The following is a 70163-nucleotide window of genomic DNA, read 5'->3' on the forward strand; positions in this document are numbered from 1 at the left end:
ATAAACGATTATCATCAACAATGAAATATAGTATAATAATAACTAATTTATTATTGCCTCTAGGGCATATTTCCAACATCCCGGGCCCCTCCCTCCCACCAAAAGCCACATTTCCACTATTCCTCCTTGCTTTCCAAGTTCAAGCCTTCACTTCTGCTTACTGGCAGCTCAGCCTCCTCGCCAGCGACCCTTCTTCTTACAGCGCCTCCTCCTCGCCGGCTACCCTTCTTCTTGCAGTGCTGCCTTCTTGCTGGTGACCCTTCTTCTTGCAGCGCCGCCTCCTCGCCGGTGCCCCTTCTTCTTGTTGCGCGGCCTCCTCGCCGCCGACCCTTCTTCTTACTGCGCGGCCTCATCGATATGGTCAGGTAATCCACGCCCCACCCACACCATCCTCCTCCTTTCCCGTCCCACATGCCCCGAGCGATGGCACGACACCTTCCACCAAAATCATTGCCCCCCTCCTCCAATTAAGCGCTGCCCATGGCCATTTTGCATGCAGTATAACATGGAGCTTAGTAGCATGCGGCCGCACACGCGCACGAGGTCGTTATGGGTGCCATGCATGCCGACCGCCAGATCTTGGAGGAGCACCTCGTCTTCGAGGCCACCATCGACACCGCCACACGGTTGTCTACTTTAAAATACAGTTCGTGTTGTTTTCTTGAGGCCACCGCCAGTGCCTTCTAGTGATTTGTCCTCTGTAATGTTAATATGCAATCTGATGTTCAGTTAACAGTTTGGTCCTTTGAAATGTAATGTTCAGTTAACACTTTGGTCCAACAATTGCTACATTTCGTAGTACTATTCTCAAGCATTCTTTGTTTTGTTAATTGTCTTATCTTCTAGTACATGTTTCTATTCTGCAATATCGTGCTCAGTTAACTATTTTCGTTCATTTGGTCTGCTGTCCATTTAACTGTTTGGTTCAATTCTGCAATTTTATTTTCATTTGTTGTGGGTACAATTTTGTATTTTTATGCATGTGACACCAATCGAATTTAGCTATACCCAATACATAATCTACTGATAGTATGGCAACTCTGAGTTAACTTGATCAAGATCTTCCTTATGTGTGTTGCAGGGAAACAATGGGAGACATTGTGGTTTACCATCGAGGTTTGTTAAAGCATGGTCCTTTGGCTAATAGCACATTATTGTGCAGTTGCAGGAATCATTCTAATATTTAGGTTTCTTACAATTTGGTCTTGCACATGTAGGTCCTGCTGTCAGAGGCTTAGACCCATTGTTCGACTCATTTTGCATATGGGGAAATGAGATGTCCATGAATATCAGTCAAGTCAAGAAACTCAGAAAGATTGTTAGGATGAAGAAACTTGCGACGAATAATAGCAAGATCTTTGTTTGCACAATGAAGAAGACATCAGTTAACTATAGGATGGTAATAACTCTTTTACCTTGTTTTTACCCCTTGCGCCATTTCAAAATTTATAATAGCGATTTATTCATATCTTTGTTTTCAGTACTTTTCAAAGCAGTTCACCGATGATTAGCTCCCAAACCACCTGCATGATCAAGAGGCGAGGAAGGTATTTATTCAACACCCACGGTATAATATTGAAGTCTTGCTGAAGAGGACGAAGGTTGGGCGGGCAATTATCCATAGCCATCGGCCTAAAGTTGCAAGGACATTCAACATCACTGAAGGCTCAATATTTGCCTTCCGCTTCTGCAGTTTCCCATATGAGATTCATCTGTCTATTTACCATGTATGATGCTACTTTCCAAAGGTTTTTGATGCTGCATGTGACACTTGGTGCTGTTGTGTAATGGCGTAACTGAGTGTCGAAGCTATCTGATGTGATTCGATTATGAAATCCTGGTAGCTGTTATACGGATATGAAATATCTTGTGTGTTTTACAAGAAATATCAATTTGATTAGTACATGGATTATCAATAATAGGCTAATTACCCTACTTATTGGGGTTTTTTATTGCAGACGGTTACTCAGACAACACCGTGGGCGATGAACTCAAACAACCCGCACGGTTTCTAGAAAGTAGGCGTGTTCGATCAACTAACAATCACACACGGCTTCCGGCAGCAAACTGTTTGCGTTAGGTCACCTTGCAAAAACGTTTCCACACAAAGAACTGTGTATGATATACATACGAAGGGAAATGGTTTTCTGGAATTCACCGTGTAGGATGTACATACAAACGGAAATGATTGGATTTCGATGCCTCGCCCGATCGCACACGAGCTCATTTGGCCCCAGCCTATGTCCTATCCCCGACGGTTTCTGGGTCATGTGGGAAGGAGCCCCCCTATCGCCCACACTCACTTGGCGATGATTCCAAATGTCGTCGCGGAAATGGGTTAAAACCGTTTCTATAGCACGTCGTTGTATCAGTGAAAACATGATCAATCCCCAGAACTCATTGGGTGTTAATCATATAGCGGTGTGAACTAAATTATTAACTCTAGTGCAAGTGAGAGACTGTTGAAAATATGCCCTGGAGGCAATAATAAATTGGTTATTATCATATTTCCCAATTCATGATAAATGTTTATTATTCATGCTAGAATTGTATTAACGGAAACTTAAATACATGTGTGAATACATAAACTACACCGTGTCCCTAGTATGCCTCTACTAGACTAGCTCGTTGATCAAAGATGGTTAAGATTTCCTAACCACAGACATCAGTTGTGACTTGATAACGGATCGTTTAGTTATTTGCTACAGCTTTCATCATGTCAACTATCTGGTTTCGTTTCTTTTCTTTTATGTTTGGTTTTTTCCATATATATTTTCTTATTATTATTTATATTTGTTCCTTTTTCATAATTTCTATATAAAGCGATATAAATAATTTCTATAAACACATAAAATAAAAAATTGCCAAAACACTTCTCTAAAAACAGATGGATACTTAAAATAATATTTGAAGAGTTTAATAAATTGTATGAAATATTTAAAAAATATGCGCGAATACTTTAAAATTAAATTTAAAAAACAAAAATGGACTTATAAAGTTAAATGAAGTCTTTTTAAAATTTTCCAAATAATTTTATAAATTTGCAAACACTTTTTTCCAAAGTAAATATATTTTCTTTCATATTAAATTAACATTTTTCACTGAAAGCAAGAGAATACCTTTAAATTGCACAATTTTTTCACTACTCCTTCCGTTTTATTTACTTCGCATATTAGCTTTGACCGAAGTCTTATACGTTACAAAGTTTTACCAAGTTTACCGAAAACAGTCTAAACTTTCACATTAAAATATATATGTATATAGTATGAAAATACATTGAATGACGATTCTAATGGTATTAATTTGGTATTGTGGATGTTTTTTTCATAAACTTAGAATGTTTGACCCGAAACAAAGCTAATATGGGAAGTAAATAAAGAAAGGAGGGAGTATGTGAACACTTTTAAAATAAGTGTCAATTTTCCCTGTTTAAGAATTCAGCCGATCAACCAGTTAACCGAACAATTGATCCATACTCATGGGGTCACTATGTAGCCTATAAATTGATAAATCGCCCAATGAATAGATTAACTAGCTAATTAACTTGTCGGTTAACCTATTAATCAACTACTCGTCAGCCAAACGAGCAACTACCAGTTAATTTCCTCAACAATGCAATTTTTAAAAAGGTGTAAACACTTTCTTAATTACACAAAGGTTTGTGAAAAAATATGTGAACACTTTTTTAATTGTGTTATCATTTCAAAAATGTGTGAAGAAATTTAAAATTACATCATTTTTTAAACTAGCGTGAACACTTTTCGAAATTACGCTTACATTTTTTAAAATAAGTATATTTTTCCTTTTAACAGAACTTATTAAATAGTATTGGAACCTTCTATAGATGAACATGTCATTGAAAAATTCCCAACTAATCCCTTCTTAACCCTTCTCATAAAACAACTTCAAAACCAGAACAGACAAACATGCCAAGTGTACCCAATGACTAATAAATGTAGTCTAGTTTTCGACAATAATTCTAAGCAATCTTGTTGGTCATAATTTTTTTGTTTGCTTTGAAGAACACCCCATATATTAATTTATTAAACAAAAGGTTATTACGATCATTCATTAGAGTATACGCCACGCAGGGCGGGAGAAAGTTAACAAGAAACATGTTGGACATACTATTAAAACTAAACTTCGGAATTTCATGTGCCACCACATTGACACCCGGATTTATTTTCGAAAATCTCACATTTTGGACCAACCTGGCGATACTCAAAACCTCTTTCTTCAAATTAACGAGAAAGGATATGTTAAGTTTCTCATTTGCAAGGAAAGGATGTGCGAAAGCATAGTCAGTCTTCAAAATAATAGAGTGGTGAAGGGCAATACCGATATAAAGTCATGTGAGGCGGGCGCGGAGCTCGGCTTCATTGACACTGATACACCCACCAATAAAATCCCACGATGAGATGATAATTTCGCCAGAAGAATTTCTAGCAACAACTTTTGGGAAACGTAGTAGAAAACAAAAAAACCGCCCTACGAACACCCAAGAACAATATGAAGATGCATAACAGGTTGTGATCAACGATCGTTGCCGACTCCGAGAGTGCAACGGAAGTAGAGGAGTCAGTGTAGATCGTACTTGAAGTCCCTCGAATGTCGATGACGATCCCATGAACCGCCCACGAACGATCCCTCAAACAGAAGACCGAAAGCACGACCTCTCTACTTGGTTGCAAGCGTACGATCTTCACGATCCGGCAGCGCTTCACCGTCCAAAGCTAATCGTCGCCATAGAATTAGAGGGAGGAGATTAGAACCACACGGGGATTCTAATTATGAGGATATAGGTGGCTAGGGCTCACTTTAATTAGTCAACTAGGGCCAACTAGAACGTGCACTAGATCAACTCGAGGAGGCTCCAAAACTTATGTTATCATAGGGTGGAAATCCTTTAATATATATATAGGATTGGGGGGAAGAGGGGGCTGCCACCAAGGGGGAAAGAGCCCCCTTGGGGCGCCGGCCAAGGGAGGGGGGGTAGGACCCCCCCCCCCCTCCAAGTAGGATTCGACCCCCCTTTCGGAAAGGGGGGCACCTCCCTTGTTGGGCCCTTGTGGCCCAACTCCTTCTCCACCTCATAGCCTTATTTGGCCCGTTGATATTAAACTAAATATAATTTTGTCCTAAACATTTAATAGTATAATATATAAAATTTAACACCTCCGGAAACATTTTCCACCTATATATATTAATGGTAATACCCGGTATTACCTGATATTCACCGAAACCCTTCTGGTGACCCCGAAACGCATCCGGAACCTCTCAAAACTATTCTGGATATTAATGAAACAATTACACAAATATATTCTCATCACTCCCGTCCTACTAACACTCAGCAGATTGCGATTACTTAGCTTGTGACCCCATAAGTTCGGTAAACCATGGTCATGAACGAAACCCCTTCTTTCAATGACCGATAGTGGAACCGTGGACATCCATATCGGTCCCTATGATTACACAAATGATATTTGAGTGAACCTTTGGTTATCATGTGATGTTCCCTTTGCTTCGCAATACTTTACAAGACCCGGTGTGCATCGGTATTCTCCCGAGTCATCACCATGCTCACTATACCGTTGCTCCCGTTACCGGTTTTGTTCTTCTTTCTTGTTGACGTGTTCCGGCATCCCCGTGACGTAGTCACCTGTGTCTGGCTAGACGATGATGGATGTCGTAACACCGAGAGGCCCCTAATAATATCTCTCCATCGTCGAAGAAGCAAATCTCACTCTTGAGCTGTCCGGTCACTTGTCAAACTTTCTGGTGTGCCTGAAATTTGTCGTTATGATCACCTTGTTACACATGGCGTTTGAGCAACCCCAAAGTCCACAGTCTGGTAGCAAGTGACCAAGAAACTCTCATGGTCTGAGGAACTAAAATACATGCTAACACTCCGTGTTATAACAGATGATTTTAGACGATATGATCACAAAGTAAAACAGACAAGTATTGGGGTGATTCAATATGATCATTCTTCTAACGTCGTACCCTCAATGTTGTTTTAGGAGTACTGTTACGCTTAACAATATTCTAAGATCTGGAAAACATGATCACCAACAAGACATGAGCTGGCCTTAGAGGTGAGACCGGGAACCTATTGCTTACCGTTTATCATTTCACACGTGCATATGAGTTTTCCACTGAATCGCATATTCTAGGATCATAGCAGTTATAGCATGGAATAAAAACTCTTAATTATGAATAATGGGAATATAATAATACAATATTATTGCCTCTAGGGCATATTTCCAACAACAACCCTCACACTTGCAGCATTAATACTCTCGACAAACTAACGTCGACATTGGTCCTGATATAATCAGCAGGAGGCGATTTTCACACCACATGCTCTTTCAAAAATGCATAATCCACAATAACACCTCTCACCTTTTTCTTACCTGTGTTGCTAGAATCTAGCTGAACAATTTCGTGATTGCCCATGTAAGAGGACTAATAATTATCCACAAAATTTGTCGAGATAGTAATGGATTCCTTACCTTCCAAAAGTTAAATCATTTCTCAGATGCCATGCTCGTCATAAAAGGAATAAGACTTGCTCCCACTGCTGCAAGCTCAACTGATCCAGCAACCTCAAAAGCCAGTTTGGTCCTGAGCACTTGAAGATCTCTTCAACTGGAATATTTAATGAATATCTCAAGGCAAACCATAGAGCATGAGCTTTAGAACACCTCACCAGCGCATGAAAAGTGCTTTTGTCTTCCACAGCACAAATAAAGCACATACCTGAATTAGTCCAATGGTGCTTAACTCTATTCATCTAGACTGCCAAGCTATTGGTAGCAGCATGCCACGCAAAAATCCTAATCTTCTGGGGGATATTAGCCTTCCAAATTAACTCCCATGTCCTCCCTTCCCCCACTGGTTCGCCACTATATTGGCCAACGGTATCCCGACTATCCTTCAATTCAAGCACAAAATTGTACACACTTTTAACAAAAAATATACTATTGTTATCATAGTGCCATGCAATAAAATCTCCCTCCCCACAGGCATGAATATGAATCTTTAGAATTTCTTCAGCATCATGTGGATAGAAAATATGTTTTATCAAGTTTTCATCCCAACACTTACACCTGCTCATGAATAAATCGGAAGCCCACTCCAACCTAGTACTATGCCTTTTTGCAGAAATTCTTAGGCCATAGTTTTTGGCTATCCAATTATCCCTACAAATATTAATACTAGATCCATCACACACCCTCCAAATGACTCATTTCTTAAGCAGTTCAAAACCATGCATAATACCTTGCCAAGTTACAGATGCAAAGTGCGAAAACACTATATCCAGAATATGTTCCTAAGGGTAATATTTGGCCTTCATCAACTTCGCACACATCAAGCCGGATAAATCAACAAATGACATGCTTATTTTTCCAACAGAGCATGATTAAAAATTCTGAGGTCACGAAAGCCCATACCACCCTTACCTTTAGGCTTTCATAATTTGTACCATGCCAACCAATGTGTTTTCCTTCTGCCTACCTCATCTCCCAGCCAAAGATTCCTTATAACATGTGATAATTCCTCACAAAGAGAAAGCAGAAATTTGAAAATTCCCATGGCATACACAGGTAGTGCCTGAATTTATGTTTTTATTACGTCTTCCTTCACCCCATAAGATGCGTATCTTTCAATCCAGTCGGAAAGCCTTTTTTCAAAAAATTATCTTTAGTATACTGAAATTTACCAGCCTTCATTCTTCCCTCTGGGACCAGTAATCCAAGGTATCTATCTTTGAATCATTCCACTTCAATTTCTAATATAACCATAGAAGCCACTTGATTCTCCAAACTAAACTTTTTCCCAAACATCATGGAACACTTATCAGGACTTAATAAACTGCCCAATTTCCTTCTCATACACCCTTAGAATATTCTTAATGGTTAATGCTTGGTTGATCGAGGCCTTGAAAAATAATAGGTTGTCATCTGCAAGTAATAAGTGAGAGATACCGGGAAGTAACTTTTGAAAATTAAAATAAGGCTACAATGGCTAAGGTGAATGTCCCTACATTTCTTCATGTCTTTAGCATCATTAGTAGGAAAATCTAACATGTCAAGATCAAGGTTAGCATATTCAAAAACCCTAACAAGGGCAATGAAATCATGCTTAATTATATCCCAAAATTTCTGATAGACGATAAAAAGAAGCCATCGGGCCCACAAGCACCACTAGCATAAGAGTTGAAAATTCTTATTTAATCTTTTGTTCACACAAAGGGGTTGTTCGATTTTTATCTTGTTTTCTTGCGGCTCAGTAGCTCACACGACACTGCATTGACTTTTTTCATATCCGTTTATTTTCTTCTCGGTTTCTGGTTCGGTTCTATTTTTTCCTTTTCTTCTTCATTTGCCTACTTCTTTTCCCTCTTTTCCTTTCATTTTTCCATCTCCTTTTGTTTCCCTTTTATCTTTCTTTTTTAATTTGTAATATATTATTACTTTACACATTTCTAAGTTTTTTTTCTCGATTTTTTAAATATGTACAATTTGTTTTAAACATACGTGATATAATATTGAAATGAGTGAACACTATACATTTACGCAAACATTTATGATCATTTTCTAAATTGTACAAATATTATATTAAGAATACATGAAAATTCTAGTGAACATCATTCCTAACCCGTGAACATTTTTTCTGATTGCATCGACATTTTTTCTATGAATGTGAACACTTTTCTAGACACCTAAACATTTTCAAATAGATGATGAACAACTTTGTCGTACAGAATAAAGTTTTTTTGAAATACATGGTGATCATTTTTAAATATATGATGAAGATTTTTCAATACATGACAAACATTTTAAACGATGAACATAGAAATACATAACATTTTTAATACATGACAACATTTTATAAATACCTCATCATTTTTAAAATTCTCAATGAACATTTTTTCTATACCCTATGTACATTTTATAATGCATGATGAATTTAAATAAGCATGATCTATTAAAAAAGTGTCAATACTATTTAAAAATTATACAAAGATTTTTTGAACACATGAACATGTTTATATTTGAAACACACATTTTTGAAATATGTGAATATGTTTTATTTATATGGATATTTTAGGAATGCGTGATTTTCTTAATTACATGATCATGTTTCTAAAAACATGTGTGAACACTTTTTAAAACTACATGAAGACTTGAAAAAATGTGCAAGCGCTAGTTTTAGTTGCGTGGATATATTTTAAGAAAATGTCTAGACCCTTTTTGAAGTTACTCTGCTAGCCTCCTTTCCTCCTTTGAAGAAAAGTCTTCTTCCTCCTCCCACTGATCCGCCCCGCCTCCGATGACCTTTGGGACGTGGAGGTGCGGAGGATCTCCCCCCTCCCCCTCCGCTGGCTGGAGCTACCCCGTCCTCGTTCTTGTTAGGTTCAACATCTTGGTTGGGGCTCAATGGCCAGGGTCGGTCCTGAGTTTTTGGGGGCCCGAGGCAAACGTACAACTTGGGGCCCTTAATATACACATCATAGTAATAGCAAATGATTGTACGTATATATATAGTGCTATTAATAACATTTAAATGCATCCAAGATCAGTATGTATATCAAATAATTTATACATCAAAGTTACTTTAAAAGTATCTTCTAACACTCCTCGATGTAAAGTCACTTATGATGGGGTCGATTTCAATCTCAGCCAATAATTTCTTCTCGATGCATAATGTAGCCAAACCATTTAACCTCTCTTGAGTCGAGAGACATTGTTGATCTCAAATAGTTCTTCAATAATTTTAACTTTGAAAAGCTTCTTTCGGCCGACGCGGCCGTCATATGCACATTAAATAAGATGCGATTGGCAATGTAGATATTAGGATAACAATCAATTTTTCTGACATACCTGACTATCTCCATAGCAGACATTACACCATTTGGCAAAGTAAATCTCATAGTCTTCAATTTGGAAATAAGATCATATACCTCAACATCAGATGAACCATCAAGAGAGAAAGTTTCTACAAATTTTGTGCAACACTCTTCAAGTTCAATATCAATTAATGACTTCAGGATGCCCGAGCTCAGTAAAAATCCAAATATAAACATCATGTGTTCTTTAAATCTATCCTTCACCATATCAACCAAAACATTAAAATATTTAATTCGAAAAGCCTTCTCGGCTTCTAGAATTGCTTGAACTTTTATTGAATATGTCTGTGCTGTTATTGTATCAATTTATCCACTTCCTTCTTCCTTTTTCCTTTTGCGGCTACCCGATGGATGTGTCCTAGTGCTGGACCTGTAGCGACCCGACCCGAATGGATCAAGTCTCTGTGCTTAAGTGTCATCCCTGGATCGGTATGCTGACACACACAGTACTCGAGGATTCATAACAAAGATAAATCATATGTATAAAGTAACGTAAATACTATAACCTATACTATAACCTCAATCCAAATAGCGGAAGTAACAACAAGGTTGTGGATTCCCATCAACACCAACGGAAAAGTTGAGTGTAGAAATCATAACCCTAATGCATCACTTACTCGTCGTAAGATTCCTGCAACATGAGATGTTGCAACCACAAAGGGACAATACATTGAATGTACTGGCAAATTCATACCATATGATAAAACTGAGAATGGCTATCTCTATATGCATATTTGGCTGGTGGAAAACTCTAAGTTTGTTTTTGCATAAAGCCAATTTTCCCTACCTCAAAGGAATAAATTTTATTTAACTACACAGTTGTTTCAAAATATTGAGAAGGTATATCCCCAACTCAATCCCAAAATAATAATCATTAACCCAATCAAATTAATTAAATAAAGTGTTGAGATAACCATGATAATTCAAGAACCAGATACTCAAGATGTCCATAACCGGGGACACGGCTAATCATGATTAGTTTGTGCACTCTGCAGAGGTTTGTGCACTTTTCCCCACAAGACTCGATCTCCTCCATTGGATTTCTCACACTACATGGTGTTTGAGAAACGGATGACCGAGACACAGTCTTTCAGAAGCATTAACTCTAACCCCGGGTAGACCGTACCAACCTACATCCCCTACATCTGCTAGCCTACCACTGGAAGAGGTCATGCAACTTACTCCACTATGCTAGAGCTGTTGGAAATATGCCCTAGAGGCAATAATAAATTAGTTATTATTATATCATATTTCATTGTTCATGATAATCGTTTATTATCCATGCTAGAATTGTATTGATAGGAAACTCAGATACATGTGTGGATACATAGACAACACCATGTCCCTAGTAAGCCTCTAGTTGACTAGCTCGTTGATCAATAGATGGTTACGGTTTCCTAACCATGGACATTGGATGTCGTTGATAACGGGATCACATCATTAGGAGAATGATGTGATGGACAAGACCCAATCCTAAGCCTAGCACAAAGATCGTGTAGTTCGTATGCTAAAGCTTTTCTAATGTCAAGTATCATTTCCTTAGACCATGAGATTGTGCAACTCCCGGATACCGTAGGAATGCTTTGGGTGTGCCAAACGTCACAATGTAACTGGGTGGCTATAAAGGTACACTACAGGTATCTCCGAAAGTGTCTGTTGGGTTGGCACGAATCGAGACTGGGATTTGTCACTCCATGTAAACGGAGAGGTATCTCTGGGCCCACTCGGTAGTACATCATCATAATGTGCACAATGTGACCAAGGAGTTGATCACGGGATGATGTGTTACGGAACGAGTAAGGAGACTTGCCGATAACGAGATTGAACAAGGTATCGGGATACCGACGATCGAATCTCGGGCAAGTACTATACCGCTAGACAAAGGGAATTGTATATGGGATTGATTGAATCCTTGACATCGTGGTTCATCCGATGAGATCATCGTGGAGCATGTAGGAGCCAACATGGGTATCCAGATCCCGCTGTTGGTTATTGACCGGAGAGTTGTCTCCGCCATGTCTGCATGACTCCCGAGACCGTAGGGTCTACACACTTAGGGTTCGATGACGCTAGGGTTATAGGGAAAGTATGTACGCGGTTACCGAATGTTGTTCGGAGTCCCGGATGAGATCCCGGATGTCACGAGGAGTTCCAGAATGGTCCGGAGGTAAAGATTAATATATAGGAAGTATGGTTTTGGCCACCGGAAGTGTTCTGAGCATCACCGGTAGTGTACCGGGACCACCGGAGGGGTCCGGGGGTCCACCAGGTGGGGCCACCAGCCCCGGAGGCCTACATGGGCCAATAGTGGGAAGGGACCAGCCCCTAGGTGGGCTGGGGTGCCTCCCACCAAGGCCCAAGGCACATCCAAGAGGGGAGGGGGCAAACCCTAAGGCCCACCCCAAGTGCGCCTCCCCCTCTCCCCCTTGTGGCCGCCACCCAAGATGGGATCTAGGGCTGCCGCCACCCCTAGGGAGGAAACCCTAGGTGGGGGCGCAGCCCTCCCTTTCCCCCTATATATAGTGGAGGCAAAGGGGCAGCCCAATATATGAAGTTCCTCCCCTGTTGGCGCAGCCCTACCCCTCTCCCTCCTCGTCTCTCGTAGTGCTTGGCGATGCCCTGCTGGAGTCCCGCGCTCCTCCACCACCACCACGCCGTCGTGCTGCTGCTGGATGGAGTCTTCCCCAACCTCTCCTTCTCCCCTTGCTGGATCAAGGCGTAGGAGACGTCACCGGGCTGTACGTGTGTTGAACGCGGAGGTGTCGTCCGTTCGGCACTAGGATCATCGGTGATTTGGATCACGACGAGTACGACTCCATCAACCCCGTTCACTTGAACGCTTCCGCTTAGCGATCTACAAGGGTATGTAGATGCACTCTCCTTCCCCTTGTTGCTAGATTACTCCATAGATTGATCTTGGTGATGCATAGAAAATTTTAAATTTCTGCTACGATCCCCAACAGTGGTATCAGAGCCAGGTTTATGCGTAGTTTATATGCATGAGTAGAACACAAAGCAGTTGTGGGCGTCAATTTTGTCAATTTACTTGCCGTTACTAGTCTTATCTTGATTCGGCGGCATCATGGGATGAAGCGGCCCGGACCGACCTTACACGTACTCTTACGTGAGACTGTTTCCACCGACTGACATGCACTAGTGGCATAAGTTGGCTAGAGGGTGTCTGTCTCTCCCACTTTAGTCGGATCGGATTCGATGAAAAGGGTCCTTATGAAGGGTAAATGGAAATTGGCATATCACGTTGTGGTTTTCGCGTAGGTAAGAAATGGTCTTGCTAGAAACCTATAGCAGCCACGTAAAAACTTGCAACAACAATAAGAGGACGTCTAACTTGTTTTTGCAGCATATGCCTTGTGATGTGATATGGCCAAAAGGATGTGATGAATGATATATGTGATGTATGAGATTGATCATGTTCTTGTAATAGGAATCATGACTTGCATGTCGATGAGTATGACAACCAGCAGGAGCCATAGGAGTTGTCTTAATTTATTTATGACCTGCGTGTCAACATAAACGTCATGTAATTACTTTACTTTATTGCTAAAGCGTTAGCCATAGTAGTAGAAGTAATAGATGACGAGACAACTTCAAGAAGACACGATGATGGAGATCATGATGATGGAGATCATGGTGTCATGCCCGTGACAACGATGATCATGGAGCCCCGAAGATGGAGATCAAAAGGAGCAAAATGATATTGGCCATATCATGTCACTATTTGATTGCATGTGATGTTTATCATGTTTTACATCTTATTTGCTTAGAACTACGGTAGCTTAAATAAGATGATCCCTCGCAATAATTTCAAGAAAGTGTTCCCCCTAACTGTGCACCGTTGCGAAGGTTCGTCGTTTGGAAGCACTACGTGATGATCGGGTGTGATAGATTCTAACGTTCGAATACAATAGGTGTAAGCCAGATTTACACACGCAATACACTTAGGTTGACTTGACGAGCCTAGCCTGTACAGACATGGCCTCGGAACACGGAAGACCGAAAGCTCGAACATGAGTCGTATAGAAGATACGATCAACATGAGATGTTCACCGTTGATGACTAGTCCGTCTCACGTGATGATCGGACACGACCTAGTCGATTCAGATCATGTTTCACTTAGATGACTAGAGGGATGTCTATCTGAGTGGGAGTTCATTAAATAATATGATTAGATGAACTCAATTATCATGAACATAGTCTAAATTGTCTTTGCAAATATGTTGTAGATAAATAGCTCACGTTGTAGCTCACTGTTTCAATACGTTCCTAGAGAAAGACTAAGTTGAAAGATATTGTAAGCAATGATGCGGACTAGGTCCGTAGTCCGAGGAGTGTCCTCACTGCTACACAGAAGGCTTACGTCTTTGATGCACCGCTCGATGTGCAAACCCCTACAACGTCGTCTGTGGATGTTGTGAACACCTGACAGACACGTCCTGATGACTACTTGATAGTTTAGTGCACCATACTTTACGACTTAGAATCGGGATTCCAATGACGTTTTAAACGCCATAGAACATATGAGATGTTCCAAGAGCTGAAATTGGGATTTCAGGCTCATGCCCGTGTTGAGAGGTGTGAGACCTTTGACAAATTCTTTAGCCAACAAGATGGAGGAGAATAGCTCAACTAGTGAGCATGTGCTCAGAATGCCTGGGTGCTACAATCACTTAAAGCAGTGGGAGTTAAACTTCCAGATAAGATAGTGATTGATAGAGTTCTCTAGCCACTATCACTAAGCTAGTAGATCTTCGTGATGAACTATGACATGCAAGGGATGGAGTTGATCCCGGAGCTGTTCCCGGTGCTTAAGACCGCAAAAGGTAGAAATCAAGAAGGAGCATCAAGTGTTGATGGTTTAACAAGACCACTGGTTTCAAGAAGGGCAAGGGCTAGAAGGGAAACTTCATGGATGGCAAACTAGTTGCCGCTCCAGTGAAGGAACCCAAGGTTGAACCCAAACCCGAGACTGAGTGCTTCTATTGTAAGGGGAACGGTCACTGGTAGTGGAATTACCCCAAATGCATGGTAGATAAGAAGGCTGGCAACTTCAACAAAGTATATACGTGTTATTAATGTGTACCTCACTAGTACTCCTGGTAGCACCTGGGTATTGGATACTGGTTCAGTTACTATTATTGGTGACTTGAAGCAAAAGCTACGGACTAAACGGAGACTAGCTAAGGGCTAGGTGACGATGTGTGTTGGAAGTGTTTCCAAAGTTGATGAGATCACCATCGCACGCTCCATCTGCCTTCGGGATTAGTATTGAACCTAGATAAATGTTATCAGGTGTCTACGTTGAGCATGAATATGATTAGATCATGTTCATTGCAATACGATCATTCATTTAAGTTAGAGAATAATGGTTATTCTATTTACATGAATGATACCTTTCATGGTCATGCACCCTATGTGAATGGTTCATTGAATCTCGGTCGTGGTAATACACATGTTCACGCAAAAAGATGTAGAGTTAATAATGATAGTACCACTTTCTCGTGGCACTGCCGCTTAGGTCATATTGGCGTAAGACGCATGAAGAAACTCCATGTCGATGGATGTTTGGAGTCACTTGATTTTGAATCACTTGACACATGCGAGCCATGCCTCATGGGCAGGATGACTAAGACCCCATTTTTAGGTATAATGAAATGGGCAAGTGACTTGTTGGAAATCATGCATGCTGATGCGTGTGATCCAATGAGAATTGAAGCGTGCGGTGGATATCGCTATTTTCTCATCTTCACTGACGATTTGGGTAGATATAGGTATATCTACCTAATGAAGCACAAGTCTGAAACGTTTAAAAAGTTCAAGCGATTTCAGAGTGAAGTTAAGAATCATCATAACAAAGAAGATCATGTTCCTACGATCTGATCAAAAGGGGATTTTCTGAGTTTGGCAATCACTTAAGACATTGTGGAATTGTTTCGCAGTTGAAGCCACCTAGAACACCACAAGGTAATGGTGTGTCCGGACGTCGTAATCGAACCTTATGAGATATGGTGTGATCTATGATGTCTCTTACCAATCTACCGCTATTATTTTGAGGTTATGCATTAGAGACAGCTGCATTCACTTTAGATAGGACACCATATAAGTTCGTTGAGACGACGTCGTATGAACATTGGTTTGGCAAGAAACCAAAGTTGTCGTTTCTTAATGTTTGGGGCTGCGATGCTTAAGGCTTCAGCCGGAGAAGCTCGAACCCAAAGCGGACAAACACATCTTCATAGGATACCCAAAGGTGACAGTTGGGTATACCTTCTATCTCAGATCCGAGGGCAAATTGTTTGTCGCTAAGAGGGTCCTTTCTCGAGAAAGAGTTACTCTCGAAAGAATTGAGTGGGAGGAAGATAGAACTTGATGAGGTTGTCAAACCTTTATTTCAACCAGAGAGTGATGCAACACAGAAAGATGTTTTCCGTGGAGCCTACATCTGTTGAATAGGAAGTTAATGATAGTGATCATGAAGCTTCAGATCAAGTTGCTATCGAACCCCGTAGGTCGACAAGGATATGTACTACTCCTGAGTGGTACGGTAATCCTGTCTTGGATATCATGTTGTTAGACAACAATGAACCTACGATCTATGGAGAAGCGATGGTGGGCCCGTATTCCGACAAATGGTTAGAAGCCATGAAATCCGAGATAGGATCCATATATCAGAACAAAGTATGGACCTTGGTGGACTTGCCCGATGATCGGCAAGCCATTGAGATAAATGGGTCTTTAAGAAGAAGACGGACGTGGGCGGTAATGTTACCGTCTATGAAGCTCGACTTGTGGGAAAGAGTCTTTTCACAAGTTCAAGGAGTTGACTACGATGAGAATTTCTCACCCGTAGCGATGCTTAAGTCTGTCGGAATCATGTTAGCATTAGCTGTATTTTTCGATTAAGAAATCTAACAGATGGACGTCAAAAACAAGTTTTCTTACCAGTTTTCGTAAGAAAGAGTTGTATGTGATACAATCAAAGTTTTGTCGATCCTAAGGATGCTAAAAGGTATGCTGGCTCCAGCAATCCTTCTATGGACTAGAGCAAGCATCTCGGAATCGGAATATATGTTTTGATGGAGTGATCAAAGCTTTTAGGTTTATACAATGTTTGCCAGAAACTTGTATTTACAAGAAAGTGAGTGGGAGCACTACAACATTTCTGATAAGTATATGTGGATGACATATTGTTGATTCGAAATGATGTAGAATTTCTGGAAAGCATAAACGGTTGTTTGAAGAGTGTTTTTCAAAGGAAGACCTGGATAAAGCTGCTTACAAATTGGGCATCAAGATCTATAGAGATAGATCAAGACGCCTGATGATACTTTCAAAGAACGCACACCTTAACATGTTTTTGAAGGAGTTCAAAATAGATTAGTCAAAGAAGGGGTTCTTACCTAAGTTGTAAGGTGTGAAGTTGAGTAAGACTCAAAGCTTGACCACGACAGAAGAAAGAGGAAGGACGAAGGTCGTCCCTATGCTTTTGTCATAGGCTCTATACGGTATGACATGCTGAAGTACCGCACCTGATGTGTGCCTTGCCACATGTCTGGCAAGAGGGTATAAAGGTGATCTAGGACTGGATCACCAAATAGTGGTCGAAATTATCCTTAGAGGAATAAGGAAATGTTTCTCGGTTATGGAGGTGATAAAGAGTTCGACGTAAAGAGTTATGTTGATGCAAGCTTAACACCTATCCGGATAGCTCTGAGTAGAGATACCGGATACGTATAATGGAGCAATAATTTGGAATAGCTCCAAGTGGAACGTGGTAGCAGCATCTACGATATAAAGTTTTGCGAAATACATAGGGATCTGAATATGGCAAGACCCGTTGACTACAACCTCTCTCACAAGCATAACATGATCAAACCCAGAACTCTTTGAGTGTTTATCACATAGTGATGTGAACTAGATCATTGAGTCTAGTAGACTCTTGGATGTTGGTCACATGGCAATGTGACCTGTGAGTGTTAATCACATGGCGATGTGAACTAGATTATTGACTCTAGTGCAAGTGGGAGACTGTTGGAAATATGCCCTAGAGGCAATAATAAATTAGTTATTATTATATCATATTTCATTGTTCATGATAATCGTTTATTATCCATGCTAGAATTGTATTGAAAGGAAACTCAGATACATGTGTGGATACATAGACAACACCATGTCCCTAGTAAGCCTCTAGTTGACTAGCTCGTTGATCAATAGATGGTTACGGTTTCCTAACCATGGACATTGGATGTCGTTGATAACGGGATCACATCATTAGGAGAATGATGTGATGGACAAGACCCAATCCTAAGCCTAGCACAAAGATCGTGTAGTTTGTATGCTAAAGCTTTTATAATGTCAAGTATCATTTCCTTAGACCATGAGATTGTGCAACTCCCGGATACCGTAGGAATGCTTTGGGTGTGCCAAATGTCACAATGTAACTGGGTGGCTATAAAGGTACACTACAGGTATCTCCGAAAGTGTCTGTTGGGTTGGCACGAATCGAGACTGGGATTTGTCACTCCGTGTAAACGGAGAGGTATCTCTGGGCCCACTCGGTAGGACATCATCATAATGTGCACAATGTGACCAAGGAGTTGATCACGGGATGATGTGTTACGGAACGAGTAAAGAGACTTGCCGGTAACGAGATTGAACAAGGTATCGGGATACCGACGATTGAATCTCGGGCAAGTACTATACCGCTAGACAAAGGGAATTGTATACGGGATTGATTGAATCCTTGACATCGTGGTTCGTCCGATGAGATCATCGTGGATCATGTGGGAGCCAACATGGGTATCCAGATCCCGCTGTTGGTTATTGACCGGAGAGTTGTCTCGGTCATGTCTGCATGACTCCCGAGCCCATAGGGTCTACACACTTAAGGTCCGATGACGCTAGGGTTATAGGGAAAGTATGTACGCGGTTACCGAATATTGTTCGGAGTCCCGGATGAGATCCCAGACGTCACAAGGAGTTCCAGAATGGTCCGGGATAAAGATTAATATATAGGAAGTATGGTTTTGGCCACCGGAAGTGTTCCGGGCATCACCGGTAGCGTACCGGGACCACCGGAGGGGTCCGAGGGTCCACCAGGTGGGGCCACCAGCCCGGAGGCCTACATGGGCCAATAGTGGTAAGGGACCAGCCCCTAGGTGGGCTGGGACGCCTCCCACCAAGGTCCAAGGCGCCTCCAAGAGGGGAGGGGGGCAAACCCTAAGGCCCACCCTAGGTGCGCCTCCCCCTCTCCCCCTTGTGGCCGCCACCCAAGATGGGATCTATGGCTGCCGCCACCCCTAGGGAGGAAACCCTAGGTGGGGGCGCAGCCCTCCCTTTCCCCCTATATATAGTGGAGGCAAAGGGGCAGCCCAATATATGAAGTTCCTCCCCTGTTGGCGCAGCCCTACCCCTCTCCCTCCTCGTCTCTCGTAGTGCTTGGCGAAGCCCTGCTGGAGTCCCGCGCTCCTCCACCACCACCACGCCGTCGTGCTGCTGCTGGATGGAGTCTTCCCCAACCTCTCCTTCTCCCCTTGCTGGATCAAGGCGTAGGAGACGTCACCGGGTTGTACGTGTGTTGAACGTGGAGGTGCCGTCCGTTCGGCACTAGGATCATCGGTGATTTGGATCACGACGAGTATGACTCCATCAACCCCGTTCACTTGAACGCTTCCGCTTAGCGATATACAAGGGTATGTAGATGCACTCTCCTTCCCCTCGTTGCTAGATTACTCCATAGATTGATCTTGGTGATGCGTATAAAATTTTAAATTTCTACTACGATCCCCAACAAGAGCCCATAATAGCTTGTGGCTGCACATGGAAGTTTCTAGCATGAATAATCTTATGATCCCTTTGAGCCTGGGTGACGAACCATAAGATGATCACACGGGTTCCCCAGGATCTCCTAAGACAACACTGGTATATCCCCAGGTGTCCGTGCAAGTCCACTGGTATATCCGCAGGGTGCCCCTACCAATCCACCCAGATGTGTATTAAAGTAGCCACCTTAAGTTAAACCTTAATTAACAATAATCTGTCACATCTTTCATGAATTCTCTCAAACCAATCCATGTCTACGAGCATAGCATGGCAATATGAGCATAACGTAAAAGTAACTCCCAAGGTTTGAATGCAGGACAATAGGTTCCTGTCTCATCAACTACTTCCCAATACCCACATGTTAATCAGATCCTAACCATGCAATGTTTGTGGGTTGAAACTAATGCATAAAAACTAGGTATGAAGAGTATGATCAAAGTGTGAACTTTCATGTACTGTTGATGAAGATGATTTGCACTCATAACTCTTGATAATTCTACTCGTCACACTCCGGTCAATCTATCATAAGCAAGCAATTGTAACCACACATAAACAATCACTCAAAAGATCAGGAAGAACGAAGAAAACAATTCGGAAAACATCAAAAACCAAGCAAATAACTCTTGCAACATAAAGCAATTTCTAATATACCAAATTTGTGTGAATTTGGCCTTATCAGAAAGTTTAGGTCAAGCGCTTCAATTTGCAAAAAGAATCAACTCAAACAGAGTTATAAAACTCAAGTTACGATCAAACGAAGTTCAAATACAAATATGTTTGAATTCAAATTTTAAAAAAATTCAAAAACATGTTTAAGTTGTTTTACTGGATAGAGAGGATCATAACAAAGAAGTGGGCGTTGGTTTCGTTGAATTTAGACAAGCGAGTAAAAAGTAGCGATCATTTGAAAACTAGGGGCTAATTTGTAAATAAAATATTCACGGATAGGTCCATGACGAAAAAAAGAAAGATCTAAACAACGAACGTTCACTACTGAACCCTAAACTATGAACACGTCTGCTCCAGAGGCGTAACTAGTGAACGCTCACTATTAAACGAATACCGTTTAAAAAACGCGATCTAGTCCTAACCGTAGGATCAAGATCGGACGGTCGGGGGTGCTCCGGGGCATACCGCGGCGGTGGAAGTCGTCGGCGACGAGGGAGACGGCGGCGGCGGCGTCGGTTGTGAGCACGGAGGCGAATCCAGGGTCGGCGACGGCGGCGGAGTAATCGGGGAGGAGCGGCGCATGGTGCCGAAACTGATGGTGGTGGCGGCGCTCGAGTTCGGCGTCGGAACGGCGCAGGAGCGGCTAGTGGAGCGGGTTCCGGCGAGTGTGGCGGCGGCTTTATAGGAGGGAAGAGGAGGCGCGGCTTGCGCGAGGGGCAAGGCGGCGGGAGGTGGCCGGGTCGGGCACGACGCGGCGACGAGGCGTGCGGCGGCCGGTCTCCCGCTCGGGAGGAGGAAGGCGGCGGCGCGTTGGCTGGGCTGGGCCGCGGCCGGCCCAATCGGCGGCGGGGAAAGTTTTTTAACACAGACAAGAAAAAAACAAAAGAAAATAAAAATATTATATAGGCATAAAATATATCAAAAAAAATTAGAAAAATATTTTCTACAACATGAACATTTTTCTAGCATCAAATAAAATACACACAAATTTAAATAAAGCAAAAGTGCTAGAGCTCTAATAAAATCCAATAAAAATCATTTTTAAAAAATACCAAAATTATTTCAAATTTATTTTGCTCCAATTTTTTTATGTAGGGAATCATTTTACCCTATTGTCCATATAATTTATTTTTGGAGGAAAATAATTTGAATAAAACCTAAATAACTCCAAATTGCAAATGATTTTCAAAGGGACCTTAAATTTGATTCTTTTAAACTCCCAACTCATATTTCATATGTTTTGAAGAAGTCATTTTATCTTCTCTCGTGAAAATAATTCAGTTGCATAAAGTTTCTGAATTGGAAAATATTTCCAAATAAAATTCAAATATTTTTGAAACCCTTTTCATTTATTTAAATGAAAGAAGTCATGTCATCTTCTCTCCAGGGTTTTGTGACGAAAAGAATTTGAATTCATGGAGATCATAAATGCAAAAAATGAAAGTTTGAGAAAGTCTTTTTATTCCCTCTCATTTAACTTTCAAAAGTTTCGAATTCACTCACTTTCAATCAATCAATCACACAACAATCAAATAAAACTATCTATTTAATATAAAATTTCAAAATTTAGAATTTTGGGGTGTTACAGGACCTCATAATAACACACACAATGGTGAAAACAAAACAGTTTGTTGTATAAATCATTGAACGGTGCCACCTATGCAACGAAAGAAATTATTGTATCAATATTATATGAATATACCTTAATTCATCCTGATTGTCGAATTTCAGTGTGCCTTGTCTGCCTATACAGCACGGCAGCAGCGCAGCGCCTAGAGTCTGCAGAGGATTGAGAGAAGAGAAATTGAGCTAAGGCTAAAGGGTTGTTGACGATGGGGGCCCCGGAATTGAAATTGGCGGCGGACATAATCGGATTAGTAGGCAATTACCAGGGGACGAGGGCGAGGCTAGAATACATGTATGGCGTCGGGCGTCGGCGGCATAGGGCTGCGTCTGCGTGATGGATAGGAAGTGAACCGTCAGAGTCGGATCGAGCGTTGATCGCTCCTTTTCTTTTCCTTTTTATTACGTGATCGCTCACTTTTTTATGCGAAGGAAATCGGAATCGCTCGCTCCCTGGCTCGCTAGCTTTTCAGAGAAAATGAATCAATTGCTGGGATCAGGCGATCGACTGCTCCCTGCGCGCGTCTGCTATGGGCCATAGGCCTAGCCTACCTACATACCTCGGTAGGGCCCGGGGCAGCCGCCCCCCTATCCCCCTCAGGTCCGGCCCTTGGCGGTGGCGATGTCCCTCAGTAGAAATAATGTCTCCTACATCCGATTCCCGTTTCGATGATGCGAATAGCGTCATCGGAGGACGTGTGGAGGTGTTTCTCTGTCAGATCTTGCCGGATTCGATCGGTGTTGGTATTCGGTGGATCGATTTGGATCCATTTTGTGTCCATCTTCATTGCATGGTTACAAATTTGATCTTTCTGATCTACGACTCTCTTCGTCGGCGATGGTTCCTGCTCTGGTGTGCCGGTCCTTTGAGGCCTTAGCATGACGACTTTCTGATTGTCTATTACAATAAGATTTGTCCGGCTTCAATGAGGGAGGGGTGATGATGGTAGCGCGTCTTCGGCTCGCTCCAGTCCTTCTAGTCGTCAGTAGGTGGTCTATAGACCTGGTTGTAGTTTTTATTACCTCTAGTTTTCTTTGTACTACCACGATTGATGAATAAATCGAAAAGTTCTCTAAATAAAAGGCTACATTGTTTTTTATGTTTAGTATCAAAAAAATATTGTATATAAAAAACAAAATAAAATGAAAAATGAAAAACTGATCCTTGAAAAAACAAAAGAAAAATAGAAAGAAATAAAACACTACCGATTCCCAATGCTACAGAGCGGTCGCTCCAATGGCACTGGGCCGCCCACAGCAAGGGCGGTGTAGGTGAGTGCGAGACCTGCTATGCTTTTATAGGATAAACACAAACTTTCTTTATTGTTTAATATTTAGAGCAGCTTTAATAGCTCCTCTATCTCTAAAATAACCGTCGTTCACAGGAGGTTGGGACACAAAGAACCTCTCCAACAATTTCATAAACTAGCTTTAGCTTTAGAGGATCCTTGAAAAAGATCATTTTCCTGTTGATTTTCATAAAGATGACCTTTTTTTATTATTTTTAAAGAAAGATGACCGCCATCGGAGCTTTGCCAGAGCATCGTCGCCCGTGCCGGAACACCGCCGCGCTACCACGTCGGACGCGTCGCCGTCAATGACACCGCCACGCCCGCGCCGCCGCTCGCACCCACCGCCACCATGCCCTGTCGCCATCGCCCACCGCCGCCCATCGCACCGCCCGCCGGTGTCACTGACTGGCGGGCCTTAGCAATTATTTATTTTTTATTAAAAATGAAATAAAAATGCATTTAGAGAAGATTAGAGGAACTGACAAAATTTGGTTTCGAAAAAACTTTCCTTAACTTTTACAAGAAAGCCAAAAACCACTTTTAGGAAAAGATTTTAGAGAAACTGTTGGAGCTGCTCTTAAAGAAATACAATTGAGGTCAGGGGTTGTAGGAGCCACAAATGGCGCCCTATCAGGAGGAGACTAAGCGCATACTTAGCGAACGCTATGTGCCTTGATACTTGATGCTCCTCCTTCAGAAAAAAAAAGCATAGCTGAAACTCGATTGCCCTCATCTGAATTTCATGAATAATGTGCCCATGCTTCCCTCGGTAGCATTCAGCAATGTTTGATCCCACATGTGGTTAGCTTTGAGCTTGCTTGTCGTATATGTTGTTTTCATGTAGTTGCACATCCAGAGAACTTATTTTGTTTGAATTGTCTTAAATTAGAAGTTAAGCTTAAATTTGTAGTAGTATCATATTTACTTCCTCTAGTCGACCTCTTGATCCTTTAAACGATCACACACTATACTCTCGCCTCATATTACCACGCCATGCAACAAAAACATCCTGTGAATCAGTTTGAGGTAATGGTACACAACTTGTCGGGAGAACTAATTTCTGCTCGACTAAGCATTGCTGAAGCTCTAGGTGTACGTGTTAGTGCTCGAGCGTGTTGACGACACGTTGCCTGCTTCTAGGTTTTTCTTGTAATACGTGGCATTTTGTGTTTTATCTGGTCCCACGTGTCCTCTCCCTGCTGAGAGGGTATCTATGGAATGCTTAGGCAGAGTAAGAGGGAACACTCACCTTACATCTAACTCTCACATAGTATTTGACAAGTTTTCTGTGTTGTGCTGCTTCACGCAATCCATCTCACGCGCTACATGCACAACTATACAAGAGAGCAAGACTTCAAAACCACGTCCCGCGAACCTGCTCCGGATTAAAGGCGATAAGGTTTCTAAGAGCATCTCCAGCGGCGTCTCAAGAAGATTTTTTAAACGATTTTTCGATCGCCAGCGTCAAAAAATCGATCCAGTCGCGCCCCAAGGACCCAGTTTTCACCGGCTCAGGTCGAAATTGGTGCCAGCGAACTCAACCCGAACCCAGCATGTTGGAGTCGTGCGAGGGCGCCGGGCAAATCATTTTTGGCGCGAAGAGCCGCGGGCCAGCCGCGTCAGCGACTCGACTCACTTCTCGCCGCTTCGTCGTCCTTATCGCCTCGTTTTTCGCGGCGAATCAATGCCAAAGCTGCGCGCTGCGCGCCGGTCAGCCTCCATTAATGGCTCACGGGCGGCGCAGTGAAGGTCGGGCGACACGCGTCCCCTCGGCCGCCACGCCATCAAGCCACGCGTAACGCGCCGGCCAAGCCTACCACGCGGCGCCTCCGCCTATATAAGCCGACCACCAGCGCGCCGGAGGCACGCACAGATACCCCACCGCCGACGCGCCCATTTCTCCCCCTTCCTCCTCTCAACGTCTCCAGTTCAGAAGAATGGTCGAGCACTTTCCAGGCGACGGCGCGGCGGCGAATGGCTTCGGGCGCCGCCATCTTCATGAGGACGAGCCTCGCCTCCTTTTCGAGGCCGAGTACCCGGTCCCGCCGGACATGCGGGTGCCCGGGGCTTGGAGGATCAGCGCCGGCGGCGTGCCGGTGCCACCACCACCCACCGGGGCGGCGCGGCGTGCGGATATCACACGTATCCGCGCGTCCCTGCCGCGGGCGGCGAGGGAGGGGCCACAGTACGTCCCCGACAGCTCGCTCTGGGAGCCCTACTTCCGTCGCGGTCACGCCGAGCAACTCGAGGCCACCAACGGCGTCGTGCCCTCCGGAAGGCTCAACTCCGAGGGCCGGAGCCGGTGGTGAGGCGTGCCCGGCCGCATGTTGGAGGCCGTCCTCAAGTACATCGAGGGCGGCAACACGCCGCGCCTCGAGTACCCCGCTCCCCCGTCCTTCTCACGCCGCCGTGGAAGCTCCTGGACGCCGAGGCGCATGGAGCGGCCCGGGGCGTCCTCCTCCTTGTCCGGCTGCTCGTCGGGCTCTCCCTGCCTCCGCCCCGTCAAGCCAGAGTCCTAGGACACGCCTGTCAGCGCGCGCACCCGCAGCTCCGGCGTCCGCATCGGCGACTCCGCCCCCCCCCCTCACCGGCCGCTTCGTCCTCGTCGAGCCCAAGCTGGAGCCCGGCCTCCCCGCGGAGTACGAGGAGATAGCCCGGTGCGGCTTCTCCGACGAGGACGCCCTGCGGTGGGCGCGCGACGACTACCTCCGGACGGAGATGACCCGGCAGACCCGGGCCCTGGAGGAGATCGCCGCCCGCAAACGTGAGCGCGAGGACGAGCACGGCGTCGTGGTCCTCGACAGCGACGACGACGACGCCCCCAGACCGTCCAACCCGCCGCGCCAACCGGGGGAGGGATGCAGCAGGGACGGCGGCGGCGGAGACGACGACGACGACGGCGACGGCGACTACACGCGGTTCTACCGCTTCCTCGGCATGTAGAACTGCAAAGGCGGGCGGTGGGCGGCGAGCGGCGAGGTAGACGGCGAGGTAGACGGCGAGGAGCGGCGATGGAGACGGCGGGGGCAGCCCGTGCTAGTTTTTTTTTGTAAAATATGTTTAAATTTGAACGAACTCACCGATGTTTGCGTTAAATTTGAGCCGTGTTTGCATCGTATTTGACTTTTTAAAAAAACATAAACACCGCGACTGGGGGCATCACGCCCTCAGTGCACGATTTAGCGCCGATGCATCCTCAAAGAGTGATTTTTAGCCCCTTCTGAAAGACCAACAGCTGGAGATGCTCCAAGGAGCATCTTAACGTGACTATTCAGTTCTACTCGACTACATCCACGACCGAGCTTCTCGTTCAAGTACTTCCTCTATAATGGACGGCCATGCCACCTTCACCATCATGACAGAGTTTCAGATGAACTTGTATGTCATGTCGATCTGCCTCTTGACACGTGCTTTTGATTCGTGCGTGATGCTAGACGTGTCTAGTTTGTCTTAAGTGATATGTTTAGTTAGGGCATATTCAACACCTATCCTTAAACCGCCTGCACCCATCTGGACCGTACAATTCGAACGTGTTTTACTATCCAACACGATGATATATCGATCCGCTAGACGGTCTGGAAGTGTTTTTTTTCCACAAACTGAAGACAAACTAGAGGGGCCTTTGCGGGTGTTCGGACCGCTGCCACGTCCGATCATGGTTACCCTGACCCACCCAAAACCTACTCCCTTGCACGTGTGCATTCCCGCCATGCGTCAGCTGCCCGCATTCATGTTGCTGTAGAACGGCCGCTCTACAATAATGCCAGCCGAGAGCGGACGCGACCTTTCACTAGTGCTGGCATTGAAGTGGCGCACCATGCGAGATCGCCGCCTGCGTCGCATCCCCGGTGTTCGTGCCTGTTCAATGCCGGAGAGACCTTTACTACACGGACGAGACAGATATCTACCATGCCTGTCTAATGCCCGTCTATCCGTATGCCACCATTAAGCAAGCCCGCCGGCCGAGGAACCAACTCTGGCGCCACACATTGACGCACCCGATGCTTGATCTCACCGAAATCCTCTGTTTAAAGGCGGCCACACCTGACTAAACTCCACACCACAACACTTTTGCTCCACATCCTCCTCCCTTGCACCGCATCCACCATGTCCACAAGCTCTAGCGTGATGGGGGAGAGCCTATCATCGGAGCAGAAGCACGAGATGACCGCCCTTGCAGCCGCCTGGTAGACCCGTTGCGCCTGGCAGATGGAGCACGGCATGCCAACCAACTTGCCCGAGTCTCCGGCGACGACCCTAAGGGCTCTGATGACGACATGATGTCAGACCTCGCGACCGTGCATGCCGGCTAGACCATGTAGCAGGCGCATGTGCACTACGACGCCGACATGGTGAAGGAGGAGCAGTCTATACCGGCTCCTTTGTCGGCGTTCCAGAAGGTGCCTGAGGAGCAGAGGTACAATTTGTTCCTGCTCGAGCAACACCGGTTGGCGGAGGGCCAAATGTACCACGAGCGCGCAAGCGACGAGGTCGTGGCCGCCATGGTCACGGTGACGCCGGCTGCGCATCCTACATGTCATCGTCCAACTTTTGGAGATGCATGTGGCAAGTGGACAGTGACGGCCTGTCCACATCCATGATCGACCTCACATCCACCGGCGCCGGCGACGGACATGTTGCAGACTTCCTTGAGGATGAGTAGGGTATGGGAGGCTGCAGGGTATTGTGTCCCAAGTGGGTCGGTCCGTCTTGCATGTTTTGTTCTTCCTCGTCAGAGACCACACCTCCACTTCACGGGCCTTGTACTCGCCGCCGCTAATGGAGATGGCAGATGAAGGATGTGATCGTCCATGCGGAATATAAAGAAAGTGAACGGCGAGCGCCGCCGTAGGATAGGTTTAGAGTCCGGCCGCTTTTTAATGAAAAATGTCCTAATTATAACAAATGTGTTCCGGTTTATATAAAAAACCGTCGTTCGTCTGGTTAGTTGAAATAATGTTTGAAATGTATGCGATTCCATTGGATGGCCAGCTCCCGCATCCGTGTCCGTGGACTGATCCTCTGTCAGCAAACGGATGCGGAAGTAAATTTGTGGGTCGGTGTTGGAGATGCCCCTAGCATACTCATCCTGTTACTAAACTAGATTAAAGTTTAACCACCAAAAATTGCTCAATAGCCTTTCTTTATTTTTAGTGCACTTTATGCAGCGGTGTTTCTGAATTCGCTATTCAGAGCCTTTCCAAGGTTCCGAAGTTAGGCCGAACACTCGATTTGTCCACACAGCGGTGCTCCGAATCAAAGATAGACGGAACCCGCTTCACAAAGGCCGGGTATGCCGTATGCGGAAGCAGCGGCAACGACGACAATAGGAAAACGGAAAAGCAGAGGCCGTCAAGTCTCGAGCCCGTCGTGCCTGTCGGAGGCGGATGGCAAGGCGTGTAGAAAAGCGAGGAAGCAAACCCCGCGAAACCAGCGAGTGGACCATGACGTGGACATGTCGATGCCACCACACACGCGCCAGTGCGTGACATGGAATCTTCTCAGCTCTTGTCGCTTTCCTTTTCATAGTAGTGGAAATGCAGCAGTGTGTAAACTAGTGCAAAGGAATTGGAGCCAAGAAAAAGTATGATACGCATGTAGTAAAATGACCGAATATGTTTCTACTTTCTACATCTTCAACCTACAGAGACAAAGACTGGGAAGGGGATTTTAAAACGACGCTAGGATGAAATGAAAGCAGCCGAGGGCTAACACAACCGGGGTCTCTTTGTTTAGCACATCTCCGTCACCGCAGGACTAAATAACTGGCTTAGCGAAGAAGCTCGGTTCCGGCCAATCAGGTTCAGGACTTCAGGCGGTTTTTTCCCCTTGGAATCGAGAAGATTCACACCTATAGCAGCCTAGAAGAGTACGAAAAGAAAAGGCAAAAAAAAAAAAGAGACAGAGAACAGCCTAGCACAAGACTGACTGAAGTCAACGAATTCCTCGCTGGCTTTCCACTCGCGAGCATGGCCCACGAGCCCGACCCAACCCACCGAACTCGGTCCGGCCCGGCCGCTCCACTACTCCTCCCACTGACTTTTACCACCGCACACGCCGAGCAATACAAAAGCGGGAGGCGTCGGCAGCAGCCGCACTGGATCGGGGCAGACACATCGCTGCTTCCATCCTCTTCCCCCTTTCCCCACCCGCGTGCGAGCGGCCACCCAAGACCAACCGCGTCCAGATCCGGCGGCGGATCTCCCCATGGCGGCCGGAGCCCTGGGCCTGGCCCTCGTCGCGGCGCTCGCGGTCGCGCTGGCGGGGGCCAACTCCGAGGGCGACGCGCTCTCGGCGCTGCGCCGCAGCCTGCGGGACCCCGGCGGCGTGCTGCAGAGCTGGGACCCCACCCTCGTCAACCCCTGCACCTGGTTCCACGTCACCTGCGACCGCGACAACCGCGTCACCCGCCTGTGCGTGAGCTCCCCTCTCTTGCTCGCCCTTTCGTTTCTGTTTGTGTATGGGGATGGGGATTCTGATAGCCAGGCCCGCCAGGCCCGCGTCTTTGGAGAGCAAGCGATTTTGCAGCGGATGTGTTGATTCCTAGCTATAATTTGTTCCCGGCAGGACAGACTAGTGTTAGGCGCATCTGCGTACTTGAGGATTTAGTCTGGTGGATTATTGTTGGCGACGAAGAGTGGGTATGGTCCTGCGTGAATCAAAACAAGAGTCTGATTGGAAATTAATCTGTTTGAGCAAGTGTTCTCAAGTCTGTTTTGTTGCTTGGGGCAATAAGGTTCAAGTTTCCCAAGACTGGAGAAGTTAAACCCTTTAGACTGAAAAAAGGGAAATAAAGTAAAAAAGGGCGGAGAAAATAAGTTACTGTGCTGGGATAGTTGGTGTTGCTTGTGTTCTCCATGAATTTTCACTGCCTAGTGCTTGCCAGTGTTCCTTGGGATTTCGGATGAAACATTGTATGCCTGAATTTCTGTCTAGGTGTGCATCTACATGTGCTCTAGTTATTGCACATCTAAGTGACTCAATCAAACTAGAAAGAAAAGGAAAAAATGTAAAAGAAAATGCTCGCACGAATCTTAGCGTGAAATCAATGACATAGGACTTAGATGTGCAATACTTAGAGCACATCTAGATGTGCTTTAGCAAAGCTGCTTATTTTTTTTACATTTTTTTCTGCATGCCATATCTTTCCAAATAATAACTCTTAGTTTCTAAAAATAGTCGCTGATTCACTATACTCCCTCCGATTCATATTAATTGTCGCTGATTTAGTACCATATTAATTATTGTTGATTTAGTACCATATTAGTTGTCGCTGATTTAGTACAAAGTTGTACAGTACCAAATCAGCGGCAATTGATATGGATCGGAGAGAGTAACATATTTCTTTGCTGTATATATGAAAAGTGCGTACATGCAAATTATTCTTCTTTTTTTGGAGAAAAGCTATTGATGATTTCTTGTATTTGCATATGAGATCAAAATTTTACAAGAATATCTTCATCTGATTGTTCTGTTCAAATACCCCCTCTTACAGAGATCTTGGTAATTTGAACTTATCTGGTCATCTGGTGCCCGAGCTTGGTAAATTGGAGCATTTGCAATACCTGTAAGTTCTTCTTTCACGTGATTTGGTTCTTATTGCTAGTTTCTCTCAGTAGTAAGCTCAAACCTACTGTACTACTTTTGTTCACAACTGTTTACACATAAGTTCCATCATCTGCAAAATATGTTATATCCATTGAAGTAGATGATGTGTTCCATGTAAGTTGCAATTTGCAAAACATCAACTTAGTGCTGATTGATTTGTTATTTGGTCTGAGATGTGGCTCTTGTAACTACCAAATCATGTGCGCTTCTCCATAGATGGGATATATCCTACAAGAGACAGTTTTAACCTGCATCATGTGATTTAGAATGGCATATGTTCCAGCCTCCAGGTGTAAATTTGTTTGAACTTCCAACTTATAATTTAGATTGGTTCTTTTTTCAGTTTAAATCCTATGTATTAAGCCGTTTCACATAATATAGTAGCTTTACAGTACTACAACCTATGCTAATTAAGCTAATGGAATCCTGAGTTTGTAGCGGAACTTGAAAGCAAAAATGAATATTAGGGACATGGATTAACCTGCTATGATGATAAAGAGATCTTAAAGATATTCAGATATAAAAGGAGCTAACCAAGGCTTCCATTATAGTATTATACAACCATCACATGTCTTCTTAGGTTAAACAAGTAGATATGATGCTATTTTCTGTCCTTCATCGATGTCCTCCAGAACCTTTTCAGTACGTTGTGTAACTGAATACCTAATGCACATTATCCTATTTTCAACTGCTGTGTGGGATTCATTTCCATTGTTGTTGTTGGTGCATTTTGTTTATGTTCTATTTCTTTAGAGTTTGTTTTGATGATGTTTAGGCCTGATGTATCAAAATTCCTGTTTAGTGTTCAATATTACTGATTATTCATCTCAATGCAAAGAAGTTGTATTGACTATTAGTGTTGCAACAGGGAACTTTACAAAAATAATATTGAAGGAACGATCCCGTCGGAACTTGGTGATTTGAAGAACCTAATTAGCTTGGACTTGTACAAGAACAATGTTTCAGGGACTATACCTCCAACACTTGGGAAGTTAAAGTCCCTTGTATTCTTGTAAGTTTCATGCCTTGAAATACTCTCTACATATGAAATAGTTATCACATATTAGCAACTGAATGCGGATTTATTGCTGATTATGCTGAAGATGAACATTCTGTATTGTTCTAATGGTGCCGGGTTGTGCTAGGATATCCGTTTGTAGGTGCTATGTACAGATGTAATACTATAGTTCTGTATTTTATGCTTAACATACGGTTGTGCTTTTATAGGCGGCTCAACGGCAATCGTTTGACTGGACCAATTCCAAGGGAGCTGGCTGGAATATCTAGCCTCAAAGTTGTGTAAGTACAGTTTCACTTCCAATGCCGAGTGCAGTTGGCTCCACGTGAATTTGCCTTGTGATAATTTTGGCTTCATTGTTTTACAGTGATGTTTCTGGTAATAATCTGTGTGGAACAATTCCCACGACTGGACCATTTGAGCACATTCCTCTCAGCAAGTAAGTCTGCTTGCCTTTTTTAATGTGCTGCGACATGGAGATTTTCAAGATATGCCCATAATAGAAGTTTCAAACTAATGAGAACTTCAAAGAATATAAGAGATTCTGCCTTTAATTTTAGGATGTGTGTCTCTTAACCAATACTTGTGAAAGCAAATTAAATCACTCCTGTGATTATTTGACCGGCCAATATGTGGATCCTAAAATCACATGCATTTTCTCGTCGGCTCCTCACACTTCTTTAGTTACACATCTATGTTTGGATGCTTCTTTATTTGCAAAATTAATTTGGCTGACTGTTTCCGTGATAAGGTGGGTATTTCTTTCTTTTTTTGTGGGTTGGGTAGTCACTGTTTCTGATATGGAAGGGTATAATCTTATCATTCTGGAAGGGCATCATCCAAACGCTTGAGTGCAGGAATGAGAGGCTTTTTATCACCAATTTGTGCTGCTGTGGATTCGAGCATAGTTTAGTTGACCCATTCCAAGCACTTCCTTTGTCGCCCTAGTGTTTTCTTTTTCATCCCTTTCTGTCAGTTCTCTTTTCAGTATTCGATATGTTTAGAGAACCAAAGGACATGGATAACTTTTTTAGCCTAGTGGGAACATAATGCCGTAGCCTCGTACTCTCAACCATTATGTTTTCCTTCTATAATGATGCATTTTTTATTTGTATCCAGCCTCCACTTTCCAGTTCATGTTCTCACCACCATTACATTGTTCCGTTTGTCGAGCCATTTGTTGACAAGTGTGGGCGTTCTGTTTTATGTGCAGCTTCGAGAGGAACCCACGCTTGGAAGGCCCAGAGCTACAAGGCCTGGCTGTATATGAAACCAACTGCTAAACGGCTACGGGAAGGTGGAAAATGCTAGGAAGTAACGGGCGTACAAGGTTTACCGGAGATCGGGGTGATATAGATTGTTAGGTCCGCAGTTTGCCACTTTGTAATGTTCCTCCCTACATAGCGCTGTCATGCCATGTGTCATGTGTGCCTTGCTCTCAGCAGGGAAGTTGAGTTGTTGTATGTTGTGTAGCAGAACGATGCTTTCTGCCTGTGAATGTAAAACATAAGATTGCCTATGTGTCACGACTCAAATGGTATTGTCATCTACTCATCTCTATTATGGCAATGGCACTTTTTGCTTGCTTGCTCGTGCAATACATCAATTAGATCTACGAGTAGCATTCTAGCTGGTGGATAACTGATGTAGGGCTGATATGACATTGGTGTGAGATGTCCAAGCAAAGAGTAGCTGGCAGACTTCCAACCTCTTTTCTGACCTGAAGTATATATCAAATCAAATTAAATTCTTATAGCGGTGCCAACATAACATGCCAACCAAAGGGAAAGTAAGTGAAGGTCTCTCGGGCTTTGCCCCCGCGTCGCTCCGGCCCCAGGGGCGGCACGGGCGGCGACCCCAGCCACCGAGGCGCTCGGCCCCTTGATCCCCTCCGCCCCCTCGCCGTCGCCGGTGCCTCCCGCGGGCAAAGCTCGTGCGGAGTGGGCGGCGGCGGGGTCTCCTCTCGCGCTGGCGGGCGCTGCAGGATGGGGATCTCGTGGCGTTGGGCAGCGGCTGGCGTCGGCGAGCAGCCTTGTGCCCTGGCGTGGAGGCGGTGGTCCTGCTGCGGCTTGGCGACCTGCAGTGGTTCGGCGGCTCGGCGGTGGCAGCGGGGCTCGGGCGGCTCGATGGGGCGGCGGGCCCCGATCTGACGGAGTGGATCCGGATGGTGGAGGTGCTCTGGCGGCTCTTGGCAGCATGGATCCGGCGGTTGGGGCTGCGGCCGGAGGCTCCTGGCTCTTCGGCGGCGCCGCCCCGGCTGCTATTGTGGCTGTGGCAGATGTGCTTGGGTTTCGGCCTGGCAACTCTGCTCGGTGAGATGGGGTGGGGTGGCGGCCCCCCTCCTTGCCTGGTGCTGCGGTGCTGGCCGGCTTGCTAGCCCGGCGTGGCTGGCGGCATGGTGGAGGCTGCCGGGGCGGCGGCCCCGGATTTGGTGGAAGCGGCTTCGGCTGGGGGGTGGTGCGCGCGTCTGGGCGTGGTGGGTCGTGGGATCCCACGACCAGTGCGAGGTTGGCCTTGGCAGGATGGGGTTTGTTGGTTGCGTTGATGCGGACAAGTGGTGGTTGAGCATCTCCGAGAGAAATCCTGTGTCCGGCCTTTGCCGGATCGGGCGACGGCGACGTCCGTGGGCGTCGTGCTCTTTCTTGGAAGTGTTGCTATTGTGTGGTGCTCCTCCTCCCTCCCCGCGGCCTTGACTTCGGAGAGAAACCTCAGGTCTTCAGGATCGGGCGATGAAGGCGCCTTCACGTCTTCTTCCTCCTTGGGGGCATCGTCTCGGAGCCGGCCACAACCTGAAGACCAGTGGATGGCGGCATCTTCGCCGCGTGGTTTGCGGCATCTTCGCCGCGTAGTTTGCTGAGGCGGCCATTTCGGGGGCGTGGATTTCTGTTTGGCAACGATGATGGCTTCGAGAGGAGCTTTGGTCGCGGCTCGGGCTTTGGTAGTCGGATCTTCCCGGCGTGTCCGAGGTGCTCTTCCGCTGGTTGCTTGGTTGCTTTGAAGTCGGAGCTGCGGTGGAGTGTGTCCAGGCGGTGACGATGACAGGCGCTCGGTGGTCGGTTTCGGAGGGCACGGACGGCGCAAGTCCTGCATATTTCCCTTGTGATGATCATCGTCAAAGTCGGAGCTGTCGGTTGTTCACGCGTGTGGCCTTCTGTTGGCATGTGCCATCATGGTTTTCTGTGCAGCTGTTTGTAGCTCTATGATCCCATGTCGGTGGCCAGGTTGGCCGGTGGTGCCCATGTCATGTGGGTTGAGTTGTATCGGTTTTAGTCCGGCTTTCCGTCAATTAACCGGACAATTCTCTTCTTCTTAATCAATGAAAATGGCAAATCTCTTGCCTTGTTTCAAAAAAACATGCCAACCAAAACAATTGAAGTAAACGGATGGCTGTCGCTGGCATTTTATACTCCCTATCCTTTTGGAGTTGACCTCTGCTGATAGTATCTTGAAAAATATTCAAGTTGGACAGTTAAAAATCATGTGTAAGTTTGTCTCAAAAGCATCTTCAATGTACGAGTGAAACTACTATCTTTACAGGGAAAGAAGTACCAGTGACAGTGATTTCCTTCAGAAAAAGTTGCTGGGGCAATTATTTCGATATGAGTTTTTTTTTTAGACACCATTTCGATATGAGATGAAACAGGCAGACACGATCGGGCTAGGCTTTGGGCGATTGGAGCGGCCTCGCTGAGAGTGATCGACCGGTGCCACCGGGCAAGGGTCGGACCCCAACTCGCTCCCCGCAGCCGGGCCGGCCGTGATGCTTCCGCTGCGGCGCTTGTCGTGGGCCTGCCGCCGGCGAGGTCTCGCCCAGTTCGCCGCCGGAACCCCCCGGGAGGCGGCGGACGCGGTCGTGGTGGGCGCCGGCGCGGTCGGCCTCGCGGTGGCGCGCGCGCTTGCCATGGCCGGGCGCGAGGTGGTGGTGGTCGAGGCGGCCTCCAGCTTCGGCACCGGCACCAGCTCCCGCAACAGCGAGGTCATCCACGCCGGCATCTACTACCCTCCCCGCAGCCTCAAGGTGCGCTGCCCCTTCCCGGCCAAGCCGTATAATCTACGAGTTCGTGCACAAGGATTCTACTAGCTTTCTGTGATATTTCAGTTCAGTTCAGTCAGTTCTCACCAGTGACCACATTGGAGTATTGGACAGTTGACATTAGTATTTTAGCATCTCAGTCTCTTAGGTGTCTGTGTCCTTAGAGTTTGAGATTGGTATACAAATACTATTGCTGAAAATAAAACACATATAATTCATCGGGCAAATAGTAATCTTCTTCCCTGCTTTGTGTTATTTTCAGTTTTGCACATTGCAGTAGCAATATTCCCGTTGATACTTTTGAGGTATATATATACTGTCTCCAATGCTGAGTGCACTTGTAGAATCACAGTTCATTACTTCATTTTCCCCTTCTGTCCATCTATGGCATTCTTAATAGTATAATGATCCCTTCTTCTGTCCTATTCTATTTGATGAATTACCAAAGTGCTTTCTTGCCATGCTGAAATTAATTATAGATTTTTCTCCTACGGAATGTTTTTGTAGGCTAATCTTTGTGTAAGAGGAAGGGAAATGCTCTACAAGTACTGCACAGAACGAGCAATCCCCCATAAACGGCTCGGCAAACTTATCGTTGCTACTGGTGTTGCAGAGACTGCAAAGCTGGACATGCTCCTCAAGAGCGCTAAAGACAATGGGGTGAATGATCTTCAGATGATGGAAGGTTCTCAGGCCGTGGAGATGGAACCTGAACTGCGTTGTTTGAAAGCTTTACTATCACCTAGTACTGGGATTGTTGACTCGCATTCATTCATGCTCTCCCTTTTGGTACTTGGCTAATCTGTTCTTGATTCTTACCATTTTTGTCTTTGCATTGTTTATTTTGCCTGCTATAATCCTCTAAATGATTCAATTATTTGAAAGGTCCCTTTTCACACTCTCCAAGAATGAAAAAACTGTATAGATAACTGAAATAGCGCTACGTAGAGGGCCTCTGCACTATCGAAGCAATTTTAACTAGTTAAGATATGTTGATGTTCCTTTCTTTCGTTTTCCTTCTCAAATGAGCTCGCAGCAATGTTTGGAAGGTTGAGGCCTGATAATCCAAAAATATTCCCCATGCGTCTTTCCTGTACACAGCTATATTATGTTCATTTTATGTTAGTCCACTTCATCGTGTTGCATCATGCAAAACTCTAAATCTTCTCATACTGTCATGTGATTTCCTTTTCTTGTGATGCAGGCTGATGCTGAAAACCTAGGCGCAACCATATCATATAACACAGCAGTCATCAGTGGGCATGTTGGAGATGAAGGGATCGAGCTTCATATTTCTGAAAGCAAAGAGCTGGAGAATCAGTCTATAGGCTCTCCTGTACCCCCACAGATTGTTTTGCTTCCAAAACTTCTGATAAATGCAGCAGGTTTGAGTGCAATTCCACTTGCCAAAAGACTTGATGGCCTTGACCAAGCATTTGTGCCCCCGGCTTACTATGCCCGTGGATGTTACTTCACTCTCTCACAAACCAAGAGTCCTTTCAGCCACTTAATATACCCTCTACCAGAGGATGGTGGCATAGGGGTCCATGTCACACTAGACTTAAATGGCCTTGTCAAATTTGGACCAGATGTTGAATGGTTAGATGGTAAAATGGATGACATGTCATGTTTCCTGAATAGGTAAGCCATTGCAAATACTTGCTTGTTCAGTTTAATTATATATGATCTTTTTTACTTGTTATACACATCGCTGAAATTGATGGAGTTACAAACGTTCTAGTGGTGTCCAATATTTAAAAATAAAGTTACCACAGTTGCTGCCTAATATTAACTGGTTAATATGAAAATAGTTTCCTCTTCTTGAAAAAGCTAAGATGGTGTGTGACTTTTAGCATCTGTGTACATCAGGTTTGATTACTCAGTGAACCCCACCAGATGTTCTGGATTTTACTCTGTGATAAGGAAGTATTTTCCAAATCTCAAGGATGGTTCTTTGGAGCCTGGTTATTCTGGGATCCGACCAAAGCTTTCTGGCCCGGGACAGCGCCCTTCAGATTTTGTTATTCAGGTTATTATCTGATTTAACATAGTTCTCATATATCAGCTTGAAAGTTTACTTTTCACTGTCAAGTATCAACAAACCCGTGAAGCTGAACACTCCTGACTACTGCAGGGGGAGGAAGTCCACGGTATTCCTGGGCTGGTTAACTTGTTTGGTATAGAATCCCCTGGTTTGACATCAAGCTTGGCAATTGCAGAACACGTCGTTTCAAGGTATAACAGCACTTGATTCTCAAACAATCACCAATCGATGAATTGCAGCTGGATGAACCGGACGGCTGGAGTCTATCATGTGAATCACATTGCTCACAATGATTTCCTTGTTTATTTCCTTTTATTTTGGGGAAGAACAAGATGCTGCTTGTAAAGGTGCGACTCTCCAGCTTAGTTGAATAAACAAAATATATCGATTGTGGGTTGGTGTATTATGTGGATCCTCGCATACATCTTGTGGCAAGAGGATCCTCTGCATTACCAACTTGTGTCTGAGCAAAAGTATATGCATTACATCACCTGTTGACCATTTGATGAAAATTGGATGGCCAGGATTTGAATGGAAAACACAATGGTGTTGTCCATTTTCTTGCAGCAAAAATACAAGGCAACTCTGACAATTTGCCTCTGTTTTCGAATCGTGGAATGCAACTTAAACAGCTGAAATTCTATCACAAATATCTTGATAACACAGGCATGATTTCAACTATATCCATCAAAATTGTTCCTACATGGTGACTCTGATCACTTAACATTTCGAGAAATTAACATATGGTAATAGACTAATAGCAGTACATGGTCTCCGGCATAGGATCCACAAATATCACCAGGCAAAGGTTATAAAGGTATCTGAAAGCAATGGATGGGGTTGTGGAAGGGCAAGGGCAATGTCACAGGGAAGTGAAACTCTTCAAGCACCAGCTTGTCTGTTCCCAATTGTCCAGCTTTCGCCATTCCTATCATCTGAAGTTTAGCGAACAACGGTGAGTAAATTGACAGGTCAGCAAGAAAACAAAACATTTTTTTAAACAAGGTAATAAAAACTAAAAGCGTCTCACCGCTTCCTTTGCGCACGCCACTTGTAAACAGGCTGTGATGTTGAATTTAAAATCTCTTCTTCACGGAGCTTCCTTTTGCGTCCAGGTTTCTGCCCCAGTATTAAACAACTTCAGTAACTTCAAACTTGACAACAAAAACAGTACCACTGTACTATCGACGTGACCATCAAAATTTCATAAGCCAGTTCTTTTGAAGATTTTGACTTTAGGCTGCTTGAGACATCGGTTGATGACAAAATCTGAACTGGTTCAACTGAGTTGTATTTTTTACATTATTTTCACAAATAACATAACATTTTATGGTTCAGTCACTGAAGGTATTATACCGACTTCACCAAAGCAAAATAAATATTCTAATTCATCAGAGAAAACACACCTTCAGTTCTTTTTGCAAGGCCATTATTTTCACAAAATAACATAACATTTTATGGTTCAGTCACTGAAGGGATTATACCGACTTCACCAAAGCAAAATAAATATTCTAATTCATCAGAGAAAACACACCTTCAGTTCTTTTTGCAAGGCCATGTCCGCATACAATTTCTCAAGATTCTTAACCCTTTCTTTCCTGCTTTCTAACTCCTTGTAGGAGGAAGCTGTTTTCCTATAAAGAATTTGACGGTATATAAGTTTATCAGGCAGCACCTGATGCACTAATGTGCCCAAGAATCAATATCATGCTTTGAGCTAGAGAAAAAAAATCCCATCCCACATCCAAGCCATTACGACTGAGTAATTTGCTGAATGCATTAACATTCACACCCACATCAACCATGAATAGCATGAACTAAATCACCAAAACACCCAAACTCTCAGGTCTCAATAATAAAGAGCAGGTATTTTGACGAGAGTAAAGACCAAAGGAACAGGTGTAATATTCATTCACTAATAAACCGATAAATGAAAGCTATCCTTTCCAAGTATAACATTAATCACAGTAGCCACATATATAACACAAAATCATATTCCCAAAAGAACAGCACACTACCTCTTTATACGAGAAGGGATGTTACCAAATTGAGGTGCGCTGCTGCTTTCACCTATCCTAGATCGTATTTCTTTGGCTTCTTCTCTGAAATGAAACAGCTAATCATCTCAATATTTAAAAAATCTTAGGTAGCTAGCCAGCGATTCATAAATGAATCTTAAAAAATTAAATTCAAAACTGAAAAATGGTAAGAAGCAAGAATGCAACATTTATACCTGTCTTCCGCAAAGTAAATGTGCTTGTTTGAACGCTTGTCATCCACTGCGTGAAGGGTTGAGCTCAATCGTTCAACTTTCTACAGTCAAAGGTGTGACATTAAAATTGGATCAGAAATATAGGATTTAGCCACAAAAAACAAAGTACTCATTTGTTTTGAATATTTCAAAGTCACCACAAACCTTTCTTTCACTTTGAATGGCCTGAAAGATGTATCCCATGTCTTTATGCTTCAAGAGCATACGTTCCTCTTCGGTGTACTTATTATTTGCTTCAGGCCTAATAAAAGGTACATGACAATCCAAATCAACACGTAGAATATACCAAGGTTCGAACTGCCAGAGTAAACTACTCTATAACGTACTTGGGCCTATGGATTCCATCCACGGTTTTACTGTTGATCATCTTGAAATAGAACTCATCTGGGTTCTTGAACAATGCCTTCTCCTTCAGATTCTGTATTTACCAGATAACAACAAGGACCATAGGTTAGCTATATGATAGCTATGATAAACATCCCAGGTATGTACCAAATAAACAAAAGAAAATGCCCCCCTGAGCTCTCCTAGGTCCTAATAAGGGTGTGCTTGGGTTGAGCTCAATTCGATTTTCGGCCAGTGTTGGCAAAACAAAGGAACTAGAGACAGTTGAAGGGGGCACATCGCATGACATAGGTGAAGAGAAGGAATGACACACAAGAGTCCCAACTCGGGGAGGAACAGAAGCAATACCCTGATGAAATCCTCCTTGCGCTGGTAGGCCCTGGCGCGGAGGATATGGTCCTTGTGCTTCTCCAGAAGCCCGTACTTCTTCCGCGACTCCCTGCAACACCAATGCGAATTCCAGAATCAGTCCGCAAATCGGCGCAGACGCGAGAGGAAGGTCCAACACGGAGACGCCCCCAGAAGAGCCGCAGGGCTCCGATGGCGGCGGCGGCCGCGCCGTGGGAGGCGAGCCCGTGAGGCTCGAGGGGAAGCGGGAAGCGTCGCGCAAGGGGAGGAGGGACTTACGGCTGGGCGCGCTCCTTGTGAGCCCGCCGCGGAATCGAGTTCCGCAGGGACGACATCTTCGTCCTCGCTGCGCCTCTCCCGGAAGAACGAGCGAATCGGCGGAGGATCGGATTTGGGAGGGGCTACGCGGCGAGGAGAGGGGAGGCCGGAAGAGAAGGAGGCGGCCGAGCTAGCTAGGGTTCAGGGTTTGGGTTTTCCTCGGGCAGTCGGGCGTGCGCGATGCAAGATGAAGGGTCGAAGCCTGGTCCGCGAGTCCGGTGCAAGGCGGCCCGTTCGTATTGGGCTGTAGTGATACGTTTTTTCTTTTTTGCGGGGAGGATGAACAATTGTTTTTTTTTTGAAACTGGCTGAACAATTGCTGGTGTGAACAATCGCATTTGCAAAGCATGGCATCAGCATTTAAAAAAAGAGTGTGTTTAGACTATTTTTTTCATCTTTTTCTAAAAAAAGAAGAAGCAATTTTTCATCTCGCCCGGAAGAACCGATCAGGTGTCAAACTGTAGAGACTGCCACATTGTGGAAATCCAATTCGGCTCTTGGGAGCATATCCTGCCCACCAAAAATGTTTTTTGCAAATGTAAAAAAAATAGATGTGTTTTTCGTCACACCAAAATGCTACCTGCAAATTTTTGGGAGGAAAGCTTAAGTATTTGATATGTGCCAAAAAAAAGTCGGATGACAAATGTTACCTCCAAATTTACACTTACTTATGTTTTTTTCACCGACGAAGCACTATCACCCCGTTTCACATGAAAATTGTCAAGCACGCTTCTTACACTAACAAGAACATTTAAAAATAGAATTATTAAATTTTATTTACTATTTATTTTGAATTTACTATTCATTAGAGAGCATATGCACCCTAAAACCAAAACGGCCCTCCTGGCACATTGCCTCTTATATGATGTCCATGGTTGAGTGGACACGAATAAAATCAGAGCTTGAGTAAGGATAGCTAGCAGCAAACAAGTTCCACAAGATAAACTTATGCACCCAGCGAGCGACTTCGACTGTACCGTGTTAAAAAAAACAAACTTATGCACCCATATGACAAATGGCATTGCACGTTAGCAGTACACGTTGCATTCACATTTTCGGCTACAACATTACAAAGCATGTTTCTCACGGATAACTCTATCTTCCCGCTGCTGCTGCAGCTGCAGCTGTTTGTGTTTCTGCTCAAACTGGAATTTACAGTCAACTCTCAAAACTGTAACTTCGAAAAAACTACGGCGTTCAATTTTAATCATCTCTAATACAGCTGCCTATCTCTAGTACGCAAGACAAGAGGTTACAAGAGCTGTGGGGGTCCAGAAGAGGCTGGACGGGCAGTGCTTGCTTTAATCTGCGGGCCGGCTTTGGGCTCAGGCTTCGGAAGAGCGCGATCTGACCCGCGCTAGGATTTTGACGACCCTGCATTTTTTCCTTCAAGCGCTGACAATCTCGCCGGTCATCAGTTCAACACAAACCGACACGGAGCATATCCTCCTCATACAGCTTTCGGCTGGACCTGTTCGAAGTCAAACACCTCGAACATCAAGCGCCGCACATCAGGCTTGCCGTAGACGCAGTACGAGAGCCCGTGTATCGCTTGCTGGACAGCAGTCGTGGAAGGATTTCTCAGCCGGCGGTTGTGTTCGAATCTGTCCTGTACAGTCTCCCCGTATATAATGTAGTGGTGAAGGTGCTTGTCCCGCAGGTACCGCCCGCAATACTTGTTCATCAACAACCTCCTATGCTTCTCTGACAACCACCTGCCAGGTGCGTCGAGATGCTTCATGAGCAGCCTCTCTGCCAATACTAGATCCTGATCATGAGGGAGTTCAGACCTTCAGTATGACTATTGACCAAATGGAGAGCGGTCAGATGCTGAAAACGTCACAAGATGGGCAACAAACCTGGATCTTCTGACCAACATATTCCAGACGCTCAAAACAAAATCTTGGATGCTCAAACTTGTATTTTGAGGGATGCATGAAGCACAGCTGCAGTAAAAAACCAATACAGATCATGTTGATTTATGTGCAGACAATAATGAAATATATCAACAGTTTGAGTTGTTGGACAACTAGGAAGCAGATTTGATAAGACAAGCAAGTAATGCACCACAAAACATGTTTGCATGCAGAGAAATAAGTAAACATTAGAAAGGAAGACCATAAGGAGAGAAAAGACTAGCGGTGTCAAAATACCTGGAGGCCAAGTCCAAGTTCTATATTCCTTGCTTCTGTAATTTCTGGAATTTTATCATTCGCTGGCAAGGGGTATCCTAGGATGTTCATGATTTTGGGTCTATTATCAAAATCCCAAATGTTTCCTCTGAAACGATGCATGCCTGGTGGCACACATGCTCGGAAAAGCCTAGGATGAGCAAAAAGGGCATCCGCTGGTGGCTGCAGTACATGCAACAGTTAACTAGATAGAAAGAAGTGACGGTGAAGATTTGGGACAAACGGCAGGAACGGTCAATACCCGGTAGGCAGCAACATCTTGCCATGCGAGTTGTCTCTTCTCAAACTCCACTGAAACATAATCAACGTCTTCTAGTTGACGCCGCAGTTTTGGCTGACAGCTCTCTTCTTCAGGGTCCATCCCGAACGCCTCAAAGAGAACACGATAGACTTCAGGCATTCCAAAGCACAGATATATAGCTCCAAATAATGCCCAGAACACAGCCCTGAAGTACAAACATAAAGTTTAATGAAGACTACCCCATATATGTACTCCAGATTGCCAGTTAACAGTACAAATAGCTCTGACAAACCAAACAATCAAGAGAAAACTCTTCAAATGTGTTAGTATTATCATGAATTTATGAAGTTAGGTTATGTGCTCCATATTCTTATGCAAAGAAAATTTCCACGGCAAGTTAGCTAGAACATAAAAGGGAGACACAGCAGTACACAATAAAGGAGATTGAAGAATGCAATTCAGTACAAGTGTACAACATCTAACAGGATTATGTAGGGGGAACTTGACTGTTAACAAGGCTGTAGAACATCTAACAACGGAGACAACTTCACTGAGAAAGCCACAGAACATACATATAACATTGAACTAAAGAGTGGCCAAAAAATAAGCTAACAATACTCGCTTTCACCATTAATGTTATGCCAAGACATGCAAGTTTACTGAATATGTTGAATATGTCAAGAAGATAACAACTAGTTAAATGTACCCCTACCAAATTTCTCCTAGCACCGCTCCACCAAATCACCCATACATTTCCCAAAAAAATAACTACCACAGCAGAGTAAGTATGGAATGCAGATCAAGCTCATGCGAACAACATTGATATCTAGTAACCCACAAGTTGATATTTAGGTGTTAAACTCATAGGCAGTTATCTTCCTTATCGAATTTATAAGGTGCTAACTAGATGTATACTATGCTAATAGCAAATGTGCCATGGACGATTTCACTCTTACACTGATGAACAGAATGTTGACTGATTGCTCGCATTGTCCTAATGCATGATCCCAGACCAGAATTATACCTCTACTACAATTCAAATCGCACATTCCCAGTCAGTAATTGAAGACTTACTTCGTGGGCGGTTCCCTGTCCTTCCGTATCATCTTATCCAAATCGTCGTAAGGAAACACCAAATTATGCAGGCTGGCCGCCTTGATCCATTTGGGCAGCATCTTCTTCCCGATGAGCGCGAAGACCCGCTCCCGCATCGGGCCAGGGGACTCCCTGGGGTACCTCTGCAGGAAGAACTCGCAGAAGGCGAGCTCCAGCACGAACTGGCCCAGGAACCACAGCCTGGAGTGGCCGTTCCGCACGTGGCGCGTGCGCGTGCGCTCGGAGGAGGGGTCCAGGTGCTGGAAGGCGAGGTAGAGGAGGACGTCGAAGTGGCGCGCGGGGCAGTCGTCGCCCTCGCCGAGCGTCTCGGAGGGGGCGAGCGGGTAGCCGAGCGCCTGCTTGGCCTCGAGGAGGTACTCGTCCATCCAGGTGCGGTCGGCGGCGGAGAGCGGCGAGGAGGGGAGGCAGGAGGAGAGCAGCGGCAGCGACTTGAGCGACAGCTGCGGGCTGTTGAGGAACCGCTGGGTGAGGCGCTCGTCGTCGAGCGGCGGCTTGAGGATGAACCGCCGCGGCGGGTGCTTCTTCTTGGGCGAGACGGCCTTCTTCCGCTGCGCGAGCTCCCGGAGGAGCCGGCTCGGGCTGTTCGCCGGCTCCGAGGGGGAGGCCTGCGGGGGCGGAGGGGTCTGGTCGGCCGCCACGGCGAACACGCGGGCCCGGCGCCGCGTGGCGGGGAGGTGGAGGGGCGAGAAGGTGAGCGCCTGGAACGCCATGGCGGCCGGTGCCATGGTGGTGGCCGCTGGGTTTTGCGGTTTGGGGGCTGGAGGAAGGGGGAGGAAGGAGGAAGAGGATAAGCGTAGGACGATAGGAAGGGGACCCATCGAGAGCCGTCCGTTCTGCGTTCGATGGCTCAGATCTTCCGGATCCGGGCCGAATGGGAGGAAATATCTTCAGCTATCTATCCGCCTTCGAAATGACATGGCAACCCACGTGAGGCAGTGACAGTTCGCCGGCCCCGTCTCGACAGAAAAGGTAAAGTCTCTGCCGCCGATCCCTCGCCGCCGGTAGGCGGGCAGTCGGGGCGCCACCAGCTTACCACCGGCCTGCGCGCCGCCCGTCGATGGCGAACCCGAGGAGGGCCATCGCGCTGCAAATCAACACCCAGACCCCGCCATTCCCCGCCGCCGCCGCGCCCTCGTCCTCCTCGCTGCCCTCGTCGCTCCTCCACTTCCTGAAGCGGCCGGCGTCCTTCCCCTTCCTGCTCTCCCTCTTCGTCCTCCTCACCTGGATCTCCCTCCACTTCCACCAACCCACCCCCTCCGCCTCCCTTCAGCGCCCCACCGTCGTCCACGACCCTCAGGCCAACCTCGTCCGCTACCCCGCCGCCCTCCATCCCACCCCCATCGCCGCCGACGAGCGCGGATGGCTACTCGACCCTGTCGCCGCAGCCCGCGAGGCCGGCCTCCCAAGTGAGCTCCCCTCTTGCCTCGCGAATTCTACGTTTCCAGTTATGCTCCCTTGTTGTTAGCTCGCTGCAAAAATTGTTTCAATAGAATAGTTGGAATGTGGCAGGGATGATGTAAAATATATTACACTGTGTCATCAATTGCAGAAGTAAGGTCTGCCTAGTTCATACTTGTAGTAGATACTCCAGCTCTTGCTCAGTTTGAAGTTTATAGTGAAAAGAAGAACAGAGTGATGTTCTGAACTGTGTCACTGGTGGAAGTGCAGCACAAACATGCTATCCTTTTAGGATGTACTCCCTCCGTTCCAAATTACTCGTCGCAGAAATGGATGTATCTAGAACTAAAATACATCTAGATACATCCATACCTGCGACGAGTAATTCGGAATGGAGGGAGTAACACCTTTCAGAGTGGCACTTGGTTTGCACCTTTCAAATTAATCTTGCTACCTTAGTGCCAGTCTTACTTGGAGATTGTTAAGCTGGGTGTGCTATATCAACCAGTATAGGCACCTTGGCTGAGCTGGGCATATGCCGCTTTCGTCTGTTGTTAGCTCGCTGCAATAAGTTGTTTTAATAAAAGAGTTGGAATGTGGCAGGGATGATGTAGAATAAATAACACTGTCATCAATTGCAGAAACCAGGCCTGCCTAGTTCATATTTGTAGTAGATACTCCAACTCTTGCTCAGTTTGAAGTTTATAGTGAGAAAAGAACAAAGTGATGTTCTGAACATGACACTGGTGGAAGTGCGGCACGAACATGCTGTCACGCGTGGCTAACACTTTTTGGAGCGGCACTTGGTTTCCACCTTTCAAAATAATCTTGTTACCTCAGTGGCAATCTTATTTGGAGAATGTTAAGTGGGTTTGCTTTGTCAATTAGGCACCTAGGTTAAACTGGGCATGTACCACGTCCGTTGGCAGCATTGTTTGTGTGAGTTTGATACAAGGTGCCTCTGTGTTCACCCCTTGGCATATGGCCCAACAAACTGTGATCACTGAGATGTTTTGGTGGTTGGATCGTTCCACTTGCTTTCCATCTACATATATTAGACAGATACTCCCTCTGTTCCAAAATAGATGACTCAACTTTATACTAACTTTAGTACAAAATTAGTACAAAGTTGGGTCATCTATTTTGGAACGGAGGGAGTAGATGGGTAGCTTTCTTTCACAAGCAACCAATGATCAAGACTTGTGTTCAGAATTGTCAGTTCCATCTATCTATTTATTTATTTTCCTCAAATGTCCCTATTTATCATACTGATATGTATCCCTACGGCCGAAAGTAGAAAAGGTAGCAAAAGAGAACATTTGCAATATGGGGGTAGCAACCGATTGATTTTTAGCTAACCAAGTTGGAGAATATTCTGCTACACAAATATCTCCCTTCTTTTGTACTTCATTTTACCTTTGTCGGTTCTATCAATAGATGCCCATCTTACTGGGAAAAAAGAGGACTTTCCATGCATCACTGCTGTTTTCCCACTACTTACTACTCCCTCCGTTCCTAAATATAAGTCTTTGGAGAGATTCCACTATGAACCACATACGGATGTATGTAGATGCACTTTAGAGTGTGGATTCACTCATTTTGCTCCGTATGTAGTCCATAGTGAAATCTCTACAAAGACTTGTATTTAGGAATGGAGGGAGTAGTTACTACTGTGTTGAACTTGAGACTCTTTGTCGAGTGTATGGCTGGTAGCCAGAATGAATTTGCTCTATGGTCTAGTTTGCCAGTATGTTGAACTTGAGGCTGTTCATCTCTGTGTTTTGTTGTAACTTTGCTTTGTTCAACTTGATTCTAAATTTGTGTCATCATGCTCAAAATAAAGTACTATTATTCATATGTTGTGTCCATCAGTGTCTCTACTCTCTATTGATTGTGTTCTAAAGATTTGTGTAGATATTGAAAGTCTCTACTGATCTTCTGCATACGAGGAGAAAATTAGGCATGGATTACTAGCCTACAACTTATGGGACCGTGACACTTTGTAGCTGCAGAACTCCAAGTTTTTTTTCTCTTGGGGTTCACTCTGGAACAATATTTACATGACAAGAAGTCATAAATACAGAAACATCGATTCCACGCTCTTTTGTATGGATTTGTGGAATGATATATTTACTTGGATGTGATTGCCTGGAATTTTGCTCTACAGCTTAGGCAGGACTGATGTGAATAGAGCACAGGCTGTTTTTCAGTATCTGACTGGACATTAATTATAGTGTTCAATTTGTGGCAGATGGGGCGTTGGTCTGTCTTTCACTACACGTGGGACTGATCCAGCCAGGTGGTTTGCGTGGCAACCATCGTCACCATACATGCAATGAAACATTCGTCATCTGGGGCGCAAAAACAAAATTCAGGGTAATGATATTCTCTTCTTCATTCACTCACTCAGCCCCTGATAATCACATCCTCTAGTGTTGATTGGTTGTTTTTCCGTGATAAACAGTTAGAAAATCCTGATGTAAAAGATAAAGGATACGGAGAAGCCATAATTGCTGCTGACGAGGTAGCCATTGTCGCAAGCGCAAGATCAACCGCACACGCATTGATCAATATGGATGTGCGACCGACCTTCTTCTTGGGATGTCAAGATACACCAATAAATCCCAACAGTTCAAATACTGACTACAAGGTCTGGAAAGATCTCTGACATCCACATTGCTCCTATGGTCTGACGGTGAGCAATATTTCAGAGACTAATACAATATGATCCGGAGAAACTGAAAGTAGCATCGAGCCTTCAGAATTCACCTCGGTGAAGATTTTAAGGTAGATGCTTGTGTATAGTTGAGGTGACACTTCCAGTTGGCTCTCCTAGTTCTTTCGTCTGTTTTTTTTTCTTTTTTGTTGACAAGGGGTATTCTTGTTACTATTTGTTTGTTTTCTTTCTCTTGCATATAGTCACTGGTCATGTACTCCTTTGTTAAAGGAAACAGACCTACCTTATTTGGCTTAATATTCTCAGAAAAATTTCTTTGTCTGTATGTGCAGCATATGTCTGCCGAGCTGTTAACTGACAGATCATAGATGCCTCTTTATATTGACAAATTGTTGAGCTATGCGCTGCCGGGTACTAATTTGCAGATGCCGTTTCATGCCTCCTTGTATTGCCGAATTGCAAAATCAGAAATGACCTCTTTGTGCAGACGAATTGCAAGTGAAACAGGGCCACGTATCCAGGACACGTTGATGTGCTCTCGAGCTTGTTCTGTGACCTGTGCCTGGCTTTGGCTTACACCTCTCTGCTTTTCTCCATTCGATTGTTAGCCATCAACATCATCAATCGAGTCGGATTCGTTTTCCCCCACACGGTTCTTACGTGCCACAGATTTGCAAACGGCATGTGGCGATATTCATCGACAATACTTGCAGCGAGATGAGACGAGATATTTTAGGTAGGATATGCAGTTTTATTTTCAGGTTATAGGATATACAACTTCATCCAAAAAGATACCAACATCGCCGAGCTCGACAAGTGTCGCCGGGAGAATGCATGCATCAAATCCCTCATCCAAAAATAAAATAACATATGGTCCTCAGGTAGCTCCAGTACTATTTTTCACTTAGAGTTTACAGAAATTTTGTAACAGGATGATCATTGGAATTTATACGTGTGGTGCTCCTCGATCCTTTTCTTTTTGAAGTTGGTTTTATGTGCCCGACGCGAACTGCTAGAAAATCAATTGTGTGAAGAATGCAACACAAATTCTATGCCTGCAGAGAAATACAAATACGATGGTGGTCCAGTACGCTTGTAGTCTAGTGGATGAACAGACAAGCAAGCCAATGAAATGGAGAGAAAAAGATCAAATACAGAGGAAGATATCTCGCACACCGGAATCCTCACATGTGATAGGCCCGCTTCACATTCACACCATCCACACGAGCCCATAAAGAAAATATTCTCAGAAAATAATAAAACGCTAAAATTTAAAATAACAAAAGAAAAAAAAAACACTGAGAAAAAGAGAGAAGGGGAAGGGGAACCGGATGCCCAGAAACTGGAACCAGGAAATCCCTAGATCCCCACGCGATCCTCTTCCTCTATAAAGCCTGCCCCCCGCGACACAGATGCACCCAGTCGCGCACTGAGACCCCCCCACGTCATCATCGCCCCATCAACGCGCAGCTCGCGTAACATTTGCAGGTCCTCGTCGCCCCTTCGAGGTTTCGGTTTGCCATGGCGGACCAGCTGAGCGAGGAGCAGATTGGCGAGTTCAAGGAGGCCTTCAGCCTCTTCGACAAGGACGGCGATGGTACCGATTTCCGCCCCTTTCGCCCTCCCCTCCCCTCCCCTCCCCTTCCCTTCCCTCATCCGCATTAGGTGATCCCGCGCGAACGCCGTCCCGATCGATCCGGCCCGGAATCGCGGATCCTGCCCCGCCAGGCGTGGGTTGATCTGCGTCATGCGATGCGCGCCTAGATCTGATGGCGTGCCGGGGCGGTGGCGATTTTGTTTTTGCGCGGCGATTTGGTCGTTTTGGCGTGATGGTAATCGAAACGCCTGCGTGGTGGCGAATTAATCTGTTCCGTGGTTTGGGCCTATCCTCGTTAGAGGCGTGCAATTTGTCTGCAGGGAGGGGGGTTACGCATTGTGGTGTGCGTTGTGTGCTTGTAGGCTTGTAGTGATTTGACCCGGCTTAGCGTTTGGGTGGCCTGTGAAATGATCTCAGGAACAAGGATGGGGGTAAATATGCGCACCAATTTGCTGTTTGGATGTCTGTCATCATATCATAATATGTGAGCACGTAGTTGGGAACCGAAGTGCAGAATTTGACAATAAATAAGCTTTGGGGTCAATGTTATTTGGGGGAAGGGCATCACCACATCCTCCTGGTTGTTCAATCAGAGCACCAGACCTGGTAATTTCATCATTTATTATCTTCACTGAACCATACTAATCCTGAAAGAACAGTATTCCAAGGCAGTGGCCTAGTGGTTGAAGACGGTATTGTCACTTGGCTTGCTTACCATGCTTCCATTTCATTCGCATCAGATTCCTTACATGTCTCTGCTTCTCGTACGTCTGAAACCAAGGAATATCTGCTCTAAGCCCTGGCCATTCATTTTAGCATTGACAACTTGGGTGTGATGTGGGCTGTTATGTTAGTTATTTTCTATGGAATCTTATCGTGTCATAGTAAACATATGGAAAAGACTTGAGAATAAAGTGGCCATGGAGGAGTATTGTAAAAAAAAAAGTGGTCATGGAGGAGAATCTAGGTCTGCTCAGAGTTAGCGGTCCACATTGGCTTAGAATATAATAGAACACTTGAAGAATGTTGGACCATTCAATAATTCAATTGAAGCGCTTAACGTGTCGTTTAATCAATGCCCCAATCCTGGATATATTGTTTCAAACTGTCAATTGTTTGACCAGAATTTTTTAGGTAGTTTGGATGTAAAATGTGAATAATTAGATATGTGGGTATGTTGAACTGGTGTTTCTGCTGCCTATAGTGGAGGATGTAGGATTTTTAATAGTGCAAGGGCATTATATATGTGTACTTGAATTCAATTATATGTTGGGCGATGCCCTGTTTTAACTGTTAGATAGCTTCTTTTTTGCTATTTGACTTGAAAATAAACTGAACGAGTTTTCATACTGATGACTTAACATGGGTTTTAATAGAATTTGATCATCACCATAAATAAGTCCTGTCATTCTGTTGATTGACATACTGTACTGTGAAAGATGCAAGGGCATAGAGACAACACAATCAACACCTGCATCCTAATTTATCTGCTGCCACCTGCCATATATTCCATTTGTGTTTGGAAGGTGTAGACCCAAAATCCGTTGAATGCTTTATTAATATTATTGAACCAAAGTACTGCCTTCGTTCCTAAATATAAGTCTTTTTAGAGATTCCACTACAAACTACATACGGATGTACATAGACATATTTTAGAGTGTAAATTCACTCATTTTGCTCCGTATGTAGTCCACAGTGGAATCTCTCAAAAGACTTATATTTAGGAACAGAGGGAGTATTGATAATTTTATGCTATTTATTATGTAAGGTAATGTTTATGTTCTCTTTATTTCTGCATGAGTTACTGTGCTTTATAACTGACTGTTCTGTCTAATCGGAGATTTTTTTTATAACCAGAGTATGTTTGATCACTTAACCCAGCTTGGGTGTTCTGTGACCATCGAAAGTGCACTTTCTGGTGTTAGTTGGTTTTATGTTCCCTGAATAAAAATGGTTATCCTGATGAGATGGATTCTTCAACTTGTCTAGTCCAAATCTTCACACCTTCTGCTATACATTTGTGGTCGCTACATTTTTAAGTTTTACTATACTTGACAGCACATTGCACATATTTTTCTCTTATATCTGTCTTACCATGAGGTGGTGTAATTTCTCAGGCAGCATCACCACCAAGGAGCTTGGAACCGTGATGCGCTCCCTCGGCCAGAACCCTACCGAGGCGGAGCTGCAGGACATGATCAACGAGGTGGATGCGGACGGCAACGGCACCATCGACTTCCCAGAGTTCCTGAACCTGATGGCCCGCAAGATGAAGGACACGGACTCCGAGGAGGAGCTCAAGGAGGCGTTCCGCGTGTTTGACAAGGACCAGAACGGTTTCATCTCCGCGGCGGAGCTCCGCCAGGTGATGACCAACCTCGGGGAGAAGCTGTCTGAGGAGGAGGTGGAGGAGATGGTCCGCGAGGCCGATGTGGACGGCGATGGCCAGATCAACTACGACGAGTTCGTCAAGGTCATGATGGCCAAGTGAGGAACAACCCCCCTCTGAAATAACCCTTTTCTATTTTCGCCGAATAACGAACCACCTGGCTTCACAACAATTTTTACCCTATTATTACGTGCACGCTGCTGGTACTGACACTTGTTGGCTAGGTGTAGTCACTGAGGGGAGAAGGGCCAGATACTTTTTTTTTGTTCTCTTGGCCACGGACTTCTCCTGTACTACTTTGCTGGATTTGGTGTTTTTTCTTGGTTGGGTTGCTTCTTGGTTCATGCTTGTCGTTCGGTTTGTTGAAAGTTATATACACTAATTTTGCGCCACACGTGCGTTCCATCTCGCTATCTGACTCTCGTTTTCGTTGGATATTATATCACGCACGTGAAGTCGGATTTGGGATTTTCGTCCTGCGTTATGTAGGTGCGGCCTAGGCTCGTTCGTACCCTAACAATCACCTGTGGAGCCTCTCTCCGTGCTACGTCGTGGAGACTCTTCCTGGAGTCGTGCGTGCCGCAGAATTGCAGCGTAGGCCGTTGTCACGCACGAATGTGATGCCTGGTCGGTTGTCTCCGCCAGGCAGCTCGATTTGACGTCAGGTAGACGTGCCAAACGCGGCGGTGGCGGCTTCTCGAGACGGTCCCTATGCTAGCTAGAAGATGAAAAGATGGATGAACGTGACGCCATTGTCGTGGTTGATGGATGCAGTCGTGTAGAGATATATCATACGCCGACATGGCCAGTGGACATGGTTTCCTGGTGGAATAACCGGTCGGGAGGTGGCCATTGCTCGAGAATATATGCCATCCAAACCCTTTTTGGCCGGCGGCTTGAAGATGCTGAACGCAGCTTTTATTCGCTGTTTATGTTGTGTTCGTATAAAGTGAAAGGTCCTGGAGGCGGAAAAGCTCAAGAGAGGGATTTATTCGTACAGATCTTATTCGTTTTCATCGGTTTGCGTTTTACTTCCAGGCTTTTTCAGCCCCCCTCAATGAATGTACACGAGCTCTTGTGCAGATTCTTTGAAAACAAAAAAAGGAAAGGGACGAAGGGGGGAGGCGCGTTTCGACTCCCGGGAGCATTCACTCCCGCATGAAATAGTACCTCAAAAAAAGTGGTAAAATGTTTTCAAAAAATTCTGATTTTCTGGATGTTCGTGTTAATGTCACAAGCATGCTTCAATTTTCATGCGGAACGGAGTAGTGTTTCGTCGATGAAAAAAATAAATTTAAGATGACATTTTTGCGTAACATTTGGTATTCAATTTCTTTTATTTTGCACAGGCTAAAATCTTTAACCTTTTTGCCTGAAACTTTACAGGTAGCATTTTGATGTGACTATGAATGCATAAAAAAACTGTTGAGATTTTTCTAACATTTCAAAAATCATTTTTCGCACGGGAGCGAAATTGGATTTCCGCGAAGGCTTATGCATGTGTAAACCCTGTTTGTGCAGGAGAAGGGAGAAGAGGATAGAGGAGAGGAGAGCGCCGTCGGCCAAGAAGAGCGTGGCAGGGGCATCCGGTGCAAAGAGTGGCAGCAAATGCACAATCCTCTAGCTGAAACCATCGGACGTGCATAGTGTGCGTGTGGTGCGCTCGGAGCGCTGGTCCCCGACCGACGCATCTGAGCTGTTGTATGTATGTATCAATGTGTGTTCATGTGTATCCCGGTGTGTGATGGCGATCGGCCTACGACTGTAACCGTTCTCAAGGTAAACGAATAAAAGTGCTCTCTGTCTTGCGGAAAAGGAAGAAAGTGTAGAAACAAGGCGCGGCGGAGCTTGAGACTTTAATAACCATCACGGACAGGTCGACAGATTCCTCATCAAAAAAAAAAAAAAACACGGACAGGTCGACAGATCCACCGTTAGATATGGCGAAGCGCACGGCCATCGGGTCTCGGCATTGTTTCTTTTGTTAGAAATGGAGAAGGACCCTGGCCTTTGCATCTGAACGATGCATGCAGCCACTTTATTAATTATTAACACAAGATTTTATAAAGTCATATAACAGTAAGATAAAAGTCATCATCTAGTCAACATCTGTTGCTACTCATATCCAGTTGATGAAGGGATGCTGATAGTCTGGGCCTAATGCCAAACAGATCTCACAGCCAAACCTAAGAGCAACTTCAAAGGGCCGACCCATTTCGTCCGCCTGCGTCCGTTTGGGTCGGCGCGGACAAAAGTGGCGGCCCAACGCGCCGACCCAAACCCAAATCACGTCCGCGTCGCGTCCACGCCGACGCATTTGCGTCCCAAATTTGCGCCCCAAATGTGTCCGCCGCGTCCCCACATGGCGACCGTCCAACTACCCGCTGCCCACACGGTCAGCTTAATTTATGACGATGGGCCCACGCGTCAGCGACGGCGCTCGCCCTTTTTTAAGCTGACCGTGCGGCGGGGTCGTCCTCATCCAAACTCGCGCGTCCACATCTGTCATCCTTTGCTCCCTCGTCGCCGGCAAACCCTAGCCACCACAACCACAGCGAGATGGGCCTCTTCTCCGGCGCCAGCGGTAGCAAGGCCAAGGGCAAGTCCCCCGCCACCCCTTTCCTCCCGCCTCCGCCGGCGTCGACGCCTCGCCGGCAGAGGCAGCGCGTGAACGTGGCACCGCGGCGGGCGCAGGCCCTTGCCCTCTCCGCGGCGGGCGACAGCGTGGTGCCGCCGATGGCCCCGCCGTCCCCCATCAAGCCGGAGCCAGAGCCCGAGCCGTCCCCCATCGAGCGCTACTCTTGGACGGGAGTAGTGCGCGAGTGTGTACGCGCGCCGCCGGTCTGGATGGGAGCGATGCCGGCGCAGGAGCGGGCGTACCTCGAGCACTAGCACAAGATCAGGGTGGCCGAGGAGCGTCGCGACGGTGAGTACCTCGAGATGCTCGAGCGCGACCTCGAGGAGGAGCAGCGTGAGGCCGAGGAGGAGGCGCGCCAGGCCGCGGCTGCACAGGCGGCTTCACAACCCCCCGCGCCGGCACTGCCCGACATGACGGCGCTCTGGAACACGGCGTTCGCCTGGGCCGGGCCGGCGCCGACACTCAACGACCTCACGGACCCCGAGGACAACGATGAGGACGCCTAGGGCAGCGCGCCGCCTCGTAGTTTAGGCTGTTTTTATTTTTTTAAATGCAAATGTGGACGCGTGGACTCTCGCCGGCCTTCGTGGCCGGCTTTAATGTTTGATTAATGTTGTTTCTCTTTTTTAATATGCATGCGTTCATTTTTTTTGCGCCGTCAAAAATGTGTTCAGGCCAACGTTGGGTGATACGTCTTCGTCGTATCTATAATTTTTGATTGTTCCATGCCAATATTCTATAACTTTCATATACTTTTGGCAACTTTTTATACTATTTTTGGGACTAACATATTGATCCAGTGCCCAGTGTCAGTTCCTGTTTGTTGCATGTTTTTTGTTTCGCAGAATATTCATACCAAACGGAGTCCAAACGGGATAAAAACTGACGGATATTTTTTTTGGAATATATATGATTTTTGGGAAGAAAAATCCACGCAAGACGATGCCCGAGGGGGCCATGAGGCAGGGGGGACGCGCCCCAGGGGGCAGGCGAGCCCCTGACCCTCGTGGCCACCCCGTAAGGCGGTTGGTACCCTTCTTTCGCCGCAAGAAAGCTAATATCCGGATAAAGATCGTGTTAAATTTTTAGCCCAATCAAAGTTACGAATCTCCGGGAATATAAGAAACGGTAAAAGGGAAGAATCTGAGAACGCAGAAACAGAGAGAGACAGAGAGACAGATCCAATCTCGGAGGGGCTCTCGCCCCTCCCACGCCATGGAGGCCATGAACCAGAGGGGAAACCCTTCTCCCATCTAGGGAGGAGGTCAAGGAAGAAGAAGAAGGAGGGGGGCTCTTTCCCCCTCGCTTTCGGTGGCGCCGGAGTGTCACCGGGGGCCATCATCATCACCGCAATCTTCACCAACAACTTCACCGTCATCATCACCAACTCTCCCCCCCCCCCTCTATGCAGCGGTGTAACCTCTCTCTTACCCGCTGTAATCTCTACTTAAACATGGTGCTCAACGCTATATATTATTTCCCAATGATGTATGGCTATCCTATGATGTTTGAGTAGATCCGTTTTGTCCTATGGGTCATTTGATGATCATAATTGGTTTGAGTTGCATGTTTTATTATTGGTGCTATTCTATGGTGCTCTCCATGTTGCGCAAGCGTGAGGGATTCCCACTGTAGGGTGTTGCAATATGTTTATGATTCGCTTATAGTGGGTTGCGTGAGTGACTGAAACACAAACCCGAGTAAGGGGGGTTATTGCGTATGGGATAAACAGGACTTGATGCTTTAATGCTATGGTTGGGTTTTACCTTAATGATCTTTAGTAGTTGCGGATGCTTGCTAGACTTCCAATCATAAGTGCATATGATCCAAGTAGAGAAAGTATGTTAGCTTATGCCTCTCCCTCATATAAAATTGCAATAATGATTACCGGTCTAGTTATCGATTGCCTAGGGACAAATGACTTTCTCTTGACAACAAGCTCTCTACTAAAACTAATTTAGTTGTGTCTTTACCTAAACAAACCCTACTTTTTATTTACTTGCTCTTTATTATCTTGCAAACCTATCCAACAACACCTACAAAGTACTTCTAGTTTCATACTTGTTCTAGGTAAAGCGAACGTCAAGCATGTGTAGAGTTGTATCGGTGGTTGATAGAACTTGAGGGAATATTTGTTCTGCCTTTAGCTCCTCGTTGGGTTCGACACTCTTACTTATCGAAAACTGTTGCGATCCCCTATACTTGTGGGTTATCAAGACCTTTTTCTGGCGCCGTTGCCGGGGAGTAATAGCGTGGGGTGAATATTCTTGTGTGTGTTTGTTTGCTTTATCACTAAGTAATTTTTATTTGCTGTTCTTAGTTGTTTTCTATCTTCAGTTATGGGTAGGAAACACAAAATACCAAAAAAATCAGTTGTACCTACTAAACCAATGGTTGAAGAACCACTCAAAATCTATCACACTGCTGAAACTTATTACTTGCATCATCTTCGATCCCTATGTGCTCGTGCTGAAACCCCAACTAGCTTAGTTGAGGGCAAATCTTTAGATGAGCATGCTTGTTATGTGCGACACCAAATATCTGAAAAAGGGAAAATTTTACTGGGTCAAATTCATCGTTTGCAATGCTATGCTTGGAATTTATGCGAAATATATGATATTACTTGTTGTTCTGAAAACCCTAAGAAACACCTTCCCTATCAATGTGAGTTTAGTGATAATGGAATCGTATCTTCGTATGCTAAGGGTGTTTATAGTTATTATGATGTCCAACAAATTGAAGAATTTGTTGCTTTTAAGGGTGCTTATGAAATTGCTTCTTTGATTGAAACGTATGATGCTACTCTTTACAAATTTGAAAATTTGACATACTTAAATATTGCTATAATAATTATGCTTCTAATGCCTATGTTAAACCATATATCGAGGTCTCTTCCGCTGTCCAAGAAGAGACTAATATTTTGCAGGAGTCTATGGAAGAAGAAATTGATGAAACTGTGAGCTCATTGGATGAAAAAGATGAGGAAGAGAGTGAAGAACAAAAGGAGGAAGAGCGGATTAATCACCCGTGCCCACCTTCTAATGAGAGTAACTCTTCAGCTCATACATTGTTTAATTCCCTTCATGCTTACCGAAGGATGAATGCTATGATCCCGTTGATTCTTTTGAAATATCCCTTTTTAATGATGCTTGCTATGCTTGTGGCCAAGATGCCAATATGAATTATGCTTATGGAGATGAACTTGCTATAGTTCCTAATATTAAACATGAAATTGTTCCTATTTGCACCCACGCATGATAGTCCTATTATCTTTTTGAATTCTTCCGGCTACACTATATCGGAGAAGTTTGCCCTTATTAAGGATTACATTGATGGGTTACGTTTTACTACTACACATGATGATTTTGATAGATATAATATGCATGTGCTTGCTGCTCCTACTTGCAATTATTATGAGAGAGGAACTATATCTCCACCTCTCTATGTTTCCCACATGATAAAATTGCAAAAAACTGTTTATACTATGCATTGACATTTACTATGTGTGCATGAATTGTTCTTTTATGACATGCCGATGCATAGGAAGAGAGTTAGACTTCGTCATTACATTGTATATGTTACTTTCTGCTCACAACTAAATTACAAATCATTGTTAATTAAAATGGCATTGATATACCTTGGGATCCGGGTGGATCCATTACTTGAGCCCTATATGCCTAGCTTAATGGCTTTAAAGAAAACGCTGACAGGGAGACAATCCGGAAGTTTTAGAGAGTCATTTATTTCTGTTGAGTGCTTTTATATAGTTTAAAAACAAAAAAAATAAAGAGGGGAATCCAAAACTTTTTCAAAAAGGAAAGTGAAAGTGAGAGAGACAAGCATTGTTGAAGTGGGAGAGCTCCTTAAACTTTGTTCATGCTCACGGCAACTTTGTGAATCTTGATTACAGAAACTTTTCAATAAAAATAATTATCCCCTTGTAAAATTCCATTGTATTATAAAAATAATGTGCCAAGGTTTGCCTTTAGGATGTTTACATTTGCTTGATGGTTTGTACGGTGCAGGACAGAAACTTTGGCTCTAGTGTGCGATTTTACATTTTTAGCTGGAACGTCAAATGATTCTGATTCTTTTTGCACTGTCTTTCTATACAATTTTTTTATTTTTTCTAATTTTGGCAGAATTTTTCAAGTATCATAAGTATGGTGAATGTTCAGATTTACAGACTGTTCTGTTTTAGACAGATTCTGTTTTTGATGCATAGTTTGCTTGTTTTGATGAAACTATCAATTTATATTAGTGGATTAAGCCATGAAAAAGCTATACTACAATAGACACAATGCAAAAACAAAATATGAATTGGTTTGCAACAGTACTTAGAGTAGTGATTTGCTTTATTATACTAACGGATCTTACCGAGTTTTCTGTTGAAGTTTTGTGTGAACGAAGTGTTCGATGATCGAGAAGGTCTCGATGTGAGAAGAAGGAAGAGAGGCAAGAGCTCAAGCTTGGGGATGCCCGAGGCACCCCAAGTAAATATTCAAGGATACTCAAGCGTCTAAGCTTGGGGATGCCCCGGAAGGCATCCCCTCTTTCTTCAACAAGTATCGGTATGTTTTCGGATTCGTTTCGTTCATGCGATATGTGCAATCTTGGAGCGTCTTTTGCATTTAGTTTTTATTTTTATTTTATGGACCATGCTGGTATGAGATAGTCCTTGGTTGATTTACAGAATGCTCTTTGCACTTCACTTATATCTTTTGAGTATGGCTTTATAGAATGCTTCATGTGCTTCACTTATATCATTTGAAGTTTGGATTGCTTGTTTCTCTTTACATAGAAAACCGCCATTTGTAGAATGCTCTTTTGCTTCACTTATACTTGTTAGAGTGTGGGCATATCTTTTGTAGAAAGAATTAAACTCTCTTGCTTCACTTATATCTATTTAGAGAGATGACAGGAACTGGTCATTCACATGGTTAGTCATAAAATCCTACATAAAACTTGTAGATCACTGAATATGATATGTTTGATTCCTTGCAATAGTTTTGCGATATAAAGATGGTGATATTAGAGTCATGCTAGTGGGTGGTTGTGGATTAGTAGAAATACTTGTATTGAGGTTTGTGATTCCCGTAGCATGCACGTATGGTGAACCGTTATGTAACGAAGTCGGAGCATGAGGTATTTATTGATTGTCTTCCTTATGAGTGGCGGTCGGGGACGAGCGATGGTATTTTGCTACCAATCTATCCCCCTAGGAGCATGCGCGTAGTACTTTGTTTAGATAGCTAATAGACTTTTGCAATAAGTATGTGAGTTCTTTATGACTAATGTTGAGTCCATGGATTATACGCACTCTCACCCTTCCATCATTGCTAGCCTCTCTAGTATCGCGCAACTTTCGTCGGTACCATAAACCCACCATATACCTTCCTCAAACAGCCACCATACCTATCTATCATGGCATTTCCATAGCCATTCCGAGATATATTGCCATGCAACTTCCATCATCATCATATACATGACTTGAGCATTCATTGTCATATTGCTTTGCATGATCGTAAGATAGCTAGCATGATGTTTTCATGGCTTGTCTATTTTTTTGATGTCATTGCTACGCTAGATCATTGCACATCTCGGTACACCGCCGGAGGCATTCATATAGAGTCATATCTTTGTTCTAGTATCGAGTTGTAATAGTGAGTTGTAAGTAAATAAAAGTGTGATGATCATCATTATTAGAGCATTGCCCCAGTGAGGAAAGGATGATGGAGACTATGATTCCCCCACAAGTCGGGATGAGACTCCGGACGAAAAAAGAAAAAAAGAAAAAAAAAGAAAGGCCAAAAAAAGAGAAGGCCCAAAAAATAATAAATAAATAAATAAATAAATAAAAAGACAATAAAAAATGAGAGAAAAAGAGAGAAGGGGCAATGTTACTATCCTTTTACCACACTTGTGCTTCAAAGTAGCACCATGTTCTTCATATAGAGAGTCTCTTGAGTTATCACTTTCATATACTAGTGGGAATTTTCATTATAGAACTTGGCTTGTATATTCCGATGATGGGCTTCCTCAAATGCTCGAGGTCTTCATGAGCAAGCAAGTTGGATGCACACCCACTTAGTTTTCAGTCTGAGCTTTCATACACTTATAGCTCTTAGTGCATCCGTTGCATGGCAATCCCTACCCACTCACATTGATATCTATTGATGGGCATCTCCATAGCCCATTGATACGCCTAGTTGATGTGAGACTATCTTCTCCTTTTTGTCTTCTCCACAACCACCATTATATTCCACCTATAGTGCTATGTCCATGGCTCACGCTCATGTATTGCGTGAAAGTTGAAAAGGTTTGAGAACGTCAAAAGTATGAAACAATTGCTGGGCTTGTCATCGGGGTTGTGCATGATGTGAATATTTTGTGTGGTGAAGATGGAGCATAGCTAGACTATATGAATTTGTAGGGATAACTTTCTTTGGCCATGTTATTTTGAAAAGACATGATTGCTTTATTAGTAGGCTTGAAGTATTATTGTTTTTATGTCAAATGGTAGACTTGCTTTGAATCACTCGTATCTTAATATTCATGCCATGATTAGATATGTGATCAAGATTATGCTAGGTAGCATTCCACATCAAAAATTATCTTTTTTATCATTTACCTACTCGAGGACGAGCATGAATTAAGCTTGGGGATGCTGATACGTCTCCGTCGTATCTATAATTTTTGATTGTTCCATGCCAATATTCTACAACTTTCATATACTTTTGGCAACTTTTTATACTATTTTTGGGACTAACATATTGATCCAGTGCCTAGTGCCAGTTCCTGTTTGTTGCATGTTTTTTGTTTCGCAGAATATTCATATCAAACGGAGTCCAAGCGGGATAAAAACTGACGGAGATTTTTTTGGAATATATATGATTTTTGGGAAGAAAAATCCACACGAGACGATGCCCAAGGGGGCCACGAGGCAAGGGGCACGCCCCACGAGGCGGGCGAGCCCCTGACCCTCGTGGCAACCCCGTAAGGCGGTTGGTACCCTTCTTTCGACGCAAGAAAGCTAATATCCGGATAGAGATCGTGTTAAAATTTCAGCCTAATCGGAGTTACGGATCTCCGGGAATATAAGAAACGGTGAAAGGGAAGAATCTGAGAACACAGAAACAGAGAGAGATAGAGAGACAATCCAATCTTAGAGGGGCTCTCGCCCCTCCCACGCCATGGAGGCCATGGACCAGAGGGGAAACCCTTCTCCCATCTAGGGAGGAGGTCAAGGAAGAAGAAGAAGGAGGGGGGCTCTCTCCCCCTCGATTCCGGTGGCGCCGGACCGGGGGCCATCATCATCACCGCATTCTTCACCAACAACTTCACCACCATCATCACCAACTCTTCCCCCTCTATGCAGCGGTGTAACCTCTCTCTTACCCGCTGTAATCTCTACTTAAACATGGTGCTCAACGCTATATATTATTTTCCAATGATGTATGGCTATCCTATGATGTTTGAATAGATCTGTTTTGTCCTATGGGTTATTTGATGATCATGATTGGTTGGAGTTGCATTTTATTATTGGTGCTGTCCTATGGTGCTCTCCGTGTCGCACAAGCGTGAGGGGTTCCCGTTGTAGGGTGTTGCAATATGTTTATGATTCGCTTATAGTGGGTTGCGTGAGTGACTGAAACACAAACCCGAGTAAGGGGGGTTGTTGCGTATGGGATAAAGAGGACTTGATGCTTTAATGCTATGGTTGGGTTTTACCTTAATGATCTTTAGTAGTTGCAGATGCTTACTAGAGTTTCAATCATAAGTGCATATGATCCAAGTAGAGAAAGTATGTTAGCTTATGCCTCTTCCTCATATAAAATTGCAATAATGATTACCGGTCTAGTTATCGATCGCCTAGGGACAAATAACTTTCTCTTGACAACAAGCTCTCTACTAAAACTAATTTAGTTGTGTCTTTACCTAAATAGCCTCTACTTTTTATTTACTTGCTCTTTATTATCTTGCAAACCTATCCAACAACACCTACAAAGTACTTCTAGTTTCATACTTGTTCTAGGTAAAGCGAACGTCAAGCGTGCGTAGAGTTGTATCGGTGGTCGATAGAACTTGAGGGAATATTTGTTCTGCCTTTAGCTCCTCGCTGGGTTCGACACTCTTACTTATCAAAAACTATCGCGATCCCCTATACTTGTGGGTTATAATTGGGCGCAAGCGCCGACCCAAATGCGGAAGCGGACATCCGTGTCCGTCTGGCCGACCCAAACGGACAAAAAGCGGACGAAATCGCCGTCCATTTGGGTCGGCCCATTGGAGTTGCTCTAACATCTAATAGCATCTCCAGCTGTTCAGCCCCCAGGGCGCCGAAAAAGAGCAGCCTGGGGGCGAACTGGCGCTAGATTGGCCTCTGCGGGCGACCTACCTCCCAGCCACGCCCCCAGGCGCCGCCCCCAGCCGCGGAAAATTCAAACGTAGTCATTCCCGCTCAAAAAATAGACGCCACAAATCCGGCGATCAAGCGGTCACAAGATAGGCGATCGAATGAAAAGTTTGACGTACAAAAAGCAGAAAGGATGCGCATGCGCATCAGACGGCGAGGTCGGCCTCCGACGTTGGCGGAGTCGGCGTGCGCGGGCTGGGCGGGGTCTCTGTGCTTGGCGGCGTCGGCGTGGCTTCTGTGCTGCGGGTAGTCTCGGCGGCATCATCAGTCGGGCTTGGCGGCGGCGTCGTCGATGGAAGCTGGTTCAGGATGAGGCCACGCTCTGCCAAGTACCACGCTTTGACTGCCTCGTCGGTGCTTTGCAGCATGTCCGCCCCGCCCAGCAGGAAAGCCATGTCGGTGTTTCTCTTCTTCGCGATGATGGTGGTCCAGAGTAGGTCGAGCTTGACGGCACTGCTCGACATCAACGCCGACCACTGCGCCTCGGTCTTCTCTTCACGAAGGACGGCCCCGGCCTGCGCGTCGGCGAGGTAGTGCTCGATGGACTCCTGCACTCGAGTGGTGGCCGCGTTGGTGTGTTTCCCCTTCTTGGCATCTTTGTTGTCGTCCGGCCGCCCTTCTGACGCGCCTACAGTCGGCGTGTCTGGCTTGTAGGTCTCCTTGGCCCTGTCGAGGGTGCTCCAGACTTCCGCCCACTTCTCGCACATGTCAATGCGCTTGTAGACGTGGAGGTACTTGAATTCGGTGTCGTTGTTGCCCTGCCGATACAAGGCGAACATGCGCATCAACTGCGCGGAGGAACAAACAGTTGGCGGGCGCACACGGCGAGGAGAGGCGGGAGACTGGCGTGGCATACCTGATCCTCAACGTGGTGGCGCTCTCCGGGTGAGCCGCGACCTCCTCGACGATCCCATGCCATTTGTTGCACGCCCCCTGGATACGCCCACTTGATGCGCGGCTCGCCGGACCTGGCTGCCCGTGCCATGACAGGTTATCCAATAAAACATTTATTGAAAAACTGACCATTATATCTGACCGGTATAGAAGAATCCTCCTTACTGGTATACAAATCCTTGATACAGAAATCCAGAAGTACTAAATAATATACAAGGCTGAGCTGAGGCTGCTCAACAATTTTATTACAAGCACGCCGATATTATACATAAAGGCGGATATGACACAAAGGGGTATGGTGGCATAACTACTGACTCGTAATAAAAGTGGTGGTGGATATGTCACAGTGAAGTGGGTGACATGACTCCAAAATCTTACAGCTCATCAAGTGCCGGAGTGAGGCTTGATGATTTTATTAGGGTAGCGGAAGCGTATATAATACAAGTGACCAACTCCAGGATCGCAAGGGACTGACTGGGACTCCTCTAGGCATCGGACTCGCTATCGTACTCTTCATCCATAAGATCGCCTTCGTCAACATCTGGCCAAATCAACAAGCCAGGTGAGTACTTTGAATGTACTCGCAAGATAGTTTGGACATAAGATATAACAAATTCAAACATGATGCACATGAGCAGATTAGTAATGCACACTCAGGTAATAAATTTGCACTGCACGATAAATGAAAGGAAGTCAGGCGGTAGTCCTCCCGAAATCCCAATAAAATAGCTGAAGACCGATCGGGTGTGTGAAGCGACGCCTCGAAAGGAAAAATAAATTAACATGCCGCAGTCGGGCGTCAGGGCGACACCACATAAAGGGCTTATATTGAAACGTAAATGACAGTGCGTGCCACAGTCGGACGTCTAAGCGACATCTTGAAAAGGGCTTATAATGAAAGTAAATAACAAGGATGCCACAGTCGGACGTCTGAGCGACATCACATAAAGGGCTTATATCAAAAGTAAATAGCAAGAATGCCACAGTCGGACGTCTGAGCGACATCACATAAAGGGCTTATATCAAAAGTAAATAAAAAGAAGCCACAGTCGGACGTCTGAGCGACATCACATAAAGGTCTTATATTTCGTCATTCGAATTCAAGTAACTCATGAAAGTAACATCATCCCCAAGGGATACTCGGTACATAAAAATAAACTGGTTAGTCCATCCATAGGAATAACATTCAGCCGGGTTTACCATTCATGCTTATTCTCTGGAGACTGTCACTGATACTGACACTGAGACTGATACTGAGACTGACACTAATATGTTGATCAATGTCCTTGACCACAGATATGGTTGCTTGACTGGTTTTGACTCTGCAGAGTTTGTACTCTTTACCCACAACCAACAAATTTCAGTAGTCACAAAGGACTAGTTCCGTTTACGGTATTTTAGAAGGAACACATCTAACCAGCACACACCCATTCCACATTCTGCTGCCAGGAATCACCCTAGGCAACGTTCAAGAAAAACTCTAAGACGGGGAGGCTACAACCTCGAATAGCATGGGATCAAATTTATATCGCACGCTCTAAGGGGTGCCCCCCCTCTCGGTCCCAACCGGAAACACCCATGCCCCCTGACCGGATGACGGGCTTTAACCCAGGGCCATGGAACCCTCATCACGGCCCCTCCACACTACAAAAAAATACACTTCCGTGATGATACGTGTTTGTCACAGTAGGTCGCGTTTTTTGTCATGCATGTACATCCATGACAAATTTATGACAGAATCAAGATAGTCATACATGTGTTGTCGTAGAAGTGTTCCATGACATTACCAAAATTATCATCACGGAAGTGTCCACTTCCATGACGATAAATCACGCGTCACAGAAGTGCTTTTGTCAAGGGTGACCGACACGTGGCATCCATAGTAACGGAATGTCGTTAAGCTATCGGGTTGGGTTTTGGATCCAATAACCCGTTAACAGCCCGGACCAATGGGGATTTTCCATGTGTAAAATCATCATTGGCTGGAGGAAACACGTGTCGGCTCATCGTCGGGACAGATGTCATCCACTCATTGGACAGAAGGCGCCTATGATACGTTGACACGTGGCACGGCCCAACAGAGGCCCATTCCTGTGAAAAGGCCGGCCCGTTTGACTTGGTCAAAAGGTGGCGGGCCGGCCCATGGAAATCCTATTAACGACTTGTTCGCATATAGCCCATTTACAGCCCGCTAACCCAAGGCCCGTTACGCCCTATCCGAATTAGGCCCAGTAGCGTCATCTGGGCCATCCAATATGATTCCAGCCCGTTTTCACTTCTGGCCCATGTATGGCCCATGACGTCTTTCGGCCCATATGAGGCCCTATGTAACTCTTGGCCTATTAACGGCCCGTGGTGAAACTGGCCCGTAATGAACAGTGTATCACTTTACACCCATTAACGGCCCGTGGTGAAGCTGGCCCGTAATGAACAGTGTATCACTTTATACCCATTAATGGCCCGTTATTGCGTTGGGCCGTCTCTAGCCCATGTTATCTTTCGGCCTTCTCAGAGCCCACTTATTCTTGGGCTCATTTCTAGCATTCGTTTACTTACGGCCCGTTACTGTCATTTTCTGCTTGTGGGCCAAATTCAGCCCATGGTTACAGTCGGCCCGTTTGTGGTTCGTTAATACGTTGGGCCGTTTTCATAGCGTCATCCAATACGGCCTATTAACGATGGCCCATTATGGTCGGCCCATGAATGGAGGATTCCAACTCTAGCCCGTTTACGGCCAGAATGCGGTCTGTTTGGCCCATGTTTGGCCAATCGATGATACGGCCCGTATAAGGCCCGTTGATGATACGGCCCGTAGAAGGCCCATTGATGATACGACCCGTAGAAGGCCCATTGTTTCTACGGCCCGTAGAAGGCCCACTGTTTCTATGGCCCGTAGAAGTCCCACTGTTTATACGACCCGTAGAAGGCCCACTATTTCTACGGCCCGTAGGAGGCCCAGTGTCACTATAGTAAATATTAGCCCATGGTTATTGTGGCCTAGTTTTAAAAAATAGGTCATTGCAGCCACTAGCAAACCGCGGAAAAAGAACTGCACTGACTACAAGCAAACAAATAAACAAGACAACAAGGAAATAAATAAGCAAGAAACTTACACTAGGCTATCATGGCTATTACACATATTACATCCACTGGACATCAAAGTTCGCCACCAGTGCAAATATAGGGAACACAACAGCATATAAACGCCGCATCAAAACAAGTCCAGAACTGAAACCACTTCAGAAGAGCTCAAGAAACAATATCCTGGGTACCCATAATGCTGGCAAGATGCTTAGCAAGCTTATTAAGTTTCTCTTGTTTGGCGCTTAAGTCCTCCAGCGCTTGCTGTTGCACCAGAAAGTATGCATCTGAATTCTGCAGGGACTTCCTTAGTCCTTCAGCTTCCTGTCGCATAACATCTGATCGATGTCTTTCAACTTGAAGTTGAGACTCAAGAAGCCGAACTGATTCAGGCAATGAGTTCAAAGAGCTGGTGCCAGCAGTGGTAGCCAGTAACTCGAACACTACATCAAGACAGGACTTTGGGGTTGTCTCAGTGTCTTCAGTATAGTTTTTATCAGCTTTCTTGGAGACCAACAGGGATGTCTCACTATCTTGAACCTTATCTGCATTACTTCCTTTACCATTGCATAACAGGGTACTCTTCTCCAATATTTTATCCGCGTTCTAAAAGAGAAACAAACAAACACATCTCAGGTTTACAATGTAGTATATGAAACTCATTTTGGTAAACCAGTTCAGTAGTAAGGTGGACAGGATAACAGCATGAAACAAACATATATCTATGTAGTATGGTCACTGTATGGTCTATATCATTCTAGTTTATGTTGCCAAATCAAGATAGATACAATTTGAATCATATCTATTTAAGACAAAGCAGCATAGACAGAATATAAGTGTGGGAAACTACACGACAATAACAACACTTGTAATGTGCATGGCATGAGAACATAACTGTCTATTCAATTGAAACTGAAATCAACATAGAGCAAGTTACAACAGCAAACAACCAAACACGTTGAAGAAACGGGTTTAAAACATACCTGTTGCGCCATTGGAGTTTCAATTGCATCCTTCAAATTTGAAATTAGTTGGTATCAGTAAATACAGTGATGCAAGAGCAAAGTAGTATGAACCATAGCTACGGAACCTGACCTGGGAACAATTCCTCTGCTGCTTTAAGCGTTGACTTCGGGTTCGGAGTGGTGGTCCTCGTGATTTGGGCACTGCAATTGCCTTACTAACTGCTCGTGCTTGGGTGCTCTATGGTGGAGACGGTGCTGTGTCAACGGGAACTGGGTGTCTATCTGCTGGGGTTGGGGTTAGAAGGGGTGTAGTTGGTTCTTTGTCCAACTGGGTAGGGGTACAATCTGCATGAGTGTGGGTTATGTGTGGTGGGGCTAGTTCTTGGGCAAGTACAACCGTGGTTCTATCTGCATCGACAGGTAGCACGATCTTTTCTGAAGACCGTGTTTTTACTCCCACACATACTGCCATCACTCTCTCCAATTGAAATGGCTGATAAACAAGAAAAGTAATTGAATGTACAGACATTGTAAGATAGACAGGTGCAAATGATAGTAGGGAAGAAAACAAGGCATGAAATAATTCATATTTATGTTGTCTAAGCAAACAGAATAGCAGGACATAATTTCACATATATGATGGCTAATTAAGCAGAATAGCATGACACAATTTCACATGTATGATGGCTAACTAAACATGATAGAATAGCATACTTCAAAATATGATGACTATGTAAACAGGATGACATGATATAACTATACGATGTGTCTATTAAAGTGGTTGGCATGCCATAAATCACAAACATGCCGTCGATGGAAACATGATGGCATGATATAATTCACAGATAGAATGACATAATTTAAATATGATGACCATGTAAACAGGATGAGATGATATAACTATATTATGTCTTTAGAAAATGGGTTGGCATGCCATAATTCAGATACATGCTGTCTATGTAAACATCATGGCATGCCATAATTCAAATATATGATTTATATACTAAGGAAGTGAGCAGAGGACAATCGCATATATGATGTGTCAACTAAGGAGATGGCATTCATTATTGTGTATATGATGTAAAAACTAAGCATTGCAATACAACATGTGCATTATATGAGTAATATAACCCTGCCGAGTTTGAGCATACACCTCAGGGGGATAATAGGACTTGTCATCTGCCTCTAAATCCTCCTCTGAAGAGCTATCTGTAACCAGCAAGATATCTGCTTCAG

The 70163-nt window shown here is 44.8% G+C and overlaps 6 protein-coding genes across 7 annotated transcripts; 4 read left to right on the plus strand and 2 right to left on the minus strand.

The window, feature by feature from the left end:
• Positions 1-29429: 29429 nt before the first annotated feature.
• On the plus strand, positions 29430-33548 carry LOC119269337 (leucine-rich repeat protein 1). The gene is made up of 6 exons (XM_037551138.1): positions 29430-29750; positions 30833-30904; positions 31814-31957; positions 32173-32244; positions 32331-32402; positions 33177-33548. Exons 1-6 carry the CDS (start codon positions 29545-29547, stop codon positions 33244-33246), a joined length of 636 nt encoding a protein of 211 aa, XP_037407035.1. The 5' UTR covers positions 29430-29544; the 3' UTR covers positions 33247-33548.
• A 2112-nt stretch (positions 33549-35660) lies between these two features.
• LOC119269333 (L-2-hydroxyglutarate dehydrogenase, mitochondrial-like) lies at positions 35661-38552 on the plus strand. Its single transcript, XM_037551133.1, has 5 exons — positions 35661-35981; positions 36504-36785; positions 37201-37637; positions 37866-38025; positions 38131-38552. The coding sequence occupies exons 1-5, from the start codon at positions 35724-35726 to the stop codon at positions 38245-38247; spliced, it is 1254 nt and encodes a 417-aa protein (XP_037407030.1). The 5' UTR covers positions 35661-35723; the 3' UTR covers positions 38248-38552.
• Positions 38553-38690: 138 nt separating this feature from the next.
• On the minus strand, positions 38691-41494 carry LOC119269335 (probable U3 small nucleolar RNA-associated protein 11). 2 transcript variants are annotated; one of them, XM_037551135.1, is made up of 9 exons: positions 41285-41494; positions 41006-41096; positions 40639-40730; positions 40457-40553; positions 40274-40353; positions 40059-40142; positions 39575-39674; positions 39071-39159; positions 38691-38975 (listed from the first exon to the last, which is right to left on the minus strand). In XM_037551135.1, the coding sequence occupies exons 1-9, from the start codon at positions 41338-41340 to the stop codon at positions 38972-38974; spliced, it is 693 nt and encodes a 230-aa protein (XP_037407032.1). In that variant the 5' UTR covers positions 41341-41494; the 3' UTR covers positions 38691-38971. The 2 variants fall into 2 exon arrangements, with proteins under 2 accessions (XP_037407032.1, XP_037407033.1); XM_037551136.1 differs by lacking the exon at positions 38691-38975 and having other exon boundaries at positions 39067-39159.
• An 828-nt stretch (positions 41495-42322) lies between these two features.
• LOC119269332 (ribonuclease III domain-containing protein RNC1, chloroplastic-like) lies at positions 42323-45642 on the minus strand. Its single transcript, XM_037551132.1, has 5 exons — positions 44831-45642; positions 43757-43961; positions 43477-43677; positions 43183-43269; positions 42323-43091 (listed from the first exon to the last, which is right to left on the minus strand). The coding sequence occupies exons 1-5, from the start codon at positions 45595-45597 to the stop codon at positions 42774-42776; spliced, it is 1578 nt and encodes a 525-aa protein (XP_037407029.1). The 5' UTR covers positions 45598-45642; the 3' UTR covers positions 42323-42773.
• Positions 45643-45764: 122 nt separating this feature from the next.
• LOC119269336 lies at positions 45765-49301 on the plus strand. The gene is made up of 3 exons (XM_037551137.1): positions 45765-46278; positions 48522-48646; positions 48735-49301. Exons 1-3 carry the CDS (start codon positions 45930-45932, stop codon positions 48936-48938), a joined length of 678 nt encoding a protein of 225 aa, XP_037407034.1. The 5' UTR covers positions 45765-45929; the 3' UTR covers positions 48939-49301.
• Positions 49302-50346: 1045 nt separating this feature from the next.
• LOC119269338 (calmodulin-3-like) lies at positions 50347-54748 on the plus strand. The gene is made up of 3 exons (XM_037551139.1): positions 50347-50544; positions 52662-53031; positions 54455-54748. The coding sequence occupies exons 1-3, from the start codon at positions 50469-50471 to the stop codon at positions 54555-54557; spliced, it is 549 nt and encodes a 182-aa protein (XP_037407036.1). The 5' UTR covers positions 50347-50468; the 3' UTR covers positions 54558-54748.
• The last annotated feature ends 15415 nt before the right edge of the window (positions 54749-70163 follow it).

The sequence above is a fragment of the Triticum dicoccoides genome, chromosome 3A (genome assembly GCF_002162155.2).
Source record: "Triticum dicoccoides isolate Atlit2015 ecotype Zavitan chromosome 3A, WEW_v2.0, whole genome shotgun sequence".
NCBI lineage: Eukaryota > Viridiplantae > Streptophyta > Magnoliopsida > Poales > Poaceae > Triticum > Triticum dicoccoides.

Excerpts from the sequence above, each read along its gene's own strand:
- LOC119269335 (XM_037551135.1), bottom strand. The coding sequence starts at position 41,340 with ATGTCGTCCCTGCGGAACTCGATTCCGCGGCGGGCTCACAAGGAGCGC. Across the intron at positions 41,097-41,284 it reads CACAAGGAGCGCGCCCAGCC|GGAGTCGCGGAAGAAGTACG; the intron begins GTAAGTCCCTCC and ends TTGGTGTTGCAG. Across the intron at positions 39,675-40,058 it reads ATCCCTTCTCGTATAAAGAG|GAAAACAGCTTCCTCCTACA; the intron begins GTAGTGTGCTGT and ends AATTCTTTATAG.
- LOC119269336 (XM_037551137.1), top strand. The coding sequence starts at position 45,930 with ATGGCGAACCCGAGGAGGGCCATCGCGCTGCAAATCAACACCCAGACC. Across the intron at positions 46,279-48,521 it reads CCGCGAGGCCGGCCTCCCAA|ATGGGGCGTTGGTCTGTCTT; the intron begins GTGAGCTCCCCT and ends AATTTGTGGCAG. Across the intron at positions 48,647-48,734 it reads GCGCAAAAACAAAATTCAGG|TTAGAAAATCCTGATGTAAA; the intron begins GTAATGATATTC and ends CGTGATAAACAG.
- LOC119269337 (XM_037551138.1), top strand. The coding sequence starts at position 29,545 with ATGGCGGCCGGAGCCCTGGGCCTGGCCCTCGTCGCGGCGCTCGCGGTC. Across the intron at positions 31,958-32,172 it reads TTAAAGTCCCTTGTATTCTT|GCGGCTCAACGGCAATCGTT; the intron begins GTAAGTTTCATG and ends GTGCTTTTATAG. Across the intron at positions 32,245-32,330 it reads ATATCTAGCCTCAAAGTTGT|TGATGTTTCTGGTAATAATC; the intron begins GTAAGTACAGTT and ends ATTGTTTTACAG.
- LOC119269333 (XM_037551133.1), top strand. The coding sequence starts at position 35,724 with ATGCTTCCGCTGCGGCGCTTGTCGTGGGCCTGCCGCCGGCGAGGTCTC. Across the intron at positions 36,786-37,200 it reads CATTCATGCTCTCCCTTTTG|GCTGATGCTGAAAACCTAGG; the intron begins GTACTTGGCTAA and ends CTTGTGATGCAG. Across the intron at positions 37,638-37,865 it reads ATGTCATGTTTCCTGAATAG|GTTTGATTACTCAGTGAACC; the intron begins GTAAGCCATTGC and ends TGTGTACATCAG.
- LOC119269338 (XM_037551139.1), top strand. The coding sequence starts at position 50,469 with ATGGCGGACCAGCTGAGCGAGGAGCAGATTGGCGAGTTCAAGGAGGCC. Across the intron at positions 50,545-52,661 it reads CTTCGACAAGGACGGCGATG|GCAGCATCACCACCAAGGAG; the intron begins GTACCGATTTCC and ends GTAATTTCTCAG. Across the intron at positions 53,032-54,454 it reads GTCAAGGTCATGATGGCCAA|GAGAAGGGAGAAGAGGATAG; the intron begins GTGAGGAACAAC and ends CTGTTTGTGCAG.
- LOC119269332 (XM_037551132.1), bottom strand. The coding sequence starts at position 45,597 with ATGGCACCGGCCGCCATGGCGTTCCAGGCGCTCACCTTCTCGCCCCTC. Across the intron at positions 43,270-43,476 it reads AACTTGGACTTGGCCTCCAG|CTGTGCTTCATGCATCCCTC; the intron begins GTATTTTGACAC and ends TTTTTACTGCAG. Across the intron at positions 43,092-43,182 it reads ATGTTGGTCAGAAGATCCAG|GATCTAGTATTGGCAGAGAG; the intron begins GTTTGTTGCCCA and ends CCTCATGATCAG.